The following is a 72,089-nucleotide window of genomic DNA, read 5'->3' as shown; positions in this document are numbered from 1 at the left end:
CACCAAGAGGTTGTCATTGGAATTCTCTACCAAGTGGACTACAGAGTTACTCAGTTACTCAGCTCAGTTACTAAATATATTCAAAGAGATTGATATATTTCTAAATATTACAGGAATCAAGAGGTATGATTGTTGAGGAAAGTGGTGCCATAAAGCAAAATCAGCCATGATCTTTTGAAGGTGTATAGGTACAAGCAGCCAAATGATCTTCTCATGCTTCTAGTTCTAACAATCTTTTGCACCAACAATTATCTAGTCACTAATATGAAAATCCACCAGCATTTTTATTCCCTTCAAAAAAATCATAGGAACTTATCTTAAATTTCATTGGCATTTGAATTATGAACCTATCATATTATGCTAATCAAAACTCATTGTCACTTGTGAAATAATTTCCATCAAACTCATGGTAACAGCTGAAAATGCCTGTATGCCAGCTCAATGTGTAATCAATGAGTGGATTTTTAGCTTCATAGCACTATACATATTCACATAAGTATTCCAGACGGTCTGTCTGAAGCCCGCCAGAGTGAAGAAACTAAATTAAATAATGATTGTGCTGATCTGGCTTCAAGCCACTGGCCTTGCAGCCAATCTAAATCTCTGCGGCTGGGTAGCTCCCCGTATGTTGCCAACATTGCAGCTGTGATCATTCTGTGAGGCACAGGAGAATGTACAGCAGCAACTCAACCAGAGACAGGAGAAACAAATCATGCCCCAGGATCACTATGGTGGCCACTGATATGTTAGACATTTGGAAACAGGTAAATTAAAGTCAAATGATTATTAAAAATAAATGTGACATTGTAGTGGTGTGCAACACGCAGCACTGGAATAACGACACGCAGACGGTGAGTTGCAGTTGTGTAAAAGATTTATATGGCTATCTCAGGATATTCAGCCTTGAATATAGAGCTGCAACATTACCTCTTGGCTCTTAAACTCAATCCCACATTACTTCTCGGCTCCTATACTCAATCCCACTACATACTGCTTTTGCTCATTAAATGGTCTTAATCCTGTATTGTGTCTTCAACAGTGTGTCCCTGATCAGTCCTATCCTCATTCTATGTTCTTCAGGCACATATAGAAGGCCTTAGGGTTTTCCTTAATTCTGCTCACCAAGGCCTTCTCATGTCCACTTCTCCTAAATCTACTGTTAAGCTCCTTTCTGGTTACCCTTACTATTTTCAAGAGCCTTGAGTGGCCCTTGCTTCCTAAGTCTTAAAGTATGTTCCCTTCTTACTCTTGATTAGACTTTCCCAATCTCTTGTCAACCATAGTTCCTTCACCCTACCATCCTTTGCCTGCCTCAATGGGACAACCTTATTGAGAACCCCATGCAGGTGCTTCCTGAGCAACCTTCATATTTCCATAGTGCATTTTCCTGAGTACATCTATTCCCAATTTATTCTCCTAAATTCCTGCCTAATAGCATCATTATTCACCCTTCCCTGAATTAAGTACTTTCCCATACAGTCTGCTCCTATATCCCTGGTAAAGGTTAGGGAGTTGCAGTCACTGTCTCCGAAATGTTCACCTGTCGTTCTGTCACCAGAGCAGTGACTGCTCAGTAGCAGATCCAATCTGGCCTCTCCTCTAGTCGCCGTCTGCATATTCTCCCGATTTCCACTTCCTGAAGTTCACAGTGAGTTCCATTCTCTTACCGATGTTGAGCACATGGTTGATGTTGTGACACCACTCAACCAGATAATCTATCTCAGTCCTAAGATCCTACCAATAACAGATGTGTAATTGGCAAATTTATTGATGGCATTTGGGCTGTGCCTACCCACACAGTCATGAGTGTAGAGATGGTACATCATTGGGCTAAGCACACATCCTTGAGGTATGATTCTTTGTTCATGTCACCTGCAAAATTACTAAACATACCTCCTATATTCACATCCAGTTCATTAAAATATATTACAAACAAGAATCCCAGGACTGATTCCTGTGGTGTGCCACAGGAATCAGAAAAAACACCCTTCCTACACCACCCTCTGATTTGAATATGTCGGCGCTATAGATTTGAATAGTTCAAACCCAAGGCAGATTTTCCCCTAACTGTGTACCATTGCGGCAGAGACAGACCAATAGTATCTAGGAGTAAGGCGACAAACTGTTGAAGACAAAAAACAGGATTAAAGCCATTTAATGAGCAAAAGCAATATGGAATAGATATTTCAATAATCTCATAAATGGTGAAATCTGGATTCTTGCCTCATTCAGTTTTAAATTGTGATGGGTATTTACCAATGGGAGGTGGAGTGGCTGTGAACTAATTCATTCTGTGTAATTTTTATTAATACAAAGGCAGGGAAAGGATGGTAGGGTGAAGAAACTATGGTTGACAAGAGATAGGGAATGTCTAATCAAGAGAAAGAAGAAACATACAATAGGGATAACACTGGAATTTATAGACCAGGGAGTCTTATGTTGCTGGATCATGTTGACATTAAGAAAGAGGATGCACTGGAACTTTTGAAAAACATTAGAATAGTTAAACCTCCAGGCTTATGGTATACCCACCAGGCAACTATAGGAAGCATGGGAAAGATAGCTGTGTCTTTGGCGATCTTTGACTATTCACTGGCTATAGGAGTAGTAACAGAAGATTGGAGAGTGGCACGTGTCATATCAAGAAAGTTAATAGGGATAACCCTGGAATTTATAGATCAGTGAGTCTTATGTCAATGGTGGATAAACTATTGGAGAGGATTCTGAGAAACAGGATTTGAGCATTTGGAGAAACAAAGTCTGATTAGGGATAGTAGGCATGGCTTTGTGAGGAGCAGGCTATGCCTCATGAGCCTGCTTGAATTCTTTGAGGAAGTAACAAAACAGATCGATGAAGGTAGCAAACATGAGGAAATCTGCAGATGCTGGAAATTCAAACAACACACACAAAATGCTGGTGGAACACAGCAGGCCAGGCAGCATCTATAGGGAGAAGCACTGTCGATGTTTCGGGCCGAGACCCTTCTGTCCTGATGAAGGGTCTCGGCCTGAAACGTCAACAGAGCTTCTCCCTATAGATGCTGCCTGGCCTGCTGTGTTCCACCAGCATTTTGTTGATGAAGGTAGAGTAGTGGATGTGGTGTATATGGATTTTAGTAAGGCTTTGAAGCTTGCCCGCGGTAGGCTCATTCAGCAAATCAAGGGAAATGGGATCCAGGGAAACTTGGATTCAATATTGGCTTGCCCACAGAAGGGAGGTGTTGGTAATAGATGGAGTGTATTCTGCCTGGAGGTTGGTGTTCCGCAGGGATCTGCTCTGGCACCCCTGCTCTTTGTGATCTTTATAAGTGACTGGATGAGGAACTAGAAGGGTGGATTAATAAGGTTTCAGATGATAACAAAGGTTGGTAGTGTTGAGAATATGTAGAAGATTGTCTTAGGTTGCAACGGGATATTGATGGGATACAGAGATGGGCAGCAAGGAGGCAGATGGAGTTCAGTCTGGAAACGTGTGAAGTGATTCACTTTGGAAGATTGATTTTTTTTAAAGGAGTGTGCAAAGTTAATCATAAGATTCTGAGCAGCATAGAGAAATAGGGACCACATTGATAGACCTCTCAAAGTTACTGTGCATGTTGATAGGGTAGTTAAGAAGGCATATTCAGTGTTGGCCTTCCTTAGTAGGGGACTGAGTTCAAGGGTTGCGAGGTAATTCTCTGGCTCTAGAACTTTGGTTACCTGAATGCTGCCTGGATTGGAGAGCAGGTCTTATGAGGAAAGGTTAAGCAAACTTGGGCTTTTCTCTTTGGAGAAAAGGAGTATAAGAAGTGACTTGATAAGAGGTGTGTATACGATGGGAGGCATAGACAGAGTGGACAGAAATGGCTAATATTGGGGTACATAGTTGTAGTGATAGGAAGAATATAGGGAGATGCCAGAAAGAGTTTTTTTTAATAGAATGGTAGGTACATGAAAGTGGCAACACAGATAAAGCAGTGAAAATGGCAGATGGCATGATTGTCTACATAGGACAGGGTACGGAACATAAAAGTTGGGATGCTACATTGCAACTTTACAAAACACTTGAATTGTATGTAGTTTTGGTTGCTATGTGACTGAGCTGATGTGCAGAGGAGATTCTCCAAGACATTGCTTGGATTGGAGCACGAGTTATGGGGAGAGATTGAATAGGCTGGGCTTGTTTTTCCTGGAACAAGGGAGTTTGGGGTAGGGTGGGGCAGCGGAATGACTTGGTAGAGGTATATAAAACAAGCATACAGATAAATAGTTTCTATTTCCCATGTGGTAAGAGGAAGAAGACTTTTAAAGATTTGAGGAAAATGCCCCCCCCCCCCCCCAGCTAGGGAATGGTTGGTAGGGAATGCATTTCAAGGAAATCGTGAAGTACGATCACCGCATTTAAGAGACATTTAGACAGGGACGTAGATAGGCAAGATATAGGGTGTAGAATAAGGTGGGCAAATGGAACTAGCATAGCTGGGCAAAGAACATGGACGTTTTTGTGCAGTACTACTCCAGTCAGGGCCAGTAATCATAGTATTGAATCAGCCTTCCTGATGGATGGCTAAGTCCCCCCACCGCAAGCAGAGGTACTGCCACGTGTTTTGTAATTGCACTTGTATGCTGAGTCCAGGACAGGTCCTCCGAAATTATAACACTGAGGAAATTAAAGTTGTTGACCCTCTCCTCCTCTGATCATTTGAGGAGAACTGGCTCATGGTCCTCTGGTTTCCTTCTCCTGAAGTCAATAATCTGCTCCTTGATCTTGCTGACATTAAGTAAGAGGTTTGTTGCTGTGGCACCACTGAGCCAGGTTGTCGATCTCCCTTCAATATTTCTATTTTGAGGCTGTGTGTCTAAGACCACATCCTTCCTTAGATAAGAACCCAACACTGTTCAGTACTCCAAGTGAGGCCTCACCATTGCCATATGAAGTCTCAACATTTTAGATTCTAGTCCTTGTTTACATTCCAGTCCTCGTGAAATGAATGGTATCCACATTTACCTTCCTCACCACTGAATCAACCTGTAACTTAACCTTTAGGGAAGTTGTGTGAAGACTCCCAAGCCACTTTGCACCTCAGATTTTTTGAATTCTCTCTCCATTTAGAAAATAGATAACCTTTTATTTTCTTCTACCACAGTGCATGACCATACACTTTCCAACTTTGTATGCCATCTGCCACTTTTTGTCTTTTCTCCTTCCTCAAACCTACCTGCCCCTCCACCTATCCTTGTATTGTCCACAAACATGGACAAAAAGCCATGAATTTCATTATCCAAGTTATTGACATACAATATAAAAAAGCAGTCCCAACACAGAAGCCAAGTTCTATTGTCACCTCTATCACTTGATTTTACTTTGAGGAGATAGTGTCTGGAATTGCCACTTTGCCCTTGAGATGGTTCTCCAGAGATTGTACCCAGTTACTCCTCCACAGTAAACTTGCTCCCTCATGTAGGACAGGTGCTTACGAAGTTGACTGTGCTGACTGTGGCTTTGTCTTTCCAGCTTTCAGAGGGACCATTTCACAGGTTATTAACTGTCATCTACATTGTTCAGACATCAGCCAACTCTGTGGAAGGTCATCAGATTTCCTTCCAAACAGGAAATTAGAACTTAAATGCTACACTCCTCTGGAAAATCCAGTGGTTACCATCTGCAGTAATATCATGATGTTGCTTTGCTTTATTCAATTTCATCAGTTTGGTGCAGTTTTATTTATCAGAACAGGCCTCTGGATTATTAGTGTGGTAGTCGTCAACACAGTGTTAGCTCATTACAGAATTCTTGTATAGCATTTCCTGAATTTATGAAATGGGATAAATTCCTAGCAAGTATTTTGAGTGAAAAAAATTGTCAATGGACAAAAAGCAAAATCTATTACTGTAATAATTGTAACAACTGTAACTGTAACAAACTGTAATAAAAGTTTCAATGGCCAAGTTGCACATATTCAAAGGTAGTACTCTTATGTCAAACTGTTATATTCCTTTCAGTGAACAATTTGGCAGTTTCAAGCTTTGTGATCAAATGGAACCAGCTCTGAATGAAACCCAATAAGCAGTTACATTATTCTGGGAATACTATACCAGTTTTTAAAAACAGAACTATCATGTTGTTAGGTGATACTAAAGAGTTGGACTTCAGAATTATAAACTTATATCTACTGTAAATTGGTTTCATAAATCAAGTGGAATTTTATTTTTTCTGCAATCAGACTCTTGGTAATCTTTGATCTACATTGTTAAATAACTGCCACATATAGTAAAATATTTTCCTCGAACTTTTCCCAGGAATACTATATATATATATAGCTTACACTCATGTTTGGCACAAGACAAAGCTGCCTAGTACATGACAGGCCCATGGCCAACAAGAAACTTTCCACTTGCTTCAAGTCCTTAAGGCATCAAAATCAAATCACACCCAGCAACAGATGCTACGAAATAACAAAAATTTTCTAAACTGGAGCCAGGAACAGAAAACTGATTCTGGATTTGCACAGTAAGAAAATGGAGGCTTCTCAGCAAGAGTGGAATGTTTATTCACATCATTGATACGAGGGGTGATTGATAAAGTTCATGGCCTGAAGTAGAAGGAGTCAATTTTAGAAAACCTAGCACATTTATTTTTCAGCATAGTCCCCTCCTACATTTACACACTTAGTCCAGCAGTCATGGAGCATACAGATCTTGGAGCTCCAGAAAGTGCCCACAGCATGGGTGATTGATAAGTCTGTGGCCTAAGGTAGAGGAGATGCTCTCATTACACGCACATGCAGGTCAACTCTGAGTGATTATGCAGAAAGTTTGAAGTTAATAACCCATCTCCTTCTACCTTAGGCCACAAACTTTGGTGACATTTACCAGGAGCATTACCGACAAATGGCCCCAAAACATCAAGGATCCATCCTACCACTCATCCAACAATCTCTTTGACTCAGTACCATCTGAGAGAGGTGCAGGAGCATTAAGATTAGAACTACCAGACAGGGTAACAGCTTCTTCCATCAGGCTGCATCTAATGGATATCCTGACACTATCAAGGTGGCATCACTCAGGCAGACAGCCATTTACATTTGCTGCACTTTACTACCTGCATTTGAATTATATTTAAAATTATTTATAGCACAATATTTTGGTTTGTGCTGTGTGATACATGTGTGAGTGCCCATGGTCCCAAGGAACATTGTTTTGTTTGGTTGTGTATATACAGTCAGATGACAATCAACTTGAACTCATCTCCTTCATCCCACCCTCTCATTGGTGAGGCTCTGGGTGGCTGGGCTGGAGACAGTCTTGATCTATTCAATCCTAGGATACATTGTTGGCAAAAATGACATTTAATGTCTTTCCTCAAATGGCCCCAAACTAAGTCAAGTTGGCCAGTTCAGAGTCACATTTTGGCCACGATACAATGTTCTCCCCAAAGAGCATTATTGAACTAAGGTTTAAGCCTGGCAGCTATCGAGAGCTGAAACAGGATAACCTCTTCAAAAGTATGAAAATATACAAAGTATACTTAAACTAAGAAGGAATTGAGAGAAAGGGCATCAAATGGGGGAAATTGAAGAAAAATATTTAAATACTAACGGCAAGAGGATAATCAGGGAAGAGTAGGGACAAGATGACATGTTTAGAGTCAGAAGATGTAGGGGTCTGTTCTGGGACCCCCTACTCTTGGTGTTTATAAATGACCTGGATGAGGAAGTGGAGGGATGGGTTAGTAAATTTGCTGATGACAAAGGTTTGGGGTGTTGTGGGTAGTGTGGAGGGCTGTCAGAGGTTACAGCAGGACATTGATAGGATGCAAAACTGGGCTAAGAAGTGGCAGCTGGAATTCAACCCAGATAAGTGTGAGGTGGTTCATTTTGGTAGGCCAAATATGATGGCAGAAGATAGCCTTAATGGTAAGACTCTTGGCAGTGTGGGGGATCAGAGGGATCTTGGGGTCCGAGTCCATAGGACACTCAAAGCAGCTACGCAGGTTGACTCTGTGGTTAAGTAGGCATACAATGCATTGGCCTTCATCAACCGTGGGATTGAGTTTAAGAGCAGAGAGGTAATGTTACAGCTATATAGGACACTGGTCAGACCCCACTTGGAGTACTGTGCTCAGTTCTGGTTGCCTCACTACAGGAAGGACATGGAAGCCATAGAAAGGGTGCAGAGGAGATTTACAAGGATGTTGCCTGGATTGGGGAGCATGCCTTATGAAAACAGGTTGAGTGAACTCCACCTTTTCTCCTTGGAGTGAAGGAGGATGAGAGGTGACTTGACAGAGATGTAAAAGATAACGAGAGACATTGATCATGTGGATAGTCAGAGGCTTTTTCCTAGGGCTGAAATGGCTAGCATGAGAGGGTGTGGCGACCCACTTTCTACGCAGGCGAACTGGCTCACAAAATGGCGCGTGCGTCGGCAGAGAGGCCAGCCCCAAAATGGCGCTGGGCCTTTGTCTTCACCAGCAAGGGGAGAAAGCCCGCGCACGGGAAGAGACTTTTGTAATGCACCTCTGACGTCATTTCCGCCCGGAGAGGGTGGGAATGGAACTGCGTAAAAGCCAGTGCTGCGAAGTTTGAATAAACTAGTCTGGAGTGCAACTTACAGACTGCGTGTCATTATTTCTAACTCTTTGTGTAGCACATCGCTACGAGGGCATAGTTTTAAGGTGCTTGGAAATAATTACAGAGGAGATGTCAGCAGTAAGTTGTTTTTTATTAAAAAAAACAGAGTGGCGGAGGCAGAAACAATAGGGTCTTTTAAGAGACTGTTGGATAGGTACATGGAGTTTGGAAAAATAGAACTACCCAAGGTAGTTCTAAAGTAAGGACATGTTTGGCACAGTTTTGTGGGCCGAAGGGCCTGTATTGTGCTGTAGATTTTCTATGTTTCTACGTTTCAATTAATAGAAATAAAAATCTTAGTAGAGATGGACATTGTGGTTGGAGAATGCAAGGAGGTATGTTTTAGTGGAATTAAAGGTGGCTAAATATTTAGGGCTTGTTGGAATCTATCCCAGGCTGCCGGGGCGGGGGGGGGGGGTGGTCAGAAAGGAAATCTTCCTTCATTCAAGATCAGCGAGACTAAGCTAAGTAATTACAGACTGGCAAATCTGGTATCAACTGCACTTTAGATAGAGCCATTACCTTCTAAAAACCTTCTTGTACTTTGGCATCTAGTCAAGCAAAAATCCCCAATATCCACAACACCAGCTGGGGTCCCAACTTAGACAGAAGATGTGCCTTCACAACTATTATGCAATCACAAGACTTTGAGACCTAAACTTCTGCAATCTTCACTGATCAATAGCCTTTCCTCTCTATAGTCCCGAGGCCCAGAACTTAACTGGACAAGAACATTAGAAGGTATTGCTGCAAATACAGGTCAGAAACTGGACAGCCTCTAACACAGTAACATCTTCTAACTCAATATCTTTCTAGGTTACAAGCCAATTTATGGGTGCAACAGAACGTTCTCTATTTACATCACAAGACCAAAAGTATAGGTGCAGAATTAGGCCATTTGGCCCATCAAGTCAGCTCTGCCATATCATCAAGGCTGATCTACCTGTATTTCCCTCGGCCCCAATCTCCAGCCTTCTCCCTGTACCACTTCATGTCTTGGCTAATTAATAATTCATCAACCTCTGCCTTAAATATACCCAATGACTTGGCCTCCACAGCAACTTGTGGCAACATATTTCATAGATTCTGGCTAAAAAATTCCTTATCTGTTCTAAAAGAACATCCCTGTACTCTGAGACAGTGTCTGCTGGTCTTAGACTTTACCATAGGAAATATCTTCTCCACATTCACTCTATCGAGGCCTTTCAACATTCAATAGATTTCTGTGAGATCATGATTCTTCTGAATTTGAGTACAGGCCCAGAGCCATCAAACACTTGAGCCTTTCAATCCCAGGATCATTTTTTGTGAATATCCTTTGTTCAAAGAGCCCAAAACTGCTCGCAGCACTCCAAATGAGGCTCACCAATGCCTCATCTTATTACATCCTTGCTTTTATATTCTGTTTGCCTGAATTATGCAGCTCCATGATCCATGCACGTCCATGATCATCGGGAGCAAAAATTAACTCATCTGAACTGAATCCCTGTGGTGAACTACATATACCTGTCTGGACACACCCCCTGATGACTGCTCCTGTGGATCCTCCCACAGATCCCTGTATAAAGGTGATGGAGGTCTGAGCCCGGCCTCTCAGTCTCCAGGATGTAGTATGGTGGTTACTCACAGCTCGTTCCTTCTTCCAGTCAATAAAAGCCGATACCTCGCTTTTACGTCTCAGAGTGAGTTATTGATGGTGCATCAACCCCATTGTTAACAGCCCCCATCAATTGATGTTATGCACATTAACTAGATCCATTAAATGCACTAAGGTTTCCTTGTCAGCACCTTTCAAGCAGGTAACTTAAGCAAGTTAGATGAACTTTGACAACACGCACGTGCCCATCATCTGTAAACTCCCATCCACAACTACCATCTTACCCTGGAGACATCACTTTCAGTTAAGTGTCAAAATCATGCAACTTTTTAAGAGCATTGCAGAGTTTGTAGTGGTTCAACAACTACTTTCTTGGGACAATTATTTAAAATTAATGATAGCAACATCCACAATAAGTCAGTAACTGTTTAGAAAGATCATGAGTACTAGTTTACAATTTACAGCAGTGTCTGGGATTGTGATTTGGAAGTTTTGTAGACTGCACATCAATTAAAATAGTAGTGCCAGAACCACATTGGACAAAAATAAAGTGTGCTGGAAATAGTTAACTGTTGAGGCAACTTTCTTTCATTCATGAAATACGAGTGTTAAAAGGAGAAGCCACCTTTTCAGTCCCTTTTATGTAATTATTCTCAAGGTATGAATTCAAACCACACATCACATCAGAATCAAATTTATTATCACCAGCACGTGACAGGAAATTTGTTAACTTAGTAGCAGCAGTTCAATGCAATACATAATCCAGCAGAGAAATAAATAATAAATATAATAATAAGTAAATCAATTACCTTTATTGAACAGATTAAAAAACATGCAAAAACAGAAATGCTGTATATAAAAAAAAAGTGAGGTAGTGTCCAAAGATTCAATGTCCATTTAGGAATCGGATGGCAGAGAAGAAGAAGCTGTTCCTGACTCACTGAGTGTGTACCTTCAGGCTTCTGTATCTCCTATCTTATGGTAACAGTGAGAAAAGGGCATGCCCTGGGTGCTAGAGGTCCTTAATAATGGACACTGCCTTTCTGAGACACCACTCCCTAAAGATGTCCTGTGTAATTTGTAGGCTCGTACCCAAGATGGAGCTGACTAGATTTACAACCTTCTGTAGCTTCTTTCAGTCCTGTGAAGTAGCCCCTCCACGGTACAACTGTAGAAGTTTTGACTGTATTTGTTGACATGCCAAATCTCTTCAAACTCCTAATAAAGTATAGCCACTGTCTTGCCTTCTTTATAACTACATCAATATGTTGGGACCAGGTTAGACCCTCAGAGAATTTGACATCCAGGAACTGAAACTGCTCACTCTCTCCACTTCTGATCCTTCTATGAGTTTTGGTACGTGTTCCTTCGTCTTACCCTTCCTGAAGTCCACAATCAGCTCTTTCATCTTACTGACATTGAGTGCCAGGTTGTTGCTGCGGCACCATTCCACTAGTTGGAGTATCTCACTCCTGTGTGCCCTCTCATCTCCATCTGAGATCCTACCAATGGTTGTATCATCAGCAAATTTATAGATGGTATTTGAGCTATGTGAAATTAAAACAGTGAAAGATTGGTGAAATGACACAAGACACGTGGAAATAATCTTACCATGAGCTTTTCAGCTGAGATTTAATAAGGAGCTGAAAAGTAACCATAGCATTTGATCTTCCAAAGACAAATCAGAAGCCTCAAGTTTACTGTCATAAATTTAGTTCTTTTCCCCAACCACCCCTAAAAAAATGCACTATACAGAGCTAAACTTAAGTATGAGCTGGTGCAATGCATCACCTTCATATCTCCTCTTCCTATCCCCTCTTACAACCTTGGCTCAGGAAGTAAACCAAAGGAGTTGGGCCACGACAGGAATTAGAAACAGAAGATTTTTATTAAGGTAAGGGAAGAAGGGTGATTGTGATGTGGTAGTGCTGGCTGCAGAATGGGAGAGGGAGAGAGGGAGTGGCCTTGTTTTAAAAACAGTCCCCAGCTGGTGCTGGCAATGGAAGGCTCATTGCAGGTATCCCAGAGAACCAGGTTAAAGAGGAAACACAGGCCAGGAAATGTACAGGACATAACCTCATCCTTAAAAAGTTTGCTCTGGTGCAACCTAAAGCTACCCCAGTGGCAGGGATATGATATAGAGGAGCTTCTGATTAAGCTTACCAGCAACCTGACACACCTGGCATGACCTAGAGTACTGTGCTACATCAGGCTTCACACCAGGCCAGAAGAAATGCCTAAGTGCACAATCAAGAGTTTTCCTAGCGCCCAAATGATCAGCGAGGTTATGATCGTGAGCCAAACGCACTATGTCAGGCTGGGAAACATCAGGAACAATTTGATAAACACTACTCAAATCACCCTGAACAGACATTTTTGGAGTCTGCTTTCTCACTAACACCCCATTGCTAATAACCACACAAGGCCTCTAAATTGTCTCCTCTGAGACCACCTCTTCAGAGGGGACAGAAGGGTCTTTTTCTGTTCAAGTGCTAGCTGTTCACAAGAGGAAACACGTGGCCAAACCCTGTTAGATCTACATCACCTTAAGCCATAAAAGTGTCACAGATTGGGAGACTGTCAGAGCTCTTGCCTTGGCTTTGATCTTTCTTGGACATTGCATGAGTAGTAGTAACACAAACAGGAAAGGTATCTGGATAGTCAGCTCAAGCTGATCTGCACCACAGGATTAGAGGTTACTTCAGGAGTAGAGAACACTACCACCTGCCAAATTGTTCCCTAGAATGAAAGGCATGCCTTCAATTGGTATCTGGGAACAAAGGGCAACAACTTCACCAGAAACTGAACCTGATTGGAGACAAAAGTTATGCAAAGACATGGATAAAAAAAAAACCTGTACCAAACTCTTTTACAAGTGTCTCTGAACCCAAAGCAAACTCAGAATAGCAAAACATCCTAGAGAATCAGACTGAAAAGCTCTGTTCCTCCCGATCTTAATGGGTTGCTTTGACTCAGGATCAGAGGCAGGAGAAATGAAACCATCCGTTAGGGAGAGCCAGCCAGCCAACTCATGTTCCTTGTTTGAGATGTCACCAAATGGAGACAGGAATCTGTTAGTTTTCACAAAAGCTACAGGCTTCACAGATTCCTGATTTTTATTAAGCACTGAGCATTCAGTAATTAGATGACCAGACTTCTTGCAGTAGAAACATGGCATTCTCAGATGTAAAATTCTTAGGCAAGGGTGAGGTGGGCTACTGGTTTTAAAGATAGTGCTTGATAAGATAGGCCTGCACCCAGCATACTGTTTACAGGTAACACTGACTTTGTGGGTGAAGACATTCTCATCTTCCAATATGGCAGCTTGCTCAAGGGTTGATGCCTTTTGCTCATTTAGACAAACAGATGCAACATCAGGCAGACAGCTCTTCAATTCCTCAAGCATGAAGAGTTAACCACGTTGTTCTTTAACTCAAATAGAAATTAAACACCGCTGGTCAAGCAGACTCCCCGCCCACATCCCCGACAAACTCAACATGCTTTCCCGTCAAGCTTACTATAGCGAATAAAGTGTTGCCGACAAGACTCAGGAACCAATTCACAAGATTTCAAGAAAGCCACTCTGATCCCATCATAATCTGAGCTCTTTTCAGTGCTTGGAGTGGAGTAGGCTTCCTGGCCTTTACCCACGTTTCAGCTACTTTGAAGTGGTAGCCACACATTCAAAATGAGAGAAGTACTTCGGCATCCTTCTCTGCAAATGGAACTTACTTACAATGGCTACCTACATGAAATACAGAAGGATTTTGCTATGAGACTTCTTAAACTACAACTCCATAAGGAAACACTCATGTTCTAAATGCTGTTGGTGTTCCACGTGCCTGTCTGCTAACTGTTTCTCTTGTGGCACTATCTATCTCATTTAGCCTCAACTCAATGCCAGCCTCTGACAAAGGATAATGTTTGGCACCAGGGTGGGGTGGGGGGGGGGGTTGCGCTAGCTTAAAGAACCCCAGTGCTACCTGATGACAATTTTTATACTCCGTTCAACCATTTTCAGTGTTGGTAAGCTCAATTTTGTAATCAGAAGCCAGCTGCAAAAGTTGATCTTTTGTAAACTGCTCAAGCAGCTCCTCAGAAGGAGCTTTAATGAACACTTCAACAGATGCCATATTTAAAAGTTTCCATACACTAAAAGTACTGACAAGTATAGAGATAAGCACAAACACACAATTGTGGCATTTATTACAAAGCAACACTGTGTACGCAACACACACGAGGGCCCAGGGCGCAGCTATCTAGATACAGAATGTGGCAAATTCTGCTCTCTAGAAAATAGCCGTTAAGACCACATTTACAAAAATAAAACTAGATGTTACCACTCAAATACCAGAGTAGCATAGAATGGATTACCCACCCCAGACAAGCATCACAATTCTTCAATGGAGACTGCCAGTCATCCTAATTAACAAAACTCAGGGTACTAGTTTAGAACTTCAGGAACTAGGTACTAGGTAGAACTTCATCAAAGCCAATCATGGACCCACCACAAAAATGCCTAAAATTTAGTCACTTTAACTCACCCAACTTAACTAATTCACTTAAGCTTTCTCTCATTCCCCACCCCCCCCCCCACCACCACACACTGCAAAGTGAGTATGACTATTGAGTGCTAATCTAACCAAAAGAAGTACAGATTTAAGAATCAAATGAGCAATCCTACTTACCTTCTGAGGTGTTCTTCTAGCTCCGGCAGTTTAGATGCATCTAGGTGTATTACTGTCCTCTGCAGGATGTACAATTAATTACAGAGTTTCAAGAAACTCAAATTCTCAAATATAAACTAGTCGCACTTAGAAACAGAATAATAAACTTTTCAATCAGATGGTGGTTCTCTTGGTGGCCAAACAAAGATTTAATAGAAAAACAAAATACATTTAAGTCAGACAACCTCCTGATGAAGGGTTTCGGCCCGAAACGTCGTCACTACCTCCTCCCATAGATGCTGTCAGGCCTGCTGAGTTCTGCCAGCATTTTGGGTTTTTATTTATTTCCAGCATCTGCAGATTCACTCGTGTTGCTCTTGAACAATATGCTTCTTTCAATTTTATATCACTACATCTCAGCAAAACATGCTGAACTGTCTCTGGACTACCACAGTCACATAATCCAGTAGGATGTCTTCCTATTATCTTTAAGTAATAGTTTAGCCCACAATGCCCCAACCTAAGTCTTGTTAATTTCACCATATCTCTATGATTTAAAGAGTCTGAGACCTTTTCAACTAGCAGGTGACTAGAAAAGAAATGCCTTCCCTTTAATTCATTTTTCCAATCCTCCTGCCATTGCTTCTCTATACCTTTTTTTAATCTTACTTCTCAATTCTGCTCTGCCTAGGGGTATTCTAATTCCTACTTGCCCACTCTGTAAGGAAGACTTTGCAATGCCATCCACAATTTCATTTCCCTCCACCCCAGCATGCCCAGGTATCCATGTAAATCTGACTTCACAACCCATCTTCCCTACTCTAAACAAAACTAAGGGAATCTCAATAACTATGTCAGGACGAGCTTTTGATTTATTCCCTTTTATAGCCTCTAAGGCAGCAGCAGAATCCGAACAGATGACAACCCTGCATGGCCGAGAGTCTTCTACACACCATAAGGTCCAGAGGATTGCTAATAATTCTGTTGCAAAGACAAAAACACCATCTGAAACCTAGTGACCAATCTCAACTCCAAGTTGAGACACGTACATCCCAAATCCTGCCTTACTGCTCTCTGGGTCCACTGAGCCATCTGTAAAAATCTTCATATAAGATCCCCATTTATTATTTAAATATTCATTTACGATCGCTGTTGAAATTGCTCTGCTTCCTTGAAGCTGAAAAAGGAGGAATAGGTCTACTTCTGGTTCTGGCAAAAGCCAAAAAGGAACGGGTGGCAAACAAATTTGGTCAGCTATGTCTTCCTCAATCAGTTTCAATTTCACAACCCAGATATTAACCAAATCTAAAAATGGATATCTTTTAATTTTACTTTGGTGCTCCGATGTCTCCTGCAAAAGACATTTTGATGGACAGCTGTGATTGAAGCCATAGAACCATAGAACATGACAGCACAGAAACAGGCCTTTTGGCCCTTCTTGGCTGTGCCGAACCATTTTTCTGCCTAGTCCCACTGACCTGCACCTGGGCCATATCCCTCCAAACCCCTCTCATCCATGTACCTGTCCAAGTTTTTCTTAAATGTACAACTTCATCTGGCAGCTTTTGCCCAATACTGCAGGCCCAACTTAACTCATCTTAAATGTAGAGGTGCTTCTCCCATCTCCACCTATAATGCAGGGACTGATGTTGTTCTGAAAGCTCCACAACAGAGTCTAAGTGCTTTGGACCGCACAGTGTCTAATTTTCCATGCACTGTCGTAGCATCGGAACCATAAGCAATACAGCCATAATCAATTACTGATCTAATCATAGCTAGGTATATTAAGTACATAGTTTCCTGTCCTGCTCCCCATCACATCCAGCAATACTTCTCATAACATTTAAAACTTTCTCACACTTTCCAATTGTTTTATCTATATGAACCCTCCAAGTAAGTCTCATCAAACCAGACACCTAAAAACTTGAATACCTTGACTCTTTCTAATGGAGAATCATATAGACACAATTCGCAATCAGGAATCTTTCTTCTAAGGCCAAAAATCATATATTTGGACTTAGAAGCAGAAATCCTGAAACCCCATTTATTTGCCCAGTTTTCAACTGATCTTAAAGCCTTTTGTACCTGCTTTAATATATACCTGACGTTTCTTCCTCTTTTCCAAATTGCACCATCGTCAGCGAACAACGATTTGCCAAATCCTGTCCCTACCTGCTCAAAGACGTCGTTTATCATGACATTAAAAAGAACTGGACTAATGAAGCTTCCTTGAGGGGTACCATTATCTATTTTAACTGACTTGGAGCTTGTTCTGTCTATTCTTACTTAAATTGTCCTTTCCTTAAGAAAATCTTTGATCTAATTAAACATTCTACCTCCAATTCCTGCATCATAGAGTTTAATTAATAAACCATCCTTCCATAGTGAGTCATATGCTCTTTCAATATCTAGAAATGCACTTACCATTACTTCTCCATTTTGAAACACTTTTTTAATATCATGATCTAAAAGGGCAACAGATTCCATTGTTGATCTTCCAGTTCTAAAACCATTTTGATAGGCAGCAAAACGTCTCTTATTTTCTAAAAAAATAAACAAGTCTGTTGGTGACCATTCATTCCATAGTTTTACAAAGCTATAGGCTGATATGAACTAGGACTAGACACGTCTTTACCTGGCTTTAAAACTGGAACTACCACTGCATGCTTCCATTCTACTGGTAATTTTCCTTCTTTCCACACTGAATTAAACAAAGCTAGCATTTCTATTAATACAGAGTCATCTAAGTGCTTAAGCAATTCATAAAAGTCCATCCCTACCAGGAGAAGTGTTTGAACCTGATTGGACAGCTTCCTACAATTCCTGAAGGGAGAAAAACAAATTCATGGAGCTGTTATCATCCAAACTCCTGTCCAATTTCCAATTTTCCTTTAACATAATTTCCTTTCTCAAATCACCTGGCTCTCCAGAACTGTGTAATGCTTGGAACCCCTCTACAAACATATCAGCCTTTTCCTTGTCAGTTACAGCTTCATTATCTCCTTCCAGCAAAGCTGGGATAGATGGTTTTCTATACATCCCTGACATTCTGTGAATGATCATCCATAGCTGCTTTGTAGGTGTCTCAGGGCCCAGGGTTCCACAAAATCTTCTCCAACTTTCCCTCTTTGCATTTTTAATTACTCTCCTTGCTACTGCTCTTTCCTTTTTATACTCCATATCATTATCTAACACTGGGTACTTTCTTAATTTCCTGTAAGCTCTATTTCTGTTTCTTACTGCTGTATCACAATTTTTATTCCACCATGGAACTAATGCTCGAGCCTTAGGAACATTCCATAGCAGAATAGTCAACTGAGCAACTTTATGAATTATAGAACAGAGGGATTCACTCCACTTGTCTATGGAGCTCTTGCTATCAATCTCTTCTATTATATCTACAGCTTTCTCCTGGTACTCATCCCAACAGGCCAATGAAAAATTATACCTAGCAGCCCTCTCCTCAACTTCTACTATCAAATTTCTACCAAATCTACATAATATAGGATAGTGATCACTTCCTAGTTTGTACCTGTCCATAATAGCCTGTTATGAGTGATGAACAGACCTGATGGACAATGGGGTGAAGGGTTAACCATTCCGAACTCCCCCTCCTGAGAACCACAAACTATTACTGTTGTTATGCTGACCATGAGAAAGAGAGACGAAAAACCAGCAAGAACATCTGCGACAGATAAGAGAGAGGGGGAAATTGCTGATTAACCGTATTGTGACTCCTTTTTTTTGAATTATTTACTGTTTCACTGCAAGGACAATAGTTTGCTCATAAACATTCCTCAGTGGACTGAAGGAGTGGCCTGATTTGATGGACACAGTCATTCAGGAGTGATTGATAGCTGAGTCCCCGTGAGTAGGGATAAAAGACAGGTCTGGAGAGACACCCTTCAGACACACCAGTGGACACTGATTGAGTGTTGGAACCCACAGAAAGGTGGGGGCTTCGGAGACCGAACCAGGAGATCGGTCAGTAAAGCTCATAGTGTTAAAGCAGGGCCGGTGGGGACTTGTGTGTGTGTCCACTCATACCAGAGTGACAAGTCCACCATAGAAGAACGGTCTAGCAGAAGACCAGAGGGGTCATAACTGAATGGCCACAACGATACGACGGATTAAAAAAGCAAAGGAAGGTTTGGCTGCTGTAGCTGTTACATATCTCTCTCTCTCTCTCTCTCTCTCTCTCTCTCTCTCTCTCTCTCTCTCTCTCTCTCTCTCCAACGATTACAACTCAACAAGCATAACTACCTCAACACTCATGAACTGAACTGAACTTTATATTCTATGACAATTTATTTACCCCTAGACATCGATAGAGCTTGTTTATTATTGATTATTATTATTATTCCTACACTTTTAGGTTTATTTCTGCTACCTTGTGTTATATGTATATTTGCATTATTGATATGGTTTTGCTTATTTTTATTAATATACACCTTTAAATATAGTACCACCAGACTCCAACGAATACTTCTATCTCTGCTGGTCTGACACCCAGTTACGGGGTACGTAACAAGCCCAGTCCCCAATCCTGGCTAAGTTTGAGGAACTGATTGATAAGTCTAAGTGACTACAAGTATTCTTTACAATATTAAATCTTGTAGGACTTCCATCGTTTAGAAGTACCACGTTGTATTTATCTAGAATCTCCTCTACCACCGCTCCATTACTATCTTTACTTTCACTACCCCACATAGGATTATGGACATTGAAATCTCCAACCCAGATTACTGGGGATCTCGCCTTATTCATAATTCCATCAAAATCTGATAACATCATATTACATGGATTACAGAAGTTAATCAAAGTTGTTTGACCACGAGGGCGCCAAACTTGCACAGCCACAATTTCAAGGTTAGATTTAAAATCAAGTCTTTTAAACTGAAGTCCTGTTTTTATGAAAGTTGCGCACCCTGCACCAGATTTACCCGTTCCGTCAGCTCTCAATCTATCATAACTAGGGATCACAAAATCTAAATGAGGCTTTAACCTCATCAAATCAGGCTTATCTTTAAAAATCCCAACAAACCTTTTAAATTCTTAACCATTTGCAATTAAGCTTCTTGCATTCCATTGTAATATTAATAACATCCAAATACTAATTATCGGCTTCTTCATCCACATAAAGCTCTTCCATACTCTCTGACCCTGACAACTGGGAAGTATTCAGTGATCATCTGTCTGTCATATACTCAGGTAATCTTTCTGGTAAAACCTATTTCATATCAAGGAATCTCTCTGCAGCTCCAACAATTACTTTATCATATCCGACCTCTCGGTTGCAGTTTTAGCCCCGACAACAACAAACACCAAAAAAGACTCTTTAGTCATCAACAACATGTCTGAAGGAACCCATAATTGGAGAACATAGAGTGTGCTGACTCCCCATCATTCCAATCTTTTCTTTGCTTATCCTTTGCTCTCTATTAACTTCCTTTACTGCCTCAGCACATGATATTTTTTGTTGGTTACTAACAACCTGAATCTGCTTTGCCTTAATAAAATACTCACATCTTCTGAACGCCGCTACGTGGTCCCCTCCACAGTTACTGCATTTCAGTGCCGCTGCCTTACACACTTTAATATCGTGATCCTCTCGTCATTTCACACGTCTTCTTTTACCTTGACACGAACCAGCAACGTGTCCAAATCTATGGCAATTATGACAGCGCAAGGGAGGTCTAATATATTCTCTAACTTGATAAGACGTGCTCCCAAGATAGACTCTAGTTGGAAGAACATCACCTGCAAAAACCTGTAGGACAGGAGAATCCCAATCACCTCCTTTTCTCAATTTTAATCGCTTAGCTTCAATCACTCAACCACCTTTAATATTGTCCAAAATTTCGTTTTCAGTCACGCCAGACCAAATACCATACACTACCCCCCCCCCCCCCCCCCCACTCCCTTCCTTTCTTTCGGAGTAATACACTCCACTTTCACAACCAATTTTCCCACCGTTTTAGCACTGCTATATTCCAACTTTGCAACATCTTTGCAACAAATTTTCAGCAATCCATTATACAAAATCTTGGCCTGGAATCCTTTACCTATTTGGTTCCCTAATGCTGCTGCCACTTTCAAAGGATTAAGGGCTCTAAATCCTCCTTCCCCTTCCTTCTGACCTTTAATTTTACACAGAACTATAAATTCCTCCAAGTCACCCATTTTCCTCAACTTGTTGTCCCCTGTTACATCGGGTCTTTCACTTGATGCACCTCTTTTTTGGCTCCCCTTACTTCTGGAGTATTCCACAGTCTCCTTCCCCCACTCCCCCCTTTGCTGCCAGAGGCTACAAACCAACCCTTTCAAACTACGAGGCTGAATAAAGGGGAAGAAATAAATTAATAAAATTAAACAAACTGGCCAACCAAAAGTGAGGAAAACCACCACTGATCAAACATGAATCACTTGCTCCAGCGCCAGCTCGCTTTGGCTGTCAAAAACCCACCGCCGACCCTGAGGTGTACTAGACAAGAAGCGACTTTAAAAGCAAAACTTCAGGAAGCATAAGCCATCAGCCTATGGTCATGCAGTTCTGAAATGTTTACCCTGTCAGAGAACGTCTGTACCCAGGAATACAGTGAAAACAATGGAGTGACCCATAGGAAAAACTGATTTCCTCACTTTAGCTGGAACACATTCCCTCTCTAACCAGCATACTTGTGCACTAGCTAACTTAACAGCACTCAAACAACCACACTCACCCAGCAGCAGTTGTACCAAAAAGAAGAAAAATGGCTAAACAACAGCACACCACAAGAGAACATAAAAGGCCTGTACTCTTCAAAAATCTTGGGGGCAAACAAATTCATTGCATCTTTTCAAAATAAAAAAGTCGGACAAGCCCCAATTATGTTACAACCTCTACTCTCAGGAAGTAACACAGATGTCAGGCCACAACAAGAATTACAAAAAATATTTATTAAATTAAAGGGGGAGAAAAAAGGGTGATGTAGTGCTGGCTGCAGAATATAAGAGAGAAAGTGGGTGTGGTCTTGCTTTTAAGTAGTTCTCAGCAGGTTGAAGCAATGGAAGGGTAGTTGAAGGTGTCCCAGGGAACTGCAACACAGGTTAAGAGGAAACAGGCCAGGAAATGTACAGAACACAATACCTCAAATCTTACTTACCTGAAAGTTTTTCTTAATTCGTTCTGGAGTGACAGACTTTGGAATTACAACCAGCCTTCTTTGAACCTGGAACCGGATCAACACCTGAAATCAAATCTTCTATAGTTAAAGCCAATAGCCTGCTGTAGAACATTAATGACAATTGCAGATTTGCTACTTAAGTGTAGAGTGGATTTTATTGCCCAAATGTTTTGGAATCCCCACCATGTGATTTATGTGCAGAAGTGAGATTCCAAATGAAGTGACAGACAAACCTCGATTTCCTATACTGAAAGGAAACTACCCAGGTCACAGAGGCTGCTGCTGAACTGTCGTGTTGGAAATGCCTTTTAACACGAGGGCCTGTACACAAGAACTCCAAATTTGCCATTCAGCCCCCAAAATCCCTTTGGATAGTAGGACACCACAATATAACAAAATTAAGAACTATGAAAGCATTGTTAACATAAGGTTGTGCATCCATCCATTGGGCAAAAAGCAGCTTTAGTCAAGGTCCTGAGCACATTGCTGACAACTATAGGACAGAACCTACCCGTTTATGGCTCAGAACACCAAAACTGCCAAGCACAGCACTGAAACTGGTAGTTTCTGTAAAGAAACATGTTACATGCTAAATTAAAGAACAGATTTCCATCCTTCCAAACTTTTTACATCAATAGGTAAGGTACTGGAAGGAGAATAAACACTCACCCAACCTATCCAACCAATTATGAAACTCTTCTTTAGTGAACTGAGCAGAATGAGATTTGAATTATGGCTTTTATAAATGAATAATCATAAAATATTAAAGAAAATCAAGATTCAGTTCTTCGGAAGTTAATATTTTGAACTAGAAGTCACAAAGCAAATACATCAAAAAGTCTCAAACAGTGGATTCTGCTTAATCGGGCCATCAGTTAATAGGGGAAGCCACTACTTTCGGACAACACTTAAAGAATGAAAACTATCTCAAGAAAATAGCCAAGATTCCCTTCATTTATTTGGGACACAATGCCACTTATTTAGGCAGGAAGCAGTTAGTCATTGGCGCTTGTGTCACTGTTAGACTTCACCATGCTTTTGTTATGTTATCCATTTGAATGGACACAGATTCAAATAGCAGCAATTTTTCATAATTTGCTTTTTAATTTTGTCTTTAAAAAAGTTTCAAACTCTTGCCAAGATGGCACAAACAGATTGGTCACTAACTGGGAAAAAAATTACCTAGACCAAATTAAAACCCATCCAGCCAACACCACTCATCGTTGGCTGGCAGAGATAACTGAGTGCCGAGAGTGACTATTGCATGGTTGATAGATCAGCAAGATAAACTGTAATGATGGGCATAACACAAAGAACAGGGAGCATTCCAAAAATAATGTGTGAAGAATCCAGGTGTTGGAGGCCCTCACTATTTTTCCATTTTAACTGGAAAAGATGTGCATGTCGATTGGACCAATGTTAAAAACAAGCCAGAGGGAGTAGCTAAGAAGCTGGGTCACAAAGAATTTAAAGGAACAGATGGCTGGTTGCCAAATGGAATGTCAGCACATTAAATTAAAGCACATGGCAAGAAAGGTAGTGCTGATGCTGCAAGGTGTAGAAACATTGAAATCTACAAACCTCTTAATTCAATAATTTTATGTAGACAATATCTGCAATGACAATGAAATAGTTCTTTATAGTGCCACAGTGGTCGATTCAGTACAAACATGCAACACTATCAGGTTCAAAGAAAGCAATGGATCATAACTGTTCTTCAAATATCAGGAACTGATAAAAACAAATTGTTGATTTTTGGGAAAAGCATTAAACCTCAGTCATTTAGGAGGCTAAGAGTGGATAGTTTCCCAATTAGTATGCTAATCAGAATGTGTGGATGACTTCCAAAATTTAAGAAATGGTTGATGAGTTGGGATTTGGAGCTACAGCAGAAATTAAATAAAATTCTGCTTGTTGACAAATGCGCAAAACAGCCCAATGTAGAATGTTTGAGAAACAGCCATCTGGAATTTGATGTCAATACAACATCCCTGGTGCAGCCAATAGATATGTGAATCAAAAAATTTGAAGTTGATTTATAGAAAGTTGGTGAACACATTCTCAAAGAATTTGAAGAAAATCAATGACATCTTCAACAGCCAAGGAAGTGAGTGCAAAGTTTAACCTTTTACAGGCAGTACAATATTTCAATAAAAGTTAAAAAGAAATAAGCAGCAAGACAATTCAGAACTGTTTTGCTCACTGTAGTTTCAAGTGTTCAGGCTTAGAGATGCCAGAAATAACCAGGAGTGAAAAGGAAATGATTTCACTACTTCATCAAGTTAGAAACTACAATGAATTTGAAGGCGTCAACAATCATCTTGAATGTTCTAATGAAAATAAAGATTTGGAGGATGCAATCATTGAAAGCATTATATTGGAACATCAAGTGGGGAACATGAAGACTAGGAAAGTGATGAGAATGACACAATTGAACCTGAGCTTGACTACACAGAATGCCAGGAAATTACTGGATTACAACACTGCTTCATGCAGGTAGACAATGAAGACAGTCCATTTGCTGCACAGGTGTTTGCACTGATTCTGTTCATCAACAGTCAAAAGAACATGTCAATGTACACTTCACAAATTCCTCCATCATAACCTTTACAAACAAAGTTTTAAGGTACTGTGATAGTAGCGGTAGTGTTTTAATTTGCTCTGTATTTCATTTTAACTGAAAAGAAAAATTGTATTTAACGGTACTTGGTCTTTTTAGTACCTCTATCTATTTCCATGAAACTTCAGCCAACTGGGGCAGCCACTCAACTGGGCCAAAATGTACTGGTCTCAATGTGTCCCACTGTATTTGAAATAAAATTATAGTACATACAGTACAGCTACATGTAATGAACCAAAAAGCTAGAATATGACACTGCCGCAGAAATTTAACAAGAAAAGTTCCTACTTGTGCTACTGATTTCTTATGACGCTGTGCTATTTCCTGAAGCTTAGGATCCTCAAGGAGATTGGGTTCATCTGGCTTTGCCCTGAAATTAATGAAAGGAAATGGAATTACTTGTGCAAAGTCTCCAAAGAAGAACTTCCAGCTGCATGATTTTCCATTAGTAGGCAGTGCAGATTTTTAAAAAATAAAATACGTGTTATAAATGACTTCTCACCAGTCATAGTTTAATTATTGTTTCACTCATTAAATGTGATACATTTTTTGATTAAGATGTTTCATACTCATTTGCATTCCAGGGTCCTGTTATCTCATATAACACTTTAATGCAGGTACATCCAGCAAAAATCATCTTGTAAACTAAATTCAGAATCCCTAACATGTTTTCAGAAGAACACAAGAGTGGCACCCAATCGTCTCTCATACCTGCTCCTCAACTCACTTGTATTAAGTTCATCCTTTTCTGCATGATCCCATAACCTTTAATTTCCCATTACAGTATCCAAAAATTCATCCAACCTCAGTAAATGTAATGGTATAGTATTATTTGTGAAATTTCCGCTAAGCATGAGGAAAGGACTTCCCTGTAGCATATGTTGCAGAAAGTGGCTGTCAAACAAACTGAGAAAGCTCAGAATAAGGCGATACAAGTCAAGAAGCCTGGGTGACGTAAGCAGCACAGAGGACACAATTCTGCAGGGCAAAGGCAGTAAGCATTCAATGTGATGTGCATTGGTACCAGTGGCATGGAGAATGGCAGATTAGGAAAGTTAATGAGGATCTCAAAATCAGTGCTCTAAATTCCTCACTGTACATCAGTGAGCAAAGAATGAGAAAGACAAGGCAGATTAATGGATGGCTATTGATATGTTAGATTTATTAATAAGGGAATTTTTTAAAGTGGTGGACACAACTGAGCATATCAGTCTTGCAGCTGTCACAACTGGAACAGATGCCCTTGTGAGGCTCATTGGGTTAGAGGGGCCGAGTCATGTCCAAAGGATTAGAGGGGTTTAAAATAGTGGGAATATAGTACAGATTAAGGTAACTCAGTACGGGAGAGAAGTAATTTTTGTTAAGTGCAGAATTTATTCAAGTAAGCTCAAAGAAACAAGTAACTATTCCTGTTACCATTTCGTGTTCTTATAAAAATAACCAAATAATGTTTTCACATGACTGGTGTATTCAAGAAGCCAAGTAGTGAAAGTGTAATGGAGGAACAAATTTACACTCATGACTGTGCAGATTCTGTTCCAACTACAAGTTTGCAAATGACACCATGCCCCAACAACAAGTCAGCGTACAAGAAGGAAAGGATGGATAGTAATGTGTTTTCTCCCAAGTCAGGAAGACAAAAGAATATGTCATTGACTTCAGGAAGGGGGCTGTGTAAATGTTCCTGTCTGTCAACCATGTGTTCTAGGAGGGAACATGACCAATAGCCTATCCTAGCCTAATCACAGGCAAAAAGCATACCAACAACTACTTCATCAGGAGGTGAAAGAAATCTGGCATGTCCCCATCAATCCTCAGCAATTTTTAATTGCTGGACCATAGAGAGCATCCTAGCTGGATGCATCACAGACTAGGACAGAATAGATGCAGTACATGACAGCTTAGAAAAATCAGAGTGGTGGACACAGCTGAGCATATCAGAAACTAGCCTCCCCCCCCCCCCCATGGACCCTGTCTACACTTCTCACTGCCTCAATAAAGCAGCCCACTAATCAAAGATCACACCCACTCTAGACATTCTTCTCCCCTCTCCCATCAGCCAAAAGATAGCACAGGCCTGAAAGCACGTACCAGTGTCAAGGACAGCATTTACCCTGCTCCTGTAAAGACTATTAAATAGTTCCCTAGGGGAGAGTTTAAAATAGAATTGCTGGGGGGTGGGAACTGAACTGAAGTGAAGGAGGAAGAGGCAGCTGGCTCACAAATAGAGAAAGCTTGGAGACGGTGCAGGAGGGATGATAGGCAGGTGATAGAGAAGGGACTCATTCAGACCAATGGTTTGAGGTGTGTCTATTTTAATGCAAGGAGTATCATGAACAAAGCAGATAACCTAGAGTGTGGATCAGTTCTTGGAGCTATGATGTTGTAGCCATTACAGAGACTTGGATGGCTCGGGAAGGAATGGTTACTTCAAGTGTCAGGCTTTCGATGTTTCAGAAAGGACAGGGAGGGGGGCAAAAGAGGTGGGGGCATGGCACTGTGGCAGAGATAGTGTCACGGCTGCAGAAAAGGAGGAAGTTATGGAGGGAATGTCTACAGAATCTCTGTGGGTAGAAGTTAGGAACAGGAAGGGGCAAATAACTCTACTGGGTGTTTTTTTTGTAGAGCACACAATAGTAACAGGGACATTGAGGAGCAGATAGGGAGACAGATCCTGGAAAGGTGTAATAATAACGGGGATGTTGTGGTTGGAGATTTTAATTTCCCAAATATCGAATGGCATCTCCCTAGAGCGAGGGGTTTAAATGGGGTGGAGTTTGTTAGGTGTGTTCAGGAAGGTTTCCTGACACAGTATGCAGATAAGCCTATAAGAGGAGAGGCTGTACTTGATCTGGTATTGAGAAATGAACCTGGTCAGGTGTCAGATCTCTCAGTGGGAGAGCATTTTGGAGATCACAATTCTATCTCCTTTACCATAGCATTCGAGAGGTATAGGAAGAGACAAGTTAGGAGAGTGTTTAACTGGAGTAAGGAAATATCAGGCAATCAGGCAGGAATGGAAGCATAAATTGGGAACAGATGTTCTCAGGGAAATGTACGGGAGAAATGTGGCAAATGTTCGTGGATATTTGCATGGAGTTCTGCATAGGTTTGTTCCAATGAGACAGGGAAAGGATGGTAGGGTACAGGAACTGTGGTGTACAAAGGCTGTTGTAAATCTAGTCAAGATGAAAAGAAGAGCTTATGAAAGGTTCAAAAAGTTAGGTAATGATAGAGATCTAGAAGATTATAAAGCTAACAGGAAGGAGCTTAAGAATGAAATTACAAGAGCCAGAAGGGGCCTTGAGAAGACCTTGGTGAAAACCCTAAGGCATTCTACAAGTATGTGAAGAGCAAGAGGATAAGATGTAAGAGAATTGGACCAATCAAGTGTGACAGTGGAAAAGTGTGTATTTGGAGCCGGAGGAGATAGCAGAGGTACTTAATGAATACTTTGTTTCAGTATTCACTACTGAAAAGGATCTTTGTGATTGTAAGGTGACTTACAGCGGACTGAAAAGCTTGAGCATGTAGATATTAAGGAAGAGGATATGCTGGAGTTTTTGGAAAGCATCAAGTTGGATAAGTCACCAGAGTGGATGGGATGTACCCTAGGCAACTGTGGGAGGCAAGGGAGGAGATTGCTGAGCCTCTGGCAATGATCTTTGTATCATCAATGGGGACAGGAGAGGTTCCGGAGGACTGGAGGGTTGCGGATGTTGTTCCCTTATTCAAGAAAGGGAGTAGAGATAGCCCAGGAAATTATAGACCATTGAGTCTTACTTCAGTGGTTGGCAAGTTGATGGAGAAGATCCTGAGAGGCAGGATTTATGAACATTTGGAAAGGTATAATATGATTAGGAATAATCAGCATGGCTTTGTAAAGGGCAGGTCATGCCTTACGAGCCTGATTGAATTTTTTAGGATGTGACTAAACACATTGATGAAGGTAGAGCAGTAGATGTAGTGTATATGGATTTCAGCAAGGCATTTGATAAGGTACCCCATGCAAGGCTTATTGAGAAAGTAAGGAGGCATGGGATCCAAGGGGATATTGCTTTGTGGATCCAGAACTGGCTTGCCCACAGAAGGCAAAGAGCGGTTGTAGACGGGTCATATTCTGCATGGAGGTTGGTGACCAGTGGTGTGTCTCAGGGATCTGTTCTGAAGCCCCTACTCTTCATGATTTATATAAATGACCTGGATGAGGAAGTGGAGGGATAGGTTAGTAAATTTGCTGATGACACAAAGGTTGGGGGTGTTGTGGATAGTGTGGAGGGCTGTCAGAGGTTACAGCGGGACACTGATAGGATGCAAAACTGGGCTGAGAAGTGACAGATGGAGTTCAACCCAGATAAGTGTGAGGTGGTTCATTTTGGTAGGTCAAATATGACAGCAGAATATAATGGTAAGACTCTTGGCAGTGTGGAGGATCAGAGGGATCTTGGGGTCTGAGTCCATAGGGCACTCAAAGCTGCTGTGCAGGTTGACTCTGTGATTAAGAAGGCATACAGTGCATTGGCCTTCATTAAATGTGGGATTGAGTTTAAGAGCTGAGAGGTAATGTTGCAGCTATATAGGACCCTGTTCAGACCCCACTTGGAGTACTGTGCTCAGTTCTGGTCGCCTCACTATAGGAAGTATGTGGAAACCATAGAAAGGGTACAGAGGAGATTTACAAGGATGTTGCCTGGATTGGGGAGCATGCCTTATGAAAATAGGTTGAGTGAACTCGGCCTTTTCTCCTTGGAGCGATGGAGGATGAGAGGTGACCTGATGGAGGTGTATAAGATGATGAGAGGCATTAATCATTTGGATAATCAGAGACTTTTTCCCAGGGCTGAACTGGCTAACATGAGAGGGCACAATTTTAAGGTACTTGGGTAGGTACAGAGGAGATGTTAGGGGTAAATTGTTTTTTTTACAAGCAGAGAGTGGTGAGTGCATGGAATGGTCTGCCAGCGACAGTGGTGGAGGCGGATATGATAGGGTCTTTTAAGAGACTCCTGGATGGGTACATGGAGCTTAGAAAAATAGAGGGACATGTTCAGCACACCTTTGTGGGCCGAAGGGTCTGTGTTGTGCTGTAGATTTTTTATGTTTCTATAAAATAAACTTGACTTCACAATCTACCTCATTATGATCTTGCACCTCATTGTCTACCCTACACTTTCTCTCCAGCTGTTACTTTATTCTGCATTTTGTATTGTTTTACATTGTTCTTCCTCAAATTGATCTGTATGATTAGTATGCAAGACAAGTTTTCCACTGTATCTCAGTATAAGTGACAGTAATATGTGTGCAAAAATTGTAGCATGGTTTAAAAAAAGTTCAGGGATCAATTACTCAAAAAATCATTGTCTAATAAGAGCAAAGCAGAGAATATTTTTGTAAATACATCATTATAATTCTTAATGTACCAAGGGGAAAAAATTCAATGGATGATCAGGTTTTGAAGAATATGGCAAATCAGGTAGACAAAGTGTCAGGTAGCCACATGGGAAACAGTAACATAGAAACATAGAAAACCCACAGCACAATACAGGCCCTTCGGCCCACAAAGTTGTGCTGAACATGTCCCTACCTTAGAAATTACTAGGCTTACATGTAGCCCTCTATTTTTCTAAGCTCCATGTACCTATCCAAAAGTCCCTTAAAAGATCCTATTGTATCTGCCCCCACCACTGTTGCCAGCAGCCCATTCTACGCACTCACCACTCTGAGTAAAAAACTTAATCCTAGGATCTCCTCTGTACCTACACCCCAGCACCTTAAACCTGGGTCCTTGTGGCAAACATTCCAGCCCTGGGAAAAAGCCTCTGACTATCCACACGATCAATGCCTCTCATCATCTTATACACCTCTATCAGGTCACCCCTCATTCTCCGTCGCTCCAAGCAGAAAAGGCCGAGTTCACTCAACCTATTCTCATTAAGGCATGCTCTCCAATCCAGGCAACATCCTTGTAAATCTCCTCTGCACCCTTTCTATGGCTTCCACATCCTTCCTGTAGTGAGGCGACCAGAACTGAGCACGGTACTCCAAGTGGGGTCTGACCAGGGTCCTATATAGCTGCAACATTACCTCTTGGCTCCTAAATTCAATTCCACAATTGATGAAGGCCAATACACCGTATGCCTTCTTAACCACTGAGTCAACCTGCGCAGCTGCTTTGAATGTACTATAGACTCGGACCCCAAGATCCCTCTGATCCTCCACACTGCCAAGAGTCTTACCACTAATACTACATTCTGCCATCTTATTTGCCCTACCAAAGTGAACTACTTCACACTTATCTGGGTTGAACTCCATCTGCCACTTCTCAGCCCAGTTTTGCATCCTATCAATCTCCTGCTGTAACCTCTGACAGCCCTCCACACTATCCACAACACCTCCAACCTTTGGGTCATCAGCAAAGTTGCTAACCCATCCCTCCACTTCCTCATCCAGGTCATTTATAAAAATCACGAAGAGCAAGGATCCCAGAACAGATCCCTGAGGCCCTCCACTGGTCACTGACCTCCATGCAGAATATGACCCGTCTACAACCACTCTTTGCCTTTTGTGGGCAAGCCAGTTCTGGATCCACAAAGCAATATCCCCTTGGATCCCATGCCTCCTTACTTTCTCAATAAGTCTTGCATGGGGTACCTTATCAAATGCTTTGCTGAAATCCATATACACTACATCTACTACTCTTCCTTCATCAATATGTTTAGTCACATCCTCAAAAACTTTAATCAGGCTCGTAAGGCACGACCTGCCTTTGACAAAGCCATGCTGATTATTCCTAATCATATTATACCTCTCCAAATGTTCATAAATCCTGCCTCTTGGGATCTTCTCCATCAACTTAACAACCACTGAAGTAAGACTCACTGGTCTATAATTTCCTGGGCTATCACTACTCCCTTTCTTGAATAAAGGAACAACATCCACAACCCTCCAATCCCCCGGAACCTCTCCCGTCCCCATTGATGATGCAAAGGTCATTGCCAGAGGCTCAGCAATCTCCTCCCTTGCCTCCCACAGTAGCCTAGGGTACATCTCATCCGATCCCAGCGACTTATCCAACTTGATGCTTTCCAAAAGCTCCAGCACATCCTCTTTCTTAATATCTACATGCTCAAGCTTTTCAGTCTGCTGCAAGTCATCACTACAATCACTAAGATCCTTTTCCATAGTGAATAGTGAAGTAAAGTATTCATTAAGTACCTCTGCTATTTCCTCTGGTTCCATACATACTTTTCCACTGTCATACATGATAGGTCCTATTCTTTCACGTCTTACCGTCTTGCTCTTCATATACTTGTAGAATGCCTTGGGGTTTTCCTTAATCTTGCCCGCCAAAGCCTTCTCATGGCCCCTTCTGGCTCTCCTAATTCCCTTCTTGAACTCCTTCCTATTAGCCTTATAATCTTCTAGATCTTGTGGTCATTAGAAGAGCTAGCCAATGAGCCAAGCTTGTATTAAAGCCCGATGAGAGGGTTGCAGTACAAATTACATTTTCTAATGCATTGAAGCAGTTTATTCAAGTGTAGGTACCTCCAACACAACTATCACCATATAACCTCTGGTACTAAATTCTTGTACACTTGACCTTTCTGTATCTGATTTGTCTTTTGAATTCAAACTGCAATATTCCTGATTCTGATTGAGCTTTGTGAATTTAATCCGAAAATGATTAATGAAAAAATAACAGGGTTGTTATCATGGGTGACTTTAACTTCTCTAATATTGATTGGCACCTAATTAGTGCCAATGGTTTAGATGGGCCAGAGTTTGTAAGTGTGTCCAGGATGGATTCCTGTCACAGTATGTTGTCAAGCCAACTAGGGGGAATGCCATACTAGATCTAGTATTAGGTAACGAACCAGGTCAGGCCTCAGATCTGTCAGTGGGTGAGCATCTGGGGGACAGTGACCACTGCTTCCTGGCCTTTAGCATTATCATGGAAAAGGATAGAATCAGAGAGGACAGGAAAATTTTTAATTGGGGAAGGGCAAATTATGAGGCTATAAGGCTAGAACTTGCAGATGGGAACTGGGATGATGTTTTTGCGGGGAAATGTACTACGGACATGTGGTCGATGTTTAGGGATCTCTTGCAGGATATTAGGGATAAATTTGTCCTGGTGAGGAAGACAAAGAATGGTAGGGTGAAGGAACCATGGGTGACAAGTGAGGTGGAAAATCTAGTCAGGTGGAAGAAGGCAGCATACATGAGGTTTAGGAAGCAAGGATCAGATGGGTCTATTGAGGAATATAGGGTAGCAAGAAAGGAGCTTAAGAAGGGGCTGAGGAGAGCAAGAGGGGGCATGAGAAGACCTTGGTAAGTAGGGCAAAGGAAAACCTCAAGGCATTCTTCAATTATGTGAAGAACAAAAGGATGACAGGAGTGAAGGTAGGACCAATTAGAGACAAAGGTGGGAAGATGTGCCTGGAGGCTGTGGAAGTGAGCGAGGTTCTCAATGAATACTTCTCTTCGGTATTCACCAATGAGAGAGAACTTGATGATGGTGAGGACAATATGAGTGAGGTTGGTGTTCTGGAGCATGTTGATATTAAGGGAGAGGAGGTGTTGGAGTTGTTAAAATACATTAGGACAGATAAGTCCCCGGAGCCTGACGGAATATTCCCCAGGCTGCTCCATGAGGCGGGGGAAGAGATTGCTGAGCCTCTGACTAGGATCTTTATGTTCTTGTTGTCCACGGGAATGGTACCAGAGGATTGGAGGGAGGTGAATGTTGTCCCCTTGTTCAAAAAAGGTAGTAGGGATAGGCCGGGTAATTATAGACCAGTGAGCCTTATGTCTGTGGTGGGAAAGCTGTTGGAAAAGATTCTTAGAGATAGGATCTATGGGCATTTAGAGAATCATGGTCTGATCAGGGACAGTCAGCATGGCTTTGTGAAGGGCAGATCGTGTCTAACAAGCATGTTAGAGTTCTTTGAGGAGGTGACCAGGCATATAGATGAGGGTAGTGCAGTGGATGTGATCTACATGGATTTTAGTAAGGCATTTGACAAGGTTCCACATGGTAGGCTTATTCAGAAAGTCAGAAGACATGGGATCCAGGGAAATTTGGCCAGGTGGATTCAGAATTGGCTTGTCTGCAGAAAGCAGAGGGTCGTGGTGGAGGGAGTACATTCAGATTGGAGGGTTGTGACGAGTGGTGTCTCAAAAGATCAGTTCTGGGACCCCTACTTTTCGTGATTTTTATTAATGACCTGGATGTGGGGGTAGAAGGGTGGGTTGGCAAGTTTGCAGATGACACAAAGGTTGGTGCTGTTGTGGATAGTGTAGAGGGTTGTCGAAAATTACAGAGAGAGATTGATAGGATGCAGGAGTGGGCTGAGAAGTGGCAGATGGAGTTCAACCCCGAGAAGTGTGAGGTGGTACACTTTGGAAGGACAAACTCCAAGGCAGAGTACAAAGAAAATGGCAGGATACTTGGTAGTGTGGAGGAGCAGAGGGATCGGAGGTAAATGTCCACAGATCCCTGAAAGTTGCCTCACAGGTAGATAGGGTAGTTAAGAAAGCTTATGGGGTGTTAGCTTTCATAAGTCGAGGGATAGAGTTTAAGAGTCGTGAGGTAATGATGCAGTTCTATAAAACTCTGGTTAGGCCACACTTGGAGTACTGTGTCCAGTTCTGGTCGCCTCACTATAGGAAGGATGTGGACGCATTGGAAAGGGTACAGAGGAGATTTACCAGGATGCTGCCTGGTTTAGAGAGTATGGAAACAGGAATCAATCATCAGCCCATCATTTCATCCTCCCAGATCCTCACCCTGATCGTCTGGGCCTTTGAGAACCAAATCCGCCAGGCCCTACAGCAGGAGTATGCTCCAGACAACCAAACTGACAACTATATCAATCCAGTCACTTACCATTCCAGCTGCCACCACCCCTCAGAGATTAAGGGAGCTAGGGCTTTACTCTTTGGAGAGAAGGAGGATGAGAGGAGACATGATAGACGTATACATGATGTTAAGAGGAATAGATACAGTGCACAGCCAGCGCCTCTTCCCCAGGGCACCACTGCTCAGTACAAGAGGACATGGCTTTAAGGTAAGGGGAGGGAAATTCAAGGGGAATAATAGAGGAAGGTGTTTTACTCAGAGAGTGGTTGGTGCATGGAATGCACTGCCTGAGTCAGTGGTGGAGGCAGATACACTAGTGAAGTTTAAGAGACTACTAGACAGGTATATGGAGGAATTTAAGGTGGGGGGTTATATGGGAGGCAGGATTTAAGGGTTGGCGCAACATTGTGGGCCGAATGGCCTGTACTGTGCTGTACTATTCTATGTTCTGTGTTCTATATGACATGCAGTTGCTTGTCCATTTCATAATTTTTGCCTTTCACCTGCCACTTTGGCAACTAATCTTCCTTTCAGCCAAGCAGCCGAAGCAAAGTCAATGGAAAATGTGCAAAAGTGCAAGCTCATTGTAGAGAAAAACGTCTCTGACTGAATTGCAGAGGATTTTCATATCCTTCTCAAGCCCAATTTGTACACTTTCAGTCCCTTAAATGCTTCTGATCTAAATTTAATTGAAAAATAAACTTGCAAATATAGAAACTTGTGATATTTTATAAAAAAAGGAAAGGAACAATAGGACTGTTGGACTGAAATCAGCAAAAAAAATTGTTACTACATTCATTTATCAGCTTTGAAAATAGCTTTTTAGAAAAAATTGCAATTGTGGAAGTATACTGTATATGTTAAAAGGTTGTTTTAATTACATTTAAAATCAATGGAGTACCAATCATTTGGAACTGTCAGGGTCCGGTCCGAAGTCCGCATTCCGGTTCACGGTCCGGTCCGTGGACTCCGGACTCCGGGTCCTCTGGCCGTCACTTGTTTCCGTAGGACTTAATCATAAGCACCTGATGCTCATCCTGGGGCTGGGAATATAAGTGGCCCTGGGATTGAGTGTGGTTGGGGGTTGTCTTGTCAAGCTTTCCTGGGAGCAAACGGCCGGTGGAAGGCTAGAACGGCCACTTGCCATCTTTAGGCTGGGATGGAGAGCCATTGTTTCTTGGAGCCTTGCTGTCAGTAGTCGGAGCTGTCATTGCGGTATGGATTTGGCAGATTTCCAGGCCAGCTGGGTGGCCATCAGCCACTCCGAGCTAGGTAGGGATCCGGTTGTTTCTGTCGCCAGTCAAGGTTGCTGGCCTCGGAGCAACCCCGATGCAGAGATGGAACTGTCTGTCGTTCTTTGATGTTTGTCTCTTCCTGTCCTCGCCCTGTGGGGTAAGTCAGGCTGTTCTGCCGTTGCCCCGCGGGATGATCTGTCTTGTCTTGTCTTTGCCTTCGTCAGGTAAGTCAGGCTGTTCTGCCATTACCTGACGGATGGTCCTGCCCCACCTTGGTGTGGAGTGAAAGTTGAGTTCCAGCTTGTCGAAGGAGAAGTCCTGGCTCTGTGTCTATGTACTGTCCAGTCTCATGTTAGTGTCTTATTAAAGATGAGTCCCGGCTTGTCGAAGGATAAGTCCTGGCTCTATGTTGATGTACAGTTCCTAGTCTGCCTCCAAGAACCCGAGCCTCGAGCTCCAAGAACCCAAGCCTTGTCATGTCTTCACCTGGTTTGAGGTCCGAGCCCGAGTCGAGACCCAGGTTCTGGGTCCTTGTCCAGTCTCAGGCTCGGAGTCCACACCTAAGTTCCTTGTTTTCAGTCCCTCGTCCTGGTTCAGCTTCCCTAGCCTAGTCTGTGACCCTCCCCTTCCTTTAGTTTTGTCCTGTCCTGTTCCTAGTACTTCAGTGTCTGTGTCCTGCATTTGGGTCCAGTCTCAACGCTCTCCTTATGATAGGAACACTGCACATGTGCTTTACCTTGGATTTTTTTCGGTTTGGTTGGAGGAAGGGTGGGGCATTGGCCAGTGGGGCGTGCAGTGTATCCAATAAGGGCCTGGCTTACAGTCAATAACTTGTAGACTTGCTACCCAGAGAAGTGAAGCCACAGTATGAGCCCATCCACATCTATATCTGCCCCCTTCTGTCACTGGCCTACCAGGCTTCTCTAAAGAATTGCTTCTGCTGCTTCCCAACACCCACAAGCCTGTTCCCTTGCAGGAGGTTAGAATGTGAAATGCACAAAATGTCCCTGAATGGTGCAAAAAGCCAAAGATGCTATCAATGTGACAAATCCTCCCATGGTGACTGTTGGTTCAAAGAAAAAGTGTGCAGAAAATGTCACGGACAAGGTCACACAGAGTGTGTGAGGCAGATAAAAAGCACAACCGAGTGAAAAGTCTCAAACACAAAACTAAGCAAATGCTTCCTCAGGTCCTGACGAAGGGTCTCGGCCCTAAACGTCGACAGTGCTTCTTCCTATAGAAGCTGCCTGGCCTGCTGTGTTCCTTTTCAAATCTTTTTATTAATTTTAAGAAAAACATAAGTAAAATATAAGTACAAAACGTTTCAGAGTACACAATTAATAGATTAATTAACAATCAGATATGTATTAATCAATATATAAAGTCTCCCAAACTCATAGTATTAATGTAAAGAAATTAAGAAAAAAAAAAGAAAAAGGAGAAAAAGAAACCCCCCCCCCAAAAAAATAAAAAAATAAAAAAAACAACTAATAATAAAAAAAAACTAACTAACATGGGCAATTGCATAATGTTAAATACATACAGTAGTGCCGATGACTCCGAACCTCCATCCACACAATTCATGATAGTAACAATAAGGTTCAGGATCAGACCATTTAATTCATATGAAAATGTTGAATAAATGGTCTCCAAGTTTCCTCAAATTTAACTGAAGGATCAAAAACCACACTTCTAATTTTTTCTAAACTCAAACAGGAAATAGTTTGAGAAAACCACTGAAATACAGTTGGAGGGTTAATTTCTTTCCAATTCAGTAAAATAGATCTTCTAGCCATTAGTGTAACAAATGCAATCATTCGTAGGGATGAAGCGGATAAACGCTTATTATCTATCATTGGTAGACCAAAAATTGCGGTAAAAGGATGTGGTTGGAGATTAATATTTAAAACTCTTGAAATAATATTAAAAATATCTTTCCAATAGTTTTGTAAACAAGGACAAGACCAAAACATATGAGTCAATGAAGCAACATCAGAATGACATCTGTCACAAGTTGAATTAACATAAGAATAAAATCGAGCAAGTTTATCTTTAGACATGTGAGCTCTATGTACAACCTTAAATTGTATTAGGGCATGTTTAGCACAGATAGAGGATGAGTTTACCAATGATAAAAAATTTTCCCATTGCTCAGTAGATATAGGGTAATGCAATTCTTCCTGCCATTCCTTCTTAATTTTTTCTGATATATCTGGCTGTACATTCATAATCATATTATAAATGATAGCTACTAAACCCTTTTGACAAGGATTGAGAGCTAAAATTCTTTCTGTAATGTCCAATGGACATTCTTTCGTAAAAGACTTTAGTTCATTATATAGAAAATTTCTAACTTGTAAATATCTAAAAAAATGGGTTTTAGATAACTTATATTTATTAGATAACTGTTCAAAGGACATAATGTTATCATCCAAAAACAGATCACGAAAACATGTTATACCTTTTGTTTTCCATAAAAGAAAAGCTTGATCTATAGATGATGGTCGGAAGAAGTAGTTAGATATTATAGGACTTAACAGCATAAACTTATTCAAACCAAAAAATTTACGAAATTGAAACCAGATTCGTAATGTATACTTGACTATGGGATTAGTTATCTGTTTATTCATTTTGTGTAACGAAAAAGGAAGTGAAGATCCTAAGATTGAGATCAATGAGAAATCTTGCACAGATTTACATTCCAAATTCACCCATTGTGGGCCAGCAACTGTAGTCGATTCTTGTGTCCAAAATATCAAATACCATATATTAACTGCCCAATAATAAAATCTTAAATTTGGTAAAGCCAAGCCGCCCTCCTTCTTAGGCTTCTGTAAATATTTTTTACCTAGCCTAGGATTTTTGTTCTGCCACAAATACGAAGATATTTTAGAATCAACCGTATCAAAAAAAGATTTGGGAATAAAAATTGGTAATGCTTGAAACAGATATAGAAATTTAGGTAGTATCATCATTTTAATGGCATTAACTCTGCCTACCAAAGACAAAGATAATGGAGACCACCTATTAGCAAGTTGCTTAATTTGGTCTATTAAAGGTAAAAAATTAGTTTTAAATAAATCTTTATGTTTTTTAGTAATTTTAATACCTAAATAAGTAAAATAATCTGTAACAATTCTATATGGTACATGATTATAAATTGAAGTATGCATATTTAATGGAAAAAGTTCACTCTTATTAAAATTCAATTTATATCCAGAAAAATTACTAAATTGAGCAAGCAAAGAAGAAATAGCAGGAATAGATCTTTCAGGGTCAGATATATATAATAACAAATCATCCGCATATAATGATACCTTATACATCGTCTCCCCACGGGTAATACCTAAAATATTGGGTGATTCACGAATGGCTATAGCCAAGGGTTCTAAAGCAATGTCAAATAATAAAGGGCTTAAAGGACAACCTTGCCTTGTACCCCGAAATAACTGAAAAAAAGGGGATCTTTGATTATTGGTGAAGACCGAAGCTAAAGGTTTCTGATATATTAATTTAATCCATGATATAAATTTTGAGCTAAAATTAAAATGTTGCAATGTATTAAATAAATATGACTATTCGACTCTATCAAATGCTTTTTCGGCATCTAAAGAGATGACACATTCTGGGCTTTTAGATGAAGAGGTATAAACAATATTAATTAATTTTCTAATATTAAAGGATGAATAGCGATTTTTAATAAATCCAGTCTGATCCTCAGAAATAATCCGAGGCAATATATTTTCTAATCTAATAGCCAAAATTTTACTAAAAATCTTAAAATCCGTATTCAGCAAAGATATAGGCTGATAGGATGCACATTCAGTAGGGTCTTTATCTTTTTTAAGAATTAAAGAAATAGAAGCTTCATAAAAAGATTGTGGTAGTTTACCTATACTTAATACATCTTTAAAAATTTTACAAAGCCAAGGAGAAAGTCTGGAAAAAAAGGATTTTAAAAATTCTGCAGAAAAACCATCTGGACCCGAAGCTTTACACGAGTTCATTGAAAAAATAGCCTTTTCTATTTCAGACTCCGTAATAGGTGTATCCAAAAATAGACTATCCTCAACAGTTACTTTTGGAATATTCAATTTCCTTAAGAATTCATTCATTATAGAAGAGTCCTTAGTACATTCTGATTGATATAAGGAATTATAAAAATCTTGAAAGGCTTTATTTATCTCTTTATGATCAATCGTCAAAGTACCATCTTGTTTGCGAATCCTAGTAATCTGTCGCTTATCCGAAGCAATTTTCAATTGGTTAGCTAGTAGTTTACCAGACTTATCTCCATATGTATAGAATTGAGCTTTCGATTTAATTAACTGACTTTCAATCGAAGAGGTTAATAATAAACTATGCTCCATTTGAAGTTCCACTCTTTCTTTATAAAGTTCTTTACTAGGGGTCAATGAATAGATCTTGTCAATTGCCTTGATTTTATCAACTAATGTTAATATTTTAGAATTAGTTCGTTTCCTAACTCCAGCAGAATATGAAATAATCTGTCCACGAATATATGCCTTAAAAGTATCCCACAAAATTCCACTAGAGATCTCTGCTGTAGAATTTATTGAGAAAAACAAATCAATTTGTTGTTTAATAAAGTTGACAAAGTCAGAATCCTGCAGTAAACCAGGATTAAACCTCCAACCTTTAGTACTAATATATGAATCCGTCACCTTAATAGATAACTTCAAAGGTGCATGATCAGATATAGTAATAGAGTCATATTTACAATCCATAACATCTGTAAGTAAATGCTGATCAATGAAAAAGTAATCAATTCTTGAGTAATTATGATACACATGGGAAAAGTATGAGAACTCTTTGTCATTAGGGTGTAAAAAATGCCAAATTTCACAAATAGCTGAATCAATCATAAAAGAATTAATAAGAGAAGCCGATTTATTCGGAAAAGTTTGAATGGGCTTGGATCTATCCATCAAAGGGTTTAGACACCAATTAAAATCCCTGCCCATTATCAATCTATATTGATCCAGATTGGGAAAGAATGTAAATAAGCATTTAAAAAATTCAGGACAGTCAGTATTTGGAGCATAAACATTAACTAAAACAACTTTTTGATTAAAAAGTAAACCAGTAATAAGCAAAAATCTACCTTGCGGATCTGAAATTGTTTCATGATGAATAAAAGCAGTTGATGAGTCTATAAAGATAGAAACACCTCTCACTTTAGCTTGCGAATTTGAGTGATACTGTTGGCCCTTCCAAAACCTAAACAACCGCTGACTATCCACCTTCCTTACATGAGTCTCTTGTACAAAAATAACATTAGCATTCATTCTATGGAATACTTTGAATATTTTTTTCCGTTAGATCGGATGATTTAAACCATTAGTATTCCAAGAAACAAAGTTAATAGTCTTATCCATATTGACAATATATATTACAGTTGACACATGAGTTTGAAAGAAAAGTGAACTCATGAACCCGGAAGAAGGAAGTAAGTTCAAAGGGAAACCGGAAGTCACAGCACTGCAGCCATTTTTGTAGTTTCATATAAGCCCATGAAATAAAACTAAGCAAAAAGCAAGCGAAAAAAAGAGAAAAAAGAAAAATCCCCCTCCCACCAGCCTCAAAACCCCAGGAAAAAAGCCAAAAAGAGGCAAGCGAGCGATCTAATACTAAAATTACCCCCTTGTCTCAAGACGGCAACTCGAACGTAACAAAGTTAAAAAAATACAAACAACCCACATTATAAAAAAGGGTTGATATAACAAAAGTTAAAATATAAAATTAGTGTTATAAATGTATATAAACAAAAGGGTTAACCATATAACCATATAACCATATAACAATCACAGCACGGAAACAGGCCATTCCGGCCCTCCTAGTCCGTGCCGAACTCTTAATCTCACCTAGTCCCACCTACCCGCACTCAGCCCATAACCCTCCACTCCTTTCCTATCCATATACCTATCCAATTTTACCTTAAATGACACAACTGAACTGGCCTCTACTACTTCTACAGGAAGCTCATTCCACACAGCTATCACTCTCTGAGTAAAGAAATACCCCCTCGTGTTTCCCTTAAACTTTTGCCCCCTAACTCTCAAATCATGTCCTCTCATTTGAATCTCCCCTACTCTCAATGGAAACAGCCTATTCACGTCAACTCTATCTATCCCTCTCAACATTTTAAATACCTCGATCAAATCCCCCCTCAACCTTCTACGCTCCAATGAATAGAGACCTAACTTGTTCAACCTTTCTCTGTAACTTAAGTGCTGAAACCCAGGTAACATCCTAGTAAATCGTCTCTGCACTCTCTCTAATTTATTGATATCTTTCCTATAATTCGGTGACCAGAACTGTACACAATATTCCAAATTTGGCCTTACCAAAGTTAAAAAAATTAAAACAATAAATGAAAGTTTAAAACTTTCAAACACATCAAAACAGTTATGACGCTGCAAACACTAGAGCCTATCGGGAAGAAGAAACGCCATTTTATTTTTTTTCCCAATCGTAATATTCAAATGTTAAAAGTGTAAAAGAGAGCATATATCGATTTAAAAAAAGAAAAGCAAAAAGGAAGAAAAAATCCTAATAGGTTATTTTCAACGCTAATTGATTAATAATATGAAAAAATATAAAGTCAGAATAAACCCAGCAAAAAAAAGCTTTAACCGTATGTAAGAAATACATGTAAACCATATCAAAAAAAAACCAAACGTCAATCTATAGCAGATCCAAATCTATAGGCTAGATTACATTGGTCAGCCCGATAGAATGTCATTGTTCCAGGAAACCTTGAGCATCCGTTGGCGATTTAAACAGCCGGAAAGATCCATCCTGGAGAGTGACTCTCAAGTGTGCTGGAAATAACAGCGCTTGCTTGTAGCCTTTCTGGTGAAGATTCGACATAACCGATCTAAAAGCCAGCCTAGCCCGTAAGACCTCCGGGCTATAATCCTCCAAAATGCGAAATTTGAAATCTTGATGGGTTATCATGCCTTTTTTACGAGCTGCCCGAATCAGACGTTCTTTGATATGGGGATAATGGATCCGGAGAATTACGTGTCGTGGTTTCAAGCTTGAATCCGCCTGAAATCTGGAGACCCGATGTGCCCGATCAATTACCGGAGGAATATCCAGTACCTCTGAGCCCAGGACATCCATTAGGAATTTAGAGAAGAAAACGGTAAGATCACCGCTTTCAAATTTTTCCGGGATCCCAATTAACCGAAGATTTTGTCTTCGAGAGCGATTTTCCAAATCAGTAATTTTAACTTTATAGCGATCCATCTGTTGAGAAGTCGAAGTTTGCTCTTCTTGTATTTTTTCAATTATACGATCTTTCTTGCGAGCGGCTTCTTCAAGAGCCAAAATACTTGCTTGTTGTTTTTGTGATTCCAGTGAAAGTGTCTGGAGCTTTTCTTCCACAAATTTCAAACACTCATCAAACCGAAAAAACTTTACGCTTATTTTTCTCTCCAGTTCTTCAAATTTGTCTTCTATAAGCTTCACAATTGTTTCTAAAGTTATCGGTTCTTTTGTCTGTTTCGATTCTTTTGCTCTAGACATTTCAACAAGTTGAGAATAATTCAAATAGTTAAAAAGAAAAAATTCTGTATGTTTAGACCCCTTTAGAATAAGTATAAAAAGATCCTTTAAGGGGTGTTTGTAGGTTAAAAAGACGTAAAAGGTTTGGAGCAAAGCCTAGAAGCAGTTTACTCCATGAGCGCCATCTTGAGACCCCTGGCCTGCTGTGTTCCACCAGCATTTTGTGTGTGTTGTTTGAATTTCCAGCATCTGCAGATTTCCTCGTATTTGCTCATGAAGTCGGATACATGGTTTCCTCTATAATTTGTCACGTACCCCGTGACCGGGTTACCAAACCAGCAGAAATGGAATGATACGTTGGAGTCTGGTGGTACTGTAACTAAAAGTGTTTATTAGTAAACTAAGTGATACAGTACTATAAAATGCAAATATACATATAAAACAGGTTAGCAATGATATATACAGAAGTGTGGATATAGGATTCAAAAACCAAGCTCTTTCAAAGTCTAGGGGTAAATGACTAGTCTTAAGATCATGCAGAGTTCAGTTCAGTTTAAGTCGACTAGAGGCTGACTACAACAGACCGCTTTCTAAGATACCATTAGAGAAGACCTCAGTGATGCTGAAGACCCACGCAGGCGAAGAAGTGTCGCCCAAAGGCAAACTGAAAGTGATGCTGACTTATAGAGGCCAAACACAGCAGTTAGAGCTTTATATATTGAAAAGTTGAAAAAAATCCAACCAGACGGGCACTTAATCAAAGCTTTCAGTGTGGCATCAACAGGCAACTTCAGCCCAAAGGGTTGCACTAACCAGAGACCGTCACAGCTGCTTAATGCTAATCAGAAGGTGCTTGAGAAGGGAATAGATAAACAGACTGAAGACTTGGCCAAAAGCTGTTCGGGATGCCCAAGAGTTCAAAATGCAAATCCAGAAGCATCGTTACACCCGTGGGAGTGGCTGTTTCCACTATGCAAAGAGAACGTAATAATTACCTGACGCATGCAAATTCTCAAGAGCAATTGCCGTATCTACTGCGCTGCCGAATCCGTGGTTGTGACAGGTGTTGACTTCATTGGTATAACCTCCGGCCACTTTGAATGAGCGTTCACAGCAATCAGAAACAGGGAGGCTGTGGTTGGCGTAAATCAATCGTGGAATACATTCCTTTGGACTTTTTAACATGTATGGTACACTCAAAAACAAATAGTTTTCATAAAACATGGCAACCTTTTCTGCAGTATATAGACATAAACCTGTCTGCTATACTATTAAGGGCTTTTGTGTAGGATGTTGTGGTGATGTCTATATTTTGATGGAAGAGTTCTGATAGCTGGTATCTGTGAGGGGAAGAAATGTAAATGTATCTGGAAATTGAAAGTTTTGTTACGCTGAGCAAAAATAAAATAAAAGGAGGTTTTTTTATCTTCCAGTACGGGGTTGGGAGGCTGCCCACCGACTCTTGGACCTGCGCCAAGGCAGAGGAATGGTGAGACTCTGTGCAGTCAGTTCCGTACCCTTGCAGTAGAGACAGGATGGAATGAGAGATCCCTCATCACTGCTTTCCAGCGTGAACTGAATGCAGGGGTCCGGCATGAGATCGCTCTCCGGGACGAGCTGGACAGTCTGGATGATTTGATTAACCTGACTATTTGAGTTGACGACCGGGTAACTGAGTGGCGCAGGGAAAGCATGTTTCAAACGTCCTAATCAAGACACCTGATCGCCATCTTTCCTTGCCCTCTCCCCCGATGCACCATCAATAACTCTCGGAGACTTGAGGCAAGAGATAGGCTTTTATTAGCAGCAAGAGACCATCAGACAACATCCTGGAGACTGAGGGAGGAGCAGTGCCTCCAATCGCCTTTATACAGGGGTCTGTGGGAGGAGCCACAGGAGCAGTCAGCGGGGGGGGGGGGGGGCGTGTCCAGACAGGTATATGTAGTTCACCACATTCACCCCCCCTCTTTGTTTTAAAAGAGAGTCCCCATGGGGCGAAGTTTCTTACAAGTATATTTACAGGTTAAGTCTATCAGGTGGTCGAATCTGTGGCTGCGATCTACGCAGCATCGGCTGTGATTGCACAGATGCCGGTGGTGATTGCACTGGTGACGGAGGTTGTGCTGGCTCTGGCCTGACTTGAGGTGTCAGCCCACTAGGCGTCAGTGATCCCTCATGTGTGTGCGAGGTGCCCGGTATGGGAGTGTCGTGAGGAGTCTGTGTAGGGCTTGGTGTGCGCGGTGTCTCGTGGGTATACACCTCGGTGGGTACGGGGTTCATAGTCACCGTGGAGTGTTCGGGGTAGTGGTCTGCTGCTCCTGTGGGCACTGTGTCCTCCCGCCCATCAGGTAAGACCACGTAAGCATACTGGGGGTTCGCATGTAGAAGGTGAACCCTCTCAACCAGGGGGGAGTATTTATTACTCCTCACATGTTTCCGGAGCAGCACTGGCCCTGGGGACGTCAGCCAAGCCGGTAGGGTGGTCCCGGTGGCAGACTTCCTGGGAAAAGAAAAGAGTCGCTCATGAGGGGTGGCATTGGTGGACGTACATAACAGGGAGCGGATGGAGTGGAGTGCCTCGGGGAGGACCTCCTGCCATCGAGAGACCGGCAACCCCTTTGACTTAAGGGCTAAAAGTGTGGCCTTCCACACTGTGGCATTCTCCCTCTCCACCTGTCCATTTCCCCAGGGATTATAGCTCGTGGTCCGACTAGTAGCAATGCCCCTAGCCAGCAGGTACTGGCACAGCTCATCACTCATAAAGGAGGACCCTCTATCACTGTGGATATAGCAGGGATATCTGAACAGAGTGAAGAGCTGGCGCAGGGCTTTTATGACGGATGTGGCAGTGGTATCGGGGCAGGGGATGGCAAAGGGAAACCACGAGTACTCGTCGATTATGTTGAGAAAGTAGACATTGCGGTCAGTGGAGGGAAGGGGGCCCTTAAAGTCAACACTCAGTCGCTCAAAGGCGCGGGTGGCCTTGGTAAGTTGCGCCTTTTCAGGACGGTAGAAGTGCGGTTTGCACTCAGTGCAGACTTGGCAGTTCCTGGTCATCGTCCTGATGTCCTCAAGGGAGTAAGGCAGGTTCTGGGCTTTCACGAAATGGTAAAATCGGGTGACCCCCGAATGGCAAAGATCTGCATGGAGGGCGTATAGCTGGTCGAGCTGCGCGCTGGCAAAGGCTCCCCAGGATAGGGCATCAGGGGGCTCATTGAGCCTTCCAGGCCGGTACAGGATATCATAATTGTAGGTGGAGAGTTCTATTCTCCACCGCAAAATTTTATCATTTTTGATTTTGCCCCGCTGTTGGTTGCTGAACATGAACGCAACTGAGTGCTGGTCAGTCAGCAAGGTGAACCTTTTGCCGGCAGCTTCCACTATGGCCTGGGCTTCTTTCTCCACCGCGGAGTGCTGAATTTCAGGGCCTTAAAGGGTACGAGAGAAGAATGCTACTGGCCTGCCTGCCTGATTGAAGGTAGCAGCCAGCGCGAAGTCAGAGGTGTCACTCACTACTTGGAAGGGAATGGTCTCGTCCACCGCATGCATCGTTGCTTTGGCAATGTCCCCTTTAATGCAGCTGAAGGCCGTGCGGGCCTCGGCTGAGAGGGGAGATGCAGTGGACTTGACCAGGGGGCGGGCCTTGTCTGCATAGTGAGGGACCCATTGGGCGTAATAGGAAAAGAAGCCCAGGCACCGTCTGAGGGCTTTGAGAGTGGTGGGAAGAGGGAGTTCTAACAGGGGGCGCATACGGTCGGGGTCAGGGCCAATGACCCCGTTCTCCACGACATACCCAAGGATAGTGAGTCGGGTGGTTCTGAACACACACTTGTCCCTGTTATAGGTAAGGTTCAGAGCTTTGGCCACTTGGAAAAATCGTTGGAGGTTGGCATTGTGATCCGGCCAGTCGTGACCGCAGATGGTGATGTTATCCAGATAGGGAAATGTGGCCTTCAGTTGGCACTGGTCCACCATCCGGTCCATTTCCCTCTGGAAGACAGAGACACCATTCGTGACACCGAAGGGGACGCGCAGGAAGTGATAGAGCCTGCCGCCCGCCTCGAAGGCGGTGTAGGAGAGGTCCTCTGGGCGGATGGGGAGCTGATGGTAAGCGGATTTCAGGTCTATGGTTGAGTACACCTTGTACTGAGCTACCTGGTTGACCATATCCGCGATGCGGGGTAGGGGGTACGCGTCAAGCTGCGTGAACCTATTGATGGTCGGACTATAGTCCACGACCATCCTATTTTTCTACCCGGTCTGAACAACAACCACCTGGGCCCTCCAAGGATTTGTGCTTGGCTCAATGATCCCCTCCCTGAGCAGCCGCTGCACCTCTGACTGAATGAAGGCCCTGTCCCCCGCGCTGTACCTCCTGCTTTTAGTTGCCACAGGTTTACAGTCGGGGGTCAGGTTGGCGACCAACGGTGGGGGAGGGATCTTGAGGGTGGAGAGGCTGCAAGTGGTGTCAGTAGCGCAGCTGTCAGCATGGTGCTGGGTGGGATGTGCGGGTCGGTGTGTGTGTGTGGTCAGTAACGGGGTATATGACGAAGAGCCACAAAACTGAGGGTTCCTGATAGTGAGTGGTGGGAGGGGCCCGTCATACGCCATAGTCACACTTTTGAGGTGACTCTGGAAGTCCAGCCCCAATAGCACAGGGGCACACAGTTGAGGCATGACCAGTAGCGCAAAGTCCCGATATTCTGTGCCCTGCACCACCAATGTTGCTACACAACCCCCCCCCGGATGTCTGTGGAATGCGATCCAGAAGCCATGGTGACCCTCTGGCTTATCGGCTGTGTCACGAGTCCGCAGCGTTGCACCGTGTCCGGATCAATAAAACTCTCAGTGCTGCCCATGTCAAACAGGCAGCTAGTCCTGTGCCCCTCCACCAGGATGTCCATCATTGACCTTGCGAGTTGGTGTGGAGCGCTTTGGTTGAGGGTTACGGAGGCCAGAGTTGAATCGCCGTCTTGGTGCCCGGTAAGCACCCGTGGGTTGGAGGCGGGGTGAGGTGGCGCCGACCAAGATGGCCGCCCCCATGCCTCGCACGAGGCGGGCAGGCAAGATGGCGGCGACCAAGATGGCGACCCTCATGCCTCGCACGTGGCGCTGCTCGACCCCGCTCGTGGTTTAGACTTACAGACCTTGGCGAAATGGCCCTTCTTTCCGCAGCTGGAGCAGGTAGCTTCTCGGGCCAGGCAGCATTTTCAGGGGTGTTTTTGAGTCCGCAGAAGTAACACTGCGCGGGCTCGCGACTGGCAGCAGCTGTGGTCGATTCGCCGGAGGGTTGTGGGGAGTTCACGGACTCGTGAGTGGCAGCAGCTGAGGTCGATTGGCCGGGTGGCGGCGTCTGCGGTGTCCACGGGGCCGGCGGGAGATTGCACGGTTGGACAGCGTCAGCGTTGTGCAGAGCAGCCTCCAGCGTGTCGGCCAGCTCGGTCACCGAGCGTAAGGTAAGGTCGGTGTTTTCCAGCAGCCGCTGGCACACGTACACTGACCTGATCCCCGTAACGAAGGCATCTCGTACCAGGAGCTCCGCATGCTGTTCCGCCATCAGTCCCCTGCAGTCGCAGGCCCGCACGAGTGTCTGTAGGGCCCGGACAAACTCAGCGCTCGACTCTCCGGCCCAATGCCGCCGCGTCGCTAAGCGATGTCTTGCGTAGACGGTGTTCACTGGCCGCAGGTATTGTCTTTTGAGGGCGTCCAGTGCCCCTTGGTAAGTTGGCAGGTCCCTGATGAGGGAGTATACCCTCGGACTGACCCTGGAGAGGAGGATTTTGTGCATGATAGCAGGCTCAGTCACGGGAATCTCTTCCAGGTACGATTGGAAGCATGCAAGCCAGAGTTCAAAGGCAAGAGCTGCTTCTGGAGCTTGAGGGTCAATGTCCAATTTTTCCAGATGTAAAATACTCTCCATGTTTTAAAATTCCAGCTAATAAAATTGATGCACCATCAATAACTCTCGGAGACGTGAGGTGAGAGATAGGCTTTTATTAGCTGGAAGAAAGCACCGTCAGCAGCAAGAGCCCACCACACAGCATCCTGGAGACCGAGGGAGGAGCAGTGCCTCCAATCGCCTTTATACAGGGGTCTGTGGGAGGAGCCACAGGAGCAGTCAGCGGGGGGGGTGTGTCCAGACAGGTATATGTAGTTCACCACACCCCCTCCCTCACCACCCAGTACCCAGCCCACGGAGGAGCATGTACAAGTGGTGCGCATTCGCGTGTCTCAGGAGGATCGAGAGCAGCGCTGGAGGACAGGTTCCTGCCTTTACTGTGGTGATCCAGGGCACTTCCGGGCGGCATGTTCCAAGCGTCCAGTAAAAGAGATACCCGTCAGCAGGGAGGGGAATCCCGACTGGTCGGTCCTCTCTTCAGTCAGCTTCCCCTAACTCTGTAATGCTCGCAGCTTCCTTGTCGTGGAGGTCTCAGACTCATGAACTTAAGGCGTTTATTGACTCCGGTGCAGCTGGGAATCTCATGGACATCTCTCTCGCTCAGATGGGGAGTTCCAACTGGGGAAATAAGAGAAAAGATCAATGTGTTAAGGATCCGGCCTGAACACTGGGTCAAAGGGGCTCTGCTGATAGCTCTGGACCACGACAGCCCTTAAATTCTAACTTCTTTCACCTGGCCATTCCCTAATTGGACTCTCGCCAATTACCCACTTATCTCCTCAATAGCACCCACCTGTTTCTGTTCTCGCTCATCACCCGGTCCATTTAAACCCTGCCTCGACTCTCACTCTCTGCCTGTTCGTCCCAGTCCTGAACTGAGTCGTTCCAGCCTGCTATAGTGACTACTGCCAACGGAAATTGTTGAATTCTGTGTTTCTGGATTCTGCCTGTTTGGAACCTGATTCTTGCCTGAAGCACCCGTAATCGTCTGCCCTCACCGGACAGCCATTCCCGGGTAAGACCTCCGCCTGTCATTCCGGCTTCGTGCCTGCCTCCTGGTGTTGAAAGACTGTTGCCCTTGTGGCCGCTAATAAAATCCTGGTAAAAGAACATTCATTGGTCTGCACTTGAGTCCTACCGCAACCGGCCCCTCCTGACACAATGTCAAGGCGCTGGATGGTCGACCTCTGGGAACTGGTCAAATCCACCTTTACACCCAACCCCTCCAACTGGTGTTCGAAGGCAACCATCATGAAGAAATATCTTTCTATCTGGTTAATTCACCTGAACTGCCACTGGTACTTGGTCTCCTCTGGTTATCCCGACATAACCCACGGATCGATTGGTTTCTGAAGATTCTCCAGGTTCTCCAGGGCATTCCTGTCTACCTGTCTGGGTCCAGCTCAAGCTCCATTCCATGAATCCCCTCCTGTCTCAGCTAAGGGTGTGGACCTGTCTGGGATTCCGGTTGAACATGCTGATATCCTTGAGGTTTTCAGTAAAAGAAAGGCCACCACCCCGCCCCCACACTGGCCATAGACCACCTACCTGGCACTAGCCCTCCCCTGGGTTGTCTCTTTTCCTTCTCTCGTCCCGAAACGGTGGCCATGGAGGAATACATTAAGGAGGCACTGATCATGGGGTTTATCCGACATCAACCTCGCTGGCAGGAGCAAGCTTGTGAGCAAGAAAGATGGCAAGCTCCGTCCCTGCATCGATTATCGGCCCCTGACCAACATCATTGTGAAGAACTGCTGCCCTTTTCCCTTGCTGGCGTCTGCGTTTGAACTTCTCCAGGGAGCAACAATAATTTCCAAAATTGATCTTACAATCTTACAGTGCTTACAATCTCCTTCGCGTAAGAGAAGGGGATGAGTGGAAAACAGCTTTCAGCACCTCTAATGGCCACCTGGTGATGCCTTTTGGTCTGGCCAACGCTCCGCTGTATTCCGGGCCTTGGTTAACGATGTGCTCAGGGACATGTTGAACCCGTCTGTTTGTGTATTTAGATGAGATCCTTGTCTATTCCCGCTCTCATCAGGAGCACGTCCAGCAAGTCCGGAGAGTACTCAGACACCTTCTTGAAAATAACCTGTACGCCAAGCCTGAGAAATGTGAATTCCATAAAGACCAGGTGTCGTTTTGGGGTTATATACTTGTCCCATCAAATGGACCCTAGCAAAGTTCAGGCAGTCACAGAGTGGCCCAAACCGTCTACAGTCAAACAGGTACGGCGCTTCATGGGGTTTGCGAACTTTTATCGCCGCTTCATCCGGAATTTCGGCTCTATCGCGGCTCCAGTTAATGCACTCAGCACGAAGACCTCGGCAGGATTCCACTGGACGGACGATGCTGGCTGAGCATTTTCCGAGCTGAAGCAACGTTTCACCACCGCCCCGGTGCTGCAACACCCAGACCCGTCTCAGCCGTTCATTGCCGAGGTGGAGGCATCCGATATCGGCATTGGAGCTGTCCTCTCTCAGCACTCGTCTGAGGATAGCCGGCTACATCCTTGTGCCTTTCTTTCCCGTCGCCTGACTCCAGCGGAGAGGAATTACGACGTTGGGAACTGGGAGCTTCTGGTTGTCAGGGAGACGCTGGAGGAATGGCGACACTGGCTGGAGGGGGCAGAGCATCCATTCCTGGTCTGGACAGATCACAAGAACCTCTCCTATATTCACGATGCTAAGAGACTCAACTCTCGTCAAGCCCGCTGGGCTCTCTTCTTCACACGGTTCAATTTCATCCTCACTTATCATCCCGGCAGCAAGAATACAAAGGTCGACGTTCTCTCCCGGCAGTTCGACAGATCTGAGGACAATGCCGATCCAGAGCCCATTCTTCCTCGCTCGTGTATCATTGCTCCGGTGATCTGGGGAATAGAGGCAGAGGTGAGGGCCGCCCAACAATCAGATCCAGGCCCGGATGTGGTTCCTCCCAACCGGCTGTTTGTCCCTGCTGCTGAGCGTTCCAATGTGTTGGAATGGGGTCACTGCTCCCGTCTGGCTGGACATCCGGGAATTCAACGGACTCAGAAGTTTATAAAGAGACAATTTTGGTGGCCATCTGTGTCCCAGGATGTCCATGACTTTGTATCTGTCTGTCCCACCTGCGCTCGGAACAAAACAGACCCGCAGGATGCTGGCGTGATGTCATGTCCACTGCCTGTGCCCCACCGCCCCTGGTCCCACCACTCAGTGGATTTCATCACTGGTCTGCCCCCGTCTGATGGAAATGCCACCATTTTGGTCGCTGTGGATTGATTTTCCAAGGCTGCCCACTTCATTGCCCTTCCCAAGCTCCCATCGGCTCGTGAGACCAGCACACTCATGGTTCAACATGTGTTCAGGCTCCACGGCTTTCCTCGAGACACAGTGTCTGATCGTGGACCACAGTTCACTTCCCGCTTTTGGAAGGATTTCTGCTCTCTTGTAGGAGCCACGGCCAGCCTCTTGTCTGACTTCCATCCCCAATCTAGTGGCCAGACTGAGAGAGTGAACCAGGAGTTGGAGACCACCCTGTGCTGTCTTGCCTCTTCCAACCCCACGTCCTGGACCTCCCAATTGGTTTAGACAGAGATCACCCACAATAAACCCCAGTCGTCCTCCACCGGTATGTCTCCCTTTGAATACCAGAAGGGATTCCAGCCCCTGCTCTTCCCTGATCAGGAGATCGACGTAGGAGTTCCTGCCGCTGAACAGCTCATCCAGCGCTACAAGCGCACCTGGAGATGAGCTGCGTGTCCAGAAACAACACTCCCGGTGGCTGATTGGCTCTGTCGACGGGTAAGGCCGTTCAAGCCACAAAAGGAGATCTGGTTGACATCAAGGGATCTTCCTCTGAAAGTCGAGAACCGGAAATTGGCACCGCACTACGTGGGACCGTCTGTAGTGGAAAAGGCTGTTAACCAGGTTGCGTCTGGCAGCATCACTGAAGATCCACCCAGTATTCCACGTTTCCCAGCTCAAGCCGGTTACTACCTCTCCTCTGGCCACTGTCACGTACCCCGTGACCGGGTTACCAAACCATCAGAAATGGAATAATACGTTGGAGTCTGGTGGTACTGTAACTAAAAGTGTTTATTAGTAAACTAAGTAATACAGTACTATAAAATGCAAATATACATATAAAACAGGTTAGCAATGATATACAGAATATACAATATGCAAAATATACAGAAGTGTGGAATTAGGAATCAAAAACCCAGTTCTATCAAAGTCTAGGGATAAATGAATAGTCTTATGATGAGGGAGGGGGAGGGAGAGAGAGAGAGAGAGAGATTGATTGATTCTGTTGTCTTCTTGTCCTGTCGTGGTCACTGACTGTCGTGCTCACCCAGGTGAGGATGGACACACACACAAGCCCCCACTGGTCTGCCTTCACACACTGTGAGCCTCTGATTGATTCCCCCAAATCGATCCTCCAAACCCCCACCTTCCTGTGGGTGCACAATGCTCTTTCAGTGTCCCGTGGCGTGTCTGCCTGTGTCTCAGCAGATTTGCTTTTTATCTCCCCTGCCAGGGTACCAGCCATCCATCAACTGTCCATGTCCATCACCTGGCCCCACCTGGCTGTTTCAGCAGGAATCCACACAAGCAGGCAAAGTGTCCTTGGAGTAGAGTAAACAATTATTGAAGAAGCCATTAGCCATAATACTAAATCAGCTCCCTCTCTCATTAGCAGCATAGTTCACGGGGGGGGGGGGGGGTTAAACTCTGGTCCCCATCTCAGCCTGGTTTGCTCATCACACATCCCACCTTCCCCTCCTCCCTGCCTGGTAGCTGGTTCCCTCATCTAAACTGTGCGGCGCCTCCTGGCATCTCGCCGGGTAAGGTCCAGTACCTTGTGGACTGGGAAAGGTATGGCCTAGAAGAACGTACTTGAATCGCAGCGAAGGACATCTTGGACAAGTCGCTGATTTGGGACTTCCAGTGGACACAGGTCTGTGACGCCTCAGGGGCTGTGCCTAGAGGGGGGTGCTGTCACAACCACGGATTTGGCAGCGCAGTAGATACCGCAATTGCACTTGTGAATTTGCATGTGTCAGGTAATTATTATTTAATCGTGATAGTATTTAACTCCATTCTTGTCATCGTAGTGCTTGTTGAGACTTGGACAGAGCACAGCAACGCTTCACCGCTGTTTTGTATTCAGCCTTCCCTGAGTTATTGGACTTTCAAATCAACTGGCTCTGAAGACTAGTGGTATTCATTTAATGTTTTGATATTCTTTTCAGCCGCAGTGTAGGCTTTGTTTTCCTTTGAGAGTTTTAGTTAAAGGCCCTGTTTGGCCTAGCGTTTGTTTTATTTTCCCTTTAATATGAACAGTGTTAAAGTCTGAACTGTCGACCTGCTTCAGTGTCTCTCACTCTACACTTGGGCCATATCCGAACCATGGTGACAACGCCTCAGCAAAGACTGTCTCTTCTCGGAGGACCAGAAAAGGCTGACCAGAACAAATTGAGTGACAACAGACCACAATACATGTATGCAGAATTCCAACTGTCCAAAAAAATCATATCAGACATTTCAAATCAGCTCCTCGACACCCAGCAATGAATGGGTTAGCTGAAAGGTTTCTCCAAACCTTCAAGTCGTCCGTTACAGCGGACATGAAGGAGGACATTTCTCTACAGCGCAAGGTGGACAACTTACTTTTTGTGTATCGGAGCTCTGTTCATGCGACAACAAATCATGCACCTGCACTGCTGTTCATGAATAGAAATCTGAGGTCTCGCATAGACCTCTTGAAATTAGATCTACAGAGGGAAGTGCAGAATAAATAGTTCAATCAGTTGCCAAGTGAAACAGCAAGGAGCTTCGAGATTGCACAGGAAGTCCTAGTGCGTAATTACTGAGAAGACAAGTGGACGCCCAGTAGGATAGCTACAAGAACTGGGCGACAGTGGATGTTGGAGATCAGACATGGGGATGTCATGTGGACCAGATACTGGTTGATCAACCACAGAATATACCTGAGTCAATTGCATCCAACAAAATGGACACATTACAGTCACCGGACTTGCCTCGCAGAGATGATCATTGTCACTGACAGCAGCGTGACACAGGAAACCAAGAACGTTGCCTTAGACAAGACACTTGCCAAACCTGATACCACTCTACAGGTCCAGAGACTATCCTGAAAGAAACAGAGCGCCACCCAAAAGAATGAACCTTTAGAACTGTGAAGTTAGTTATGGAGTATTATTGTGAAAGCTTATTTATTTGGAATGTGGGTTTATAAAAGGGGAAATTGAATGTTTTGTACATATGCAGTTTAATGTTGCATTAATCTAATGGGTGAGGAAGTGTAATATATGGATCTATTTCTTTTAATGCAATGGTATCCCCTTGGCACTACATTGATTTGTTGTCTGTGCACGTGCTGTCTACACGTGTGCATTGTTCTCTCTTTTGCTGCAATGTGAATACACAAAAGCATCTCCTGCATACATGTTTTTATTTAATTGATCTGTAGTTGTGCACAGACACAAGAAGTTTTAATGCTGTTTCAAACTTGTGGTCATGCAATTAGAACATAAAGCAAACTTTGACATGACTACTCTGGGATGTGTTCTGTCCACTTCAGCATCATACTATGAAGCTGGTAGAGTGTTACCTTAGGGATCTTTAACATTGACTGGAACCAATGAAGCCTCATCACATCAGATCAAAAAGGAGCAAACTGAATCAGTAGCCTCATCTATTGAATATTGCTCAGGAGAAAGCAATAACACAATACAGTATGAAGGGGGGCTTAGCCATCCATCATGAAGGCTGATTCAATGCTATGAATACTGATCCCAAGTAGAGTAGTACAACACATAACTGGGCCCTTTGGCCTAACAGTCTAGTGGCCAGCATTGGAGTGATCATTGAGTTAGAGTGGGAAATTTTTAGGTTTTAGCTTTTCAAGGAGTATCTTCTTACTTTGTGTTGACAGTGTTGTTTGAAATTCAACTGTTTTCCCTTGGAACATTCTAATGAACCGCTGTAATCTCTCTGCACTGCTACTCCTCGGCTTGTTGGTTGTTGGGCCCGCAGGAAGAATGCCAGGAAGGACCCCCTCACAGGGGCAGCTGAACTAGGAGCAGACATGGCACAGCTGGAAGTTTGGGGAATGGAGCCCAGTGTTGAGCAAATGGAGCCCGAAAGCTGGAGATGCTCTGGTCTAGCAGTCAAAATCGAAATGGAGCTGGAGACTGAAAGCTCAGATCCAGAAGTTGGAGAGTCAGAACACAAAATGGGAAATATGTGTCCAGGTGAGAGTAATCTGGATTTACAGGCAGATTATTCAGAGCTCAGCACTTGGAATCTGAATATAGAAACAGGGAGCCAGAATATTGGCGCTAATAATATGGAAGGAGGAGACAAAGGAAAGCAGCATGGAATTAGTCCTCAGGAACAGCCAGATGGAAAGCCAGGTCCTAAGCCAGCTCTCGGGAATTTTCTTCCAGAAGTGGCCAGCCCAACAATGACCCAAGTGGGTGAAAATGAGGATACCAGGGATAAGAACATGATAAATGGAAGCCACAAAGAAGGAATGGTTGCAGAGAAGAAAGTGGAAAATGAAAACAAAGACAATGTAATTGTCGCAGAAGAGAAAGTGAGATGTAAAAGTGAGGATCAAGCAGTGGGTGGTGAAGAACAAGTGCAGAACGATGAAGAGAGCCCAGGTTGTGGGTCAGGTGACGCCCCAATCGTGCTAATGGGAGAGGGAAGAACGCCGTTGAGCAGAAGACTTGAATTTGTAGGAGGAAGGCCAATATTTAAATGAAGGAGGTATGTGGATGTGAGATCAGCAGAGGACAGGAAGAAGAATTCGAGAGGCAAGAGAGAGGACAGCCAAGAAGAGGTCAAATTCAACAGAGATCGGCAGAGATGTGGAGAGGCAGAACACAAATGAGGGAGTGGATTTCACATTTTGTAAAGCGCTGCCTGAATGTGACAATAGGATGTGCAGGAGCTTTTGGAAAGCATCGTTGAATAAATTGCCAGGACCAGATGAGATGTACCCCAGGCTACTGTGGGAGGTGAGGGAGGAGATTGCTGAGCCTCTGGAAATGATCTTTGCATCATCAGTGGGGACTGGAGAGGTTCTGGAGAATTGGAGGGTTGTGGATGTTGTTCCTTTATTCAAGAAAGGGAGTTGAGATAGCCCAGGAAATTATAGACCAGTGAGTCTTACCTCAGTGGTTGGTAAGTTGATGGTGAAGATCCTGACAGGCAGGATTTATGAACATTTGGAGAGGTATTAAATGATTAGGAATAGTCAGCATGGCTTTGTCAAAGGTAGGTCGTGCCTTACCAACCTGATTGAATTTTTTGAGGATGTGACTAAACACATTGAAGGTAGAGCAGTAGATGTAGTGTATATGGATTTCAGCAAGGCATTTGATAAGGTACTCCATGCAAGGCTTATTGAGAAAGTAAGGAGGCATGGGATTGAAGGGGACATTGCCTTGTGGATCCAGAACTGGCTTGCCCACAGAAGGCAAAGAGTGGTTGTAGATGGGTCATATTCTGCATGGAGGTCGGTCACCAGTGGAGGGCCTCAGAGATCTGTTCTGGGACTCTTATTCTTTGTGATTTTTATAAATGACCTTGATGAGGAAGTGGAGGGATGGGTTAGTAAGTTTTCTGATGACACAAAGGTAGGAGGTGTTGTGGATAGTGTGGAGGGCTGTCAGAGGTTATAGTGGGACATTGATAGGATGCAAAACTGGGCTGAGAAGTGGCAGATGGAGTTCAACCCAGATAAGTGTAAAGTGGTTCATTTTGGTAGGTCAAATATGATGGCAGAATATAGTATTAATCGTAAGACTCTTAGCAGTGTGAAAGATCAGAGGGATCTTGGGGTCCAAGTCCATAGGACACTCAAAGCTCCTGCACAAGTTGACTCTGTGGTTAAGAAGGTGTACTGTGCATCGGCCTTCATCAATCGTGGAATTGAGTTTAGGAGCTGAGAGGTAATGTTGCAGCTAAATAGGACACTGGTCAGACCCCACTTGGAGTACTGTGCTCAGTTCTGGTCGCCTCACTATAGGAAGGATGTGGAAGCCATAGAAAGGGTGTGGAGGAGATTTACAAGGATGTTGCCTGGATTGGGGAGCATGCCTTATGAGAATAGGTTGAGTGAACTTGGCCTTTTCTCCTTGGAGCAACGGAGGATGAGATGTGATCTGATAGAGGTGTATAAGATGAGAGGCATTGATTGTGTGGATAGTCAGAGGCTTTTTCCCAGGGTCAAAATGGTTGCAACAAGAAGACACAGGTTTATGGAGCTGGGGAGCAGGTACAGAAGAGATGTCAGGGGTAAGTTTTTTTTTACTCGAGTGGTGAGTGCATGGAATGGACTGCCGGCAACAGTGGTGGAGGCGGATATGATAGGGTCTTTTAAGAGACTTTTAGATATGTACATGGAGCTTAGAAGAATAGAGGGCTATAGGTAAGCTTAGTAATTTCTGAGGAAGGGACATGTCCGGGATAACTTTGTGGGCTGAAGGGCCTGTATTGTGCTGTAGGTTTTCTGTTTCTATGTTTCAAGGCTTCAACAAGGAAAAGCTTCAGTCTGAGAAGGCAAAAAAAAAGCTGTAGGTAGAGCTCCTGAGGCGCCAAGGACCTGGAAGTACTGGATGAGAGACTTGGCCGTGTTGTCATCCACTGAGATCCAAGAATATTCCTCAGGACCATACCCTTCCCAATCCATGAGGTGCAAGACCTTGCCCCAAACAAACGAGATGTCAAGAGGCAGCGCATAGTATAGACCAGAGAACCATGCACCAAGTGGGGGGGGGGGCATCCTGCTGGGAGGAGTGACCTATTCCAACACTTTAGAGCACATCGTAACAGGGATAAATGTCCAGTTGGGAGGTCACCCTCCTGGGCCTGGATCCAGCTACTGAGCGGCTTTCACTTCTGCCTCTATTCCCCAAATCAGGAACGCACGAGCAAGGAAGGATGGGCCCAGACGTTCTCAGACGTGTCAAACTGGTGGGAGAGGGCATCTGCCTTGGTATTCTTGTTGCTGGAATGATAGGTGAGGATGAATTAAAATGGGTGTAACCCCCTGGTAAGCCTCAGGCTCGCTCAGCTCACTTCCATCTACGGGCAGCAGCCTTTGGCCCCGCCAAACTGGGTAATCAGCTGGTGTGGATGCTGTGTGATGTCCCCGCCCCGCCAAATAACAGACAGTACACCATATGCGATTAGATGAGTTCACTTTATAGATCTTACTGGAACTATGTACTTAATAGAGATACAATATAAAAGAAAAAGTAAAAGGCATCAAACTTATCAAAGTCCAAACCACTTCATGCACAACCGCTGGAGCTCAATTAACGAAGTCTTCTGGCCACCATTCGATCCCCTCCGAACTCCTCGACTCGTAGCTCAGGACCACCCGAAGTGATCAACCAAGCCCCCCCCCCCCCCAGACATCTGTCTTCATCTCCTCTCCTCACCGAAAACCCTGGCCTCAGACCCCCGCTCCGAGTCCGTTCCATTGCCCAGCTTACAGCATCGCGTCCTCTCTCTCACCCCCTCGCGCCGACTCCCCAAAAGCCCGCCAGCAGACCCAGAAGAGAGAATAGCATCTATCCCAATTGGTTAACAAATTAATACAATCCCTGTTATCAGTAATTTTAACCCAAACAAGCTGCGAGAGAAAGCACTCTCACTCCAGTTAGCATAACAAAGAAGCATTCTTACTTTTAACAAGACAAAGAAGCCATTTTGATTAAAATACGCAGTAACATAAAGAAGAAACCCCTTGCATGGGCAAAGAGAGCCCAATGCATTAGGGTTTTCAGTCAGCCCCTCAAGAATATCCTGTACACTAAGTCAGAGAAGTGCGAGTTCCATTAAGACCGGGTGTTGTTTGGGGCAGAAGTTGAGTCTCTTGGCATCCTGAATGAAGGAGAAGTTTTTATGGTCTGTCCAAGTCAAACAAAAAGATGCTCTGCCCTCTCCAGCCAATGTCTCCATTCTTCCAGGGCCTCCTGGACAGCCAGAAGTTCCTGATTCCTGACATCATAGTTCCTCTCGGCTGGAAAGAAGCGACAGGAAAGAAAAGCACAAAGGTGCAGTTGGTGATCCACAGTAGAGTGCTGAGAGAGGACAGTTCCAATGCTGACATCGGACATGTCCATCTTGACAATGAATGGCTGTGATGGGTCTGGGTGTTGAAGCACTGGCACAGTGGTGAAGCTTTGCTGTAGTTCTGAGAATGCTTAGTTGGTTTTGATCGTCTTTTTGGTGAGTGCATTACATTTATGGGGGCCATGATCAAGCTGAGATTTTGGCTGAAGCAGCAATAAAAGTTCCCAAACCCCATAAAGTGCCACACCTGTTTAACCGTGGACAGTTTGGGCTGTTCCGTAACTGCCTGAACTTTACTCTGGTCCCTCTGAAGAGGTAAGTATATAGCCCCAAAATGACACCTGGTCTTTATGGAACTCGTGCCTCTCTGACTTGGTGTACGGGATATTCTTGAGGGGCCATTTGAAAACCCTCTCGGCTTGATCCTGGTGAGAGTGGGAATAGATCAGAATGTCGTCCAAATACACAAAGCGAACTGCATCAACTACAGCACAATACAAGCCCTTCGGCCCACAAAGCTGTGCTGAACACGTCCTTACCTTAGAAATTACCTAGGGTTACCCATAGCCCTCTATTTTTCTGAGCTCCATTTACCTGTCCAGGAGTCTCTTAAAAGGCCCTATCGTGCTCCTGGACACATTATTGACTAAGGTCTGAGAAACAGCGGAGCCATTGGCAAAAGACAAAGGGCATCCCAAGCGAACTTCATAGTGGCCTGTGGAGGTGTTGAAAGCTTTCTTCCACTCATTCCCCTCCCTCCCCCCGACATGAACCAGAATTTAAGCATTGCACAGATCTTTCTTTGAAAGTATAGTTGCTCCCTGGAGATGTTTGAGCACAGAGGCAAGCGAGGGGAAAGGGTAACGGTTCTTCAGTGATATTGCTTAGGGGCCAATAATCAGTGCAATGATGAAGCTTGCCATCCTTCTTACTCACACAAAAAAGAAGCCCACAGATAAACCCCAAAGCTGATACCACCTCGATATATTCGTCCATGGCCGTCGTTTCTGGATGAGAACGAGAGCTAGCACCAGGTAAGAGGTTGATGGTGCAGTTGTATGGGAGGTGGCTGCCTTTTTAGTGAAGACCTTAAGAAGGTCAGCATATCCAGTCAGAATGCCAGATAGGTCCACACAGGGAGTTCATACAGGAGGGGATTTGCAAACTGGAGCTTCAGCTGGACCCAAACAGGCAGATGGGCATACCACTCCCACTCTTGGAGTGCTTTTAGGGACCAATCAGTCATGGGTTATGTCCGGATAACCAGGAGAGACCAGGCCCAGTGGCAGTTCGGGCAAATCAACCAGGTAAAAGGAGAGTTGTTCCCTGTGGTTAACTTCCAGCATAAGTTGAAGGGAGGAAAAATGGATCTGGCCTGTGCCCAGATGTCAGCTGTCCAGGGCTTTGACATTGATCTTCTCTCTCAATTCCTTAGTCAAAAGTCCCCACCTTTCAGCTAGAGACATGTCCATGAGATACCTGGCTGCATTGGAGTTGATAAATGCCTTAAGTTCATGGGTTCGAGATTCCCATGACAAGGAAGCTGGGAGCATTGTATAATTAGGAAAAGTTTACTGCAGCAAGAACCAGGCTGTCAGGATTCCCCTCCCTGCTGAAGGGTATCCTCTTTTGCCGGACACTGAGACATGATGCCCAGAAATGTCCCTGGATCACCACGTAGAGGCAGGAAACTATTCTCCTGCGCCAATCTCACTCCTCCTGAGATAGGTGCATGCACCCCACTTGCGTACGCTCCTCTGTGGACTGGGTGCTGGGTAGTAAGGGAGAAGGTGAAGGCAAATGGTGATCAGCCGGCGAGTAGGAAGCCTGAGCCATTCTTTCCCTGCGCCACTCCAACCTGATGGCATGAACATCGATTTCTTGAACTTCCAGTAATGGCCTGCACCACCCCTCCTTGACCATTCCTCATTCCTATTTTTCCTTTTCTCACCTTATCTCCTTACCTGCCCATCACCTCCCTCTGGTGCTCCTCCCCCTTCCATTTCTTCCATGGCCTTCTACCCTCTCCTATCAGAATTCCCCTTCTCCACCCCTTTATCTCTTTTACCAATCGACTTCCAGCTCTTTATTTCATCCCTCCTCCCCCCCCCCCCTCCCCACAGGCTACGTCCACATTAGACCGGATAATTTTGAAAACGCCGGTTTCGTGTAAAAATGATAGGCGTCCACACTATGCATTTTTAAAAATATCTCTATCCACATTGAAACAGAGATTTTGGTGAATCTCCTCCTGCTGCGCATGCGCAGGACACATCTGCCGAAAACAAGCGACATGTTTGGTGTCGAATCTCGCCGTAAAAGTGCGCATTTGTGTAAATTACAGACTAGAAAAACTTAAAACATAGAAACGTAGAAAATAGGTGCAGGAGTAGGCCATTCGGCCCTTCGAGCCTGCACCGCCATTCAGTATGATCATGGCTGATCATCCAACTCAGAACCCTGTACCTGCTTTCTCTCCATACCCCCTGATCCCTTTAGCCACAAGGGCCATATCTAACTTCCTCTTAAATATAGCCAATGAACCGGCCTCAACTGTTTCCTATGGCAGAGAATTCCACAGATTCACCACTCTCTGTGTGAAGAAGTTTTTCCTCATCTCGGTCCTAAAAGGCTTCCCCTTTATCCTTAAACTGTGACCCCTCGTTCTGGACTTCCCCAACATCGGAAACAATCTTCCTGCATCTAGCCTGTCCAATCCCTTTAGAATTTTATACATTTCAATAAGACCCCCCTCAATCTTCTAAATTCCAGTGAGAATAAGCCTAGTCGATCCAGTCTTTCTTCATATGAAAGTCCTGCCATCCCAGGAATCAATCTGGTGAACCTTCTTTGTACTCCCTCTATGGCAAGAATGTCTTTCCTCAGATTAGGGGACCAAAACTGCACACAATATTCTAGGTGCGGTCTCACCAAGGCCTTGTACAACTGCAGTAGAACCTCCCTGCTCCTGTTCTCAAATCCTTTTGCTATGAATGCCAACATACAATTTGCCTTTTTCACCACCTGCTGTACCTGCATGCCCACCTTCAATGACTGGTGTATAATGACACCCAGGTCTCGTTGCACCTCCCCTTTTCCTAATCGGCCACCACTCGGATCATAATCTGTTTTCCTGTTCTTGCAACCAAAGTGGATAACCTCACATTTATCCACATTAAATTGCATCTGGCATGAATTTGCCCACTCACCTAACCTATCCAAGTCACCCTGCATCCTCTTAGCATCCTCCTCACAGCTAACACCGCCGCCCAGCTTCGTGTCATCCGCAAACTTGGAGATGCTGCATTTAATTCCCTCATTTAAATCATTAATATATATTGTAAACAACTGGGGTCCCAGCACTGAGCCTTGCGGTACCCCACTAGTCACTGCCTGCCATTCTGAAAAGGTCCCGTTTACTCCCACTCTTTGCTTCCAGTCTGCCAATTCTCTATCCACATCAATGCCATACCCCCAATACCGTGTGCTTTAAGTTTGCACACTAATCTGTGTGGGACCTTGTCAAAAGCCTTTTGAAAATCTAGATATACCACATCCACTGGCTCTCCCCTATCCACTCTACTAGTTACATCTTCAAAAAATTCTATAAGATTCGTCAGACATGACTTTCCTTTCACAAATCCATGCTGACTTTGTCCGATGATTTCACCTCTTTCCAAATGTGCTGTTATCACATCTTTGATAACCGACTCTAGCATTTTCCCCACCACCAATGTCAGACTAACCGGTCTATAATTCCCCGGTTTCTCTCTCCCTCCTTTTTTCAAAAGTGGGGTTACATTAGCCCCCCTCCAATCTTCAGGAACTAATCCAGAATCTAAGGAGTTTTGAAAAATTATCACTAATGTATCCACTATTTCTTGGGCTACTTCCTTAAGCACTCTGGGATGCAGACCATCTGGCCCTGGGGATTTATCTGCCTTTAATCCCTTCAATTTACCTAACACCACTTCCCTACTAACATGTATTTCCCTCAGTTCCTCCATCTCACTAGACCCTTGGTTCCTTACTATTTCCGGAAGATTATTTATGTCCTCCTTAGTGAAGACAGAACCAAAGTAGTTATTCAATTGGTCTGCCATGTCTTTGTTCCCTATGATCAATTCACCTGTTTCTGACTGTAAAGGACCTACATTTGTCTTGACCAATCTTTTTCTTTTCACGTATCTATAAAAGCTTTTACAGTCAGTTTTTATGTTCCCTGCCAGCTTTCTCTCGTAATCTTTTTTCCCTTTCCTAATTAAGCCCTTTGTCCTCCTCTGCTGGTCTCTGAATTTCTCCCAGTCCTCAGGTGTGCCGCTTTTTTTTTGCTAATTTATATGTTTCTTCTTTGGACTTGATACTATCCCTAATTTCCCTTGTCAGCCACGGGTGCACTACCTTCCCTGGTTTATTCTTTTGCCAAACTGGGATGAACAATTGTTGTAGTTCATCCATGTGATCTTTAAATGCTTGCCATTGCATATCCACCGTCAACCCTTTAAGTATCATTTGCCAGTCTATCTTAGCTAATTCACGTCTCATACCTTCAAAGTTACCCTTCTTTAAGTTCAGGACCTTTGTTTCTGAATTAACTATGTCACTCTCCATCATTTTTTTTTCGTGATCTCCCTTTTCTCTCTTTCAATCTTTTTATTAGTATTAAAAATTTTATGAATAAAATACAATTAAAATATTGATAAGGGATTACAAACATATAGACTCCCATTACACATGAAGGAATACATAAGGAATGAATACAGTATAAGTAAGTTTTCCCAAAACATAAACCATATAGTATATATATGAACAAGGTAAGTCTAGATATTCCATAATATATAATATAAAAAAGAGAAAAAAATAGTAAATCTATATATGAAAGTTAACTAATCTACTAATCTAATATCTAAGAAAAAAAAACAAAGGAAAAAAAAACTAAAAAAAAGAGAAGAAAAAAAAGGGCTGTTCATAGTATCTCACAAGCATACATAAACATCAATGACGTCAACTCCGATCCTCTCAACATACATACGATTAAAGCTGAAAAAACCAATAAGCCTGGCACAGGGCCATTACATCATATGAAAATATTGAATAAATGGTCTCCATATCTTTTCAAATTTAATAGAAGTATCAAATACAGCACTTCTAATTTTTTCTAAATTTAGACATAACATAGTTTGAGAAAGCCAATGAAATACCGTGGGAGGATTAATTTCCTTCCAATTCAACAAAATAGATCTTCTAGCCATCAAAGTGAGAAAAGCAATCATTCGACAGGCAGAAGGAGATAAGTGAAGTAAGTCCATCATCGGTAAACTAAAAATTGCGGTAATAGGATGGGGTTGTAAATTAATGTTCAGTACCGCCGAAATAATATCAAAAATATCTTTCCAATATTTTTTCAAAAGCGGACATGACCAAAACATATGAGTTAAAGACGCGATTTCTAATTGACATCTGTCACAAATAGGGTTTATATGAGAATAAAAATGAGCTAATTTATCCTTGGACATATGGGCCCTATGTACAACCTTAAATTGCATTAATGAATGTTTGGCACATATAGATGATGTATTAACTAATTGAAGAATTCTATCCCAATTCTCAATAGGAATAATAAGATTAAGCTCTCTTTCCCAATCATTTTTGGTCTTATCAAAGGGCACTGAACGTATCTTCATAATTATATTATAAAGTTTTGATATAAGCCCTTTTTGAAAAGGGTTTAATTCAAACAAACTCTCCAAAATATCTGAAGACAGAAAATTTGGGAACGAAGGAAGTACCGTACTTAAAAAATGCCTAACCTGTAAGTATCTAAAAAAATGAAATCTAGGCAAATTATATTTATTAGCTAATTGCTCAAAAGACATAAAACAGTTGTCCAAAAATAAGTCGGAAAATCTTAATAATCCCTTAGTTTTCCAAGCCAAAAAAGCTTGATCTATAATTGAGGGTTGAAAAAAACAATTAGATACAATAGGACTATTTAACACGAATTGAGTCAACCCGAAAAATTTCCGAAATTGAAACCATATACGTAAGGTATATTTAACTATCGGGTTGTCGATTCGCTTCGGCAATTTAGAAAGAGCAAAAGGGAGAGATGTCCCTAAAATAGAACCCAGAGCATAAGCAGATACCGATTTAGTTTCCAAACTCACCCAATGAGGGCCAAAAGGACCATCCCATTCTTTCAACCAACATATCAAATATCTAACATTAACTGCCCAATAATAAAATCTGAAATTGGGTAATGCTAACCCACCATCCTTCTTTGTCTTCTGTAAGTATATTTTACCTAACCTGGGATTTTTATTCTGCCATATATATGAAGAAATTTTTGAATCAACATTAGTAAAAAAGGATTTCGGAATAAAAATTGGTACCCGCTTGAAAAACATATAAAAATTTAGGTAAAATAACCATCTTAATAGCATTAATCCTACCTATCAGAGATAAAGATAATGGTGACCACTTAGTAAACAAACCTTTAATCTGATCAATTAAGGGTAGAAAATTAAACCTAAATAATTCTTTATGGTTTTTGGTAATTTTAATCCCTAAGTAAGTAAAAGAGTCATTAGCTAATTTAAAAGGTAAAATACCATAATTTGGGACCTGTCTATTCAAAGGAAACAATTCACTCTTATTAAGATTTAACTTATACCCAGAAAACTCACTAAATTGAGCCAACAATGATAAGACTGCTGGAATAGATTTCTCAGGGTTAGAGATGAATAATAATAAATCATCTGCATATAAAGATACCTTATGAATATCTGTTCCACGATTAATACCCAAAATATCCTGTGATTCTCTGATGGCAATTGCCAAAGGTTCTAAAGCGATGTTAAATAGTAATGGACTAAGAGGACAACCTTGTCTAGTGCCTCGAAATAAACAAAAAAATGGAGATCTTTGATTATTAGTAAACACCGAGGCTACTGGAGTTTGATATATCAGTTTAATCCAAGAAATGAAGGTCGGACTGAAATTAAACTTCTCCAGCACATAAAATAAGTAAGGCCATTCAACTCTATCAAATGCTTTCTCCGCATCTAATGAAATAACACATTCTGAAGTATTATGTGAAGGAGTATAAACAATATTCAATAATCTCCTAACATTGAAAAAAGAATAGCGATTTTTAATAAAACGGTTTGGTCTTCCGAAATAATTTGGGGTAATACCTTCTCCAGCCTGGAAGCCAGCAACTTGGAAAAAATCTTAGAATCCACATTCAATAAAGATATTGGTCTATAAGATGCACAATCAGTAGGGTCTTTATCTTTCTTCAGTATTAAAGAAATGGAAGCTCTATAAAAAGATTGTGGCAAATTCCCCAATCTAATTGCTTCTTCAAAAACCTTGCATAGCCAAGGAGCTAGAGTAGCAGAAAAACATTTAAAAATTCTACTGTGTACCCATCTGGACCTGGTGCTTTCCCAGAATTCATTGAGGAAATAACCCCTTTAATTTCCGCATCCGTAAACGGAGTATCTATTACTGAAAGATCATCAGATGATAGTTTTGGAAAATTCAATTTCCCGAGAAAATCACACATGGTATTATGATCCTGAGGGAATTCAGATTGATACAGGGAGGTATAAAAGTCTTGAAAAGACTTATTTATCTCATCATGGTTAACTGTCAAATCCCCATTCTGCTGTCGAACCTTAGTGATTTGGCGTTTAACTGAAACATTCTTCAGCTGACTAGCTAACAGTTTTCCCGATTTATCACTATGTATATAGAAATCAGATCTGGTTTTCATTAATTGATTTTCAATCAGAGATGTAAGTAATAAACTATGTTCCATTTGAAGTTCAACCCTTTGTTTATAAAGTTCCTTGCTAGGAGTAGTCGAATATTTCTTGTCAATCTCTTTAATTTTATCAACCAATAAAAGAGTTTCCTTCTTAATGCATTTTTTCAGACCAGCAGAATAAGAGATAATCTGTCCACGTATATATGCTTTAAAAGTGTCCCAAAGTATTCCGCAAGAGATATCCTCTGTGGAATTAGTTGAAAAGAAGAAATCGATCTGTTCCTTCATAAATTTAATAAAGTCTGGCTCTTGCAATAAGGTAGAGTCAAATCGCCATTGTCTAGTACTTAAAGCTGTATCCGTAACATTAATAGAAAGTTTTAATGGAGCATGGTCGGAAATAGCTATAATATCATAATTACAACCAATTACCGATGGAATAAAACAAGAGTCAATAAAAAAATAATCAATTCTCGAATAGGAGTGATAAACATGTGAGAAAAAAGAAAACTCTTTGTCATTAGGATGACGAAATCTCCAAATGTCAAAAACTCCATTATCAGTCAAAAAGGAGTTAATACAAGTGGCCGACTTATTGGGTAGAGTCTGAATAGGTGTAGATTTGTCCATCAAAGGAATTAAACAACAATTAAAGTCACCACCCATTATTAACTTATATTCATTTAAATTAGGTAAAGAAGTAAATAAGGACTTAAAAAAGTCAGGACAATCCACATTCGGGGCATAAACATTAACCATAGCAACCTTTTTATTACCGAGCAAACCCGTAACTAACAAAAATCTACCATTCGGATCCGAAAGGATATCATGTTGAACAAATGCAATAGAGGAGTCAATAAAAATTGAAACTCCCTTAACTTTGGCATTCGAATTCGAATGATACTGTTGACCCCGCCAAGACCTAAAAAAGCGATATTTGTCCTCCTTCCTCACATGAGTTTCTTGTACAAAAATGATATGTGCATTAAGTCTTTGGAATACTTTGAAAATCTTCTTTCGTTTAATCGGATGGTTTAATCCATTAGTATTCCAAGACACAAAGTTAATGGTTTGCGCCATGTTTCTAAAGTCATCCCTTTGGTATATAAAGGGTTAACCATGTTATAAACTCATGCACCCGGAAGAGGGACAAAAATAAGGAGCGGACCCGGAAGTGACGACATCGTAGACATATTTGTAGTTCAAGAACAGCCCAAGTAAAAAAACTAAAACAAATTAATAAGAGAAAAATTAAAAAGGAAAACAGACCAACACCCACCCCCACATGAAAAAGAAAAAAAGCCAAAATATGGCTAGAAAAAGGAAAAAATGAGACTAACTCTACCCCCATATCAGCGGCAGACCACTCCGTGTTTAAAGGATATATATATAAAAAAAACCACCCCAACTTTAAGAATTATGATCGCAGTACTAAAAACTACGCTTCTTAATATGCTGGGTTGTAAAAAAAAAAGGGAATATAATCACTAAAAGTTTATAAATCGGGTTATAACCCAAACAAATCAAGAAGTGTTTAAACTACGATCAGCGATGCATTATAGGAAGAAGACGAAAAAAGAAACAATAACGCCATCTTAAACAAAACCAAGAATACTTTACAAAAAAACACTATCTTGATATTTTAAAAAAATTCCCTTCGAAAGGTTAAAAATATACCTTCAAGGGAACAAAAAAATAGACAAAAATATAGTATAGTAGTTAAAGTGTATAAGACAAAGCGATTAATATAACGAAAGCACACTTTAACTTAAATATGTATAGGATAAACCTACACCAATAACCAGAGACTAACCCTGGTTTAAGGAATCGAAAACCGTCTTTCACGATCAGAATCACTCATTTATTAGAAAGTAGTGACTGTATCAGTAGGGAAGTTCTCTTCCAAATACTTTTTCGCCTCGAAGGTGGAAAGGAATACTCTACGCGGAGCGTTCGGCGGGGAAATCCTGAGCTTCGCCGGGTATAAGAGCGCAGGTTTTAGATTTTTCTCATAACATTCAGACATCAGAGGTTTAAAGAGAAGCCTCTTCATAATTTCTGGACTAAAATCTTCCACCAAACGAAAGCAATAATTATGAAATTTAATCATCCCAGCCCTTCGAGCTTCACGAATGAGTTGTTCTTTGTCGTGAACATAGTGAAATCGGACGATTACCACCGGGGGTTTATCTGACGCACTCGGTGAACGACTCCAAATTCTATGTGCTCGGTCAAGTACCGGGGGGGGGTTCTGGAAAAACCGACGGAAACGCATCTTTTAGAAATTGAGCAAAGTATTTCGAAGGGTCGCCTTTTTCTATGCCGTCTGGGAGACCAAGTATGCGTAAGTTCTGTCTTCTGGACCGATTCTCCAAATCGACACTCTTGGCTTTAAGTGTCTCCACCAGTTTAATAGTCGAAATTAAATCCTGTTGCAATTTTTCAATTGTCAAATCTCGTTTCCGCGCTTCATCTTGCAAAGACGCGATAAGCATTTGCTGCTGGTTAATTACTGAATCCGTCTTAACCATATAATCTTGAAAAGCCTTTATATCTTGTTGAAAAGCCTGATGTTGTTCATCAAATTTTCTATCCAAAAGCTCCATAAGCAGTTCATAACTTAACTCAATGCGTTGCGGTTGAGCTTGTTTCCTTCCATTGCGGTTCTCATCCTTTGGATCTAAGAGCCATTTCTGTTTGCATATCTTCAAAAATTCACAATAAAATCTTAACGATAAGCCCAAGAAAGTAGCAAAAATCTTTTGGTGTAGGTAACAATAAGTTGAATAAGGGTGATCAAAGGTTAGAAAAGGTAAAGGTTATGGAGCGGATCTGAAACAGTACTCACTCCATGAGCGTCTCCCGCTGACCTCCTCACTCTCCATCTTATTGAAGAATTCCACCATATTATGGTCACTCTTACCCAAGGGGCCTCACACGACAAGATTGCTAACTAACCCTTCCTCATTGCTCAATACCCAATCTAGAATGGCCTGCTCTCTAGTTGGTTCCTCCACATGTTGGTTCAGAAAACCATCTCGCATACATTCCAAGAAATCCTCTTCCTCAGCACCCTTACCAATTTGGTTCACCCAATCTATATGTAGATTGAAGTCCCCCATTATAACTACTGTTCCTTTATTGCACACATTTCTAATTTCCTGGTTAATGCCATCCCCAACCTCACTACTACTGTTAGGTGGCCTGTACACAACTCCCACCAGTGTTTTCTGCCCCTTAGTGTTATGCAGCTCTACCCATATCGATACCACATCCTCCAGTCTAATGTCCTTCCTTTCTATTGTGTTAATCTCCTCTCTAACCAGCAATGCTACCCCACCTCCTTTTCTTTCCTGTCTATCCCTCCTGAATATTGAATATCCCTGGATGTTGAGCTCCCATCCTTGGTCACCCTGGAGCCATGTCTCTGTGATCCCAACTATGTTATATTCATTAATAACTATCTGCACATTCAATTCATCCACCTTGTTACGAATGCTCCTCGCATTGACACACAAAGCCTTCAGGCTTGTTTTTACAACACTCTTAGCCCTTATACAATTATATTGAAAAGTGGCTCTTTTTGCTTTTTGCCCTGGATTTGCCTGCCTGCCAATTTTACTTTTCACCTTACTACTTTTTGCTTCTACCCTAATTTTACACCCCTCTGTCTCTCTGCACTTGTTCCCATCCCCCTGCCACATTAGTTTAAATCCTCCTGAACAGCAGTAGCAAACACTCCCCCTAGGACATTGGTTCCAGTCCAGCCCAGGTGCAGACCATCCTGTTTATACCAGTCCCACCTCCCCCAGAACTGGTTCCAATGCCCCAGAAATTTGAATCCCTCCCCCTTGCACCATTTTTCAAGCCATGTATTCATCTGAAATATCCTCCTATTTCTACTCTGACTAGCACGTGGCACTGGTAGTAATCCAGAGATTATTACCTTTGTGGTCCCACTTTTTAGTTTATCTCCTAACTCCCTAAATTCACCTTGTAGGACCTCATCCCATTTTTTACCTATA

The 72,089-nt window shown here is 42.7% G+C and overlaps 1 protein-coding gene across 1 annotated transcript; it reads right to left on the bottom strand.

The window, feature by feature from the left end:
* Positions 1 to 14,216: 14,216 nt before the first annotated feature.
* LOC140734021 (aldo-keto reductase family 1 member B1-like) lies at positions 14,217 to 71,347 on the bottom strand. Its single transcript, XM_073057600.1, has 5 exons — positions 70,913 to 71,347; positions 24,951 to 25,032; positions 22,022 to 22,105; positions 14,898 to 14,956; positions 14,217 to 14,370 (listed from the first exon to the last, which is right to left on the bottom strand). The coding sequence occupies exons 1-5, from the start codon at positions 70,915 to 70,917 to the stop codon at positions 14,217 to 14,219; spliced, it is 384 nt and encodes a 127-aa protein (XP_072913701.1). The 5' UTR covers positions 70,918 to 71,347.
* Positions 71,348 to 72,089: the final 742 nt, after the last annotated feature.

The sequence above is a fragment of the Hemitrygon akajei genome, chromosome 10, assembly GCF_048418815.1.
Source record: "Hemitrygon akajei chromosome 10, sHemAka1.3, whole genome shotgun sequence".
NCBI classification, from domain to species: Eukaryota; Metazoa; Chordata; class Chondrichthyes; order Myliobatiformes; family Dasyatidae; genus Hemitrygon; species Hemitrygon akajei.
This window is presented reverse-complemented; position numbering and strand designations above follow the sequence as displayed.

Excerpts from the sequence above, each read along its gene's own strand:
- LOC140734021 (XM_073057600.1), bottom strand. Across the intron at positions 14,957-22,021 it reads GAATTAAGAAAAACTTTCAG|AGGACAGTAATACACCTAGA; the intron begins GTAAGTAAGATT and ends TACATCCTGCAG. Across the intron at positions 14,371-14,897 it reads CTAGAAGAACACCTCAGAAG|TACTTTTAGTGTATGGAAAC; the intron begins GTAAGTAGGATT and ends TATACTTGTCAG.